This window comes from Scyliorhinus torazame, chromosome 19 (genome assembly GCF_047496885.1).
Source record: "Scyliorhinus torazame isolate Kashiwa2021f chromosome 19, sScyTor2.1, whole genome shotgun sequence".
In the NCBI taxonomy this organism is placed as follows: Eukaryota; Metazoa; Chordata; class Chondrichthyes; order Carcharhiniformes; family Scyliorhinidae; genus Scyliorhinus; species Scyliorhinus torazame.
This window is the reverse complement of record NC_092725.1, coordinates 146,244,763-146,305,710: the sequence shown is the minus strand read 5'-3', so window position 1 is coordinate 146,305,710 and position 60,948 is coordinate 146,244,763. Positions and strand designations below refer to the sequence as shown.

At 47.3% G+C, this 60,948-nt stretch overlaps 1 protein-coding gene across 4 annotated transcripts; it reads right to left on the bottom strand.

Moving 5' to 3' along the window:
• Window positions 1-262: 262 nt before the first annotated feature.
• wash1 (WAS protein family homolog 1) lies at window positions 263-36,660 on the bottom strand. Of its 4 annotated transcripts, none has more exons than XM_072485384.1 (11): window positions 36,582-36,660; window positions 34,563-34,724; window positions 32,682-32,793; window positions 22,257-22,403; window positions 14,858-14,997; window positions 11,882-12,017; window positions 10,688-10,892; window positions 10,336-10,491; window positions 3,710-3,871; window positions 2,874-2,942; window positions 263-2,153 (listed from the first exon to the last, which is right to left on the bottom strand). In XM_072485384.1, exons 2-11 carry the CDS (start codon window positions 34,700-34,702, stop codon window positions 1,990-1,992), a joined length of 1,431 nt encoding a protein of 476 aa, XP_072341485.1. In that variant the 5' UTR covers window positions 34,703-34,724; window positions 36,582-36,660; the 3' UTR covers window positions 263-1,989. The 4 variants fall into 4 exon arrangements, with proteins under 4 accessions (XP_072341485.1, XP_072341483.1, XP_072341482.1 ...); XM_072485382.1 differs by having other exon boundaries at window positions 36,533-36,655; XM_072485381.1 differs by lacking the exon at window positions 36,582-36,660 and adding an exon at window positions 35,760-35,906.
• Between the last annotated feature and the right edge of the window lie 24,288 nt (window positions 36,661-60,948).

Below are 60,948 nucleotides of genomic sequence, written 5' to 3'. Positions count from 1 at the left end.
CCTGCTGATGTAAAAAATCACAGCTTTTCTCACAATGCACTGAGATGTGGCCAGTAACAAACGTGTGTGAATGCTGGTGGCATTTTAACATGGGGGTAAAGAAATGTATTTTAGCATCCCTACGGAGCTGACCAATGTTACGGAGCAGTGAAACAAAGGGAAAACAATCAAAAACTTTGAAAGGTAAAAGCCATGATTTATATAACACGTCCACTATTGACTTTGCACAGAGGTCAAAGAAATAATTACATTCAACATAGGAAAGTAGTAAAGCTTTTTTATTTAGATTTACATTTTTACAATGTGCAGGGCACAATTTTGACTGTTGTCCATGTTACTGATCAGCTTCCTGGTAAAGTGCAATTGATTTAATAAATGTGCAACGAGGGAATTACAATGTAGATTGGGCAAATATATGAAGTGACTCCATGGAGCTCTGGAAATTTAGGGGCAGATGTGATCATGACATGAGGACAGTATTTCTGCACTTGGAGCAGAAATTTATCAAGATATGTTCAACCACAATAAATGTTTAAAGGACAATCTATAATTGCAAACCATACTTTAATAAAATGGTAGGTTGTGTACATCTCAATCCGATGAGCTATGCAAAAATGTACCATGTTTAAAAGCTTCTTTGCCATTTTCTCGTCAGAGCTCTCTCCAAAGGTTGGGAGACATTTTGTTTTTGGGTTGATGTAGCTCATTGAATAATTTCAAGAACTCAGCGGGAATTTTCTCATGATAAATAGCACATGGCGGGAGACAAATTGCAATCATTGTCCCGAATGGTCAATCTGTTCATAGGAATGCTCCAAGTACAGTAGCAATGAAGCAATTAATTTTCCTCAATGCACACGATCTGCCAACCAACCTCGACAATGCAGTGACTAATTTGAAAATGCCCTGTTTATACAAAAAGTGCAACTCAAGGAAAGCACTTTGCCAACACTCAACGCAAATTTGATCGTTGTACATTAATTTAGCACTTTATGATATTTCACAATTTGTTTGAACAATACCTCAACAGGCTCACCTTCCAATTTAACTGGTGATTCACACAAAAGACACTCGAGTGTCGCTGTTATACTTCAAACCAGCACAAGCATGGGGTTGTGTGGATACCATGTTATTTCCAAATTATTGATAACAGCCATTTATATTTCAAACTTTGCCTCTTGCAGTTAACAAGCAGACTAAACCGTCACTGTAAGTTCTATATTATAAAGCTAAGCTTTGCTTATTGTAATTTTAAACTTCAAACGGTGTTTCAGCATTTTGTGAAACTAATGTTTGTGGAATTCTGGGTTAATATTCAATTGCTCATCAAAGTAATGCAGAGTGCCCTAGCATCAGTGTGGAACAAACTGGCTTCTTTCCTCACTCATTCTGGCTATGGATAGGAAATGTGGCCATTGTCACCTGCTTTCTGAGACTGGTCAAGCAGCACAGGTGGAAATCTGGACATATATTGGCCATCCAGCCACTGGTATGTTTGCAGAGAGGAGCTGAAAATTTCACAGCCTTTTAAACAAGATTATAAAAGGAAATATTAGAGAAAAATGCTGCTTTAACCAAAAGCCACTTTCATTGCTTTTATTATCAGGCAGAGTTTCTGCTCCAACCACACATTCTGGACATCAGTCTTTGTGTTACTGCTGAGGCCATTTAAGGAACATAAAATAATGTTATGATGGAAATTCTACTGCTTAATTGTTGAGGACTTTGGTTAGCTATACGTTTATTTATGTAGCTAACCAGGAAGATGAAAAGCTCCGGTGATTGTGTCTACAGGGACTGGGCTGTTCCGATTCCCATCACACACCAATTGGACAGAAAAAGCCACAGACACACACACACCTCTCCCCTTTTTGTTCAGAGTCCCAAGCTTCAGCTGATTGACAGACGTAACAACTGGATGAAAAGTTAAAGGTTTCACAGGAAACAGATACTTGATGCAGACACCTTCGCCAAATCAGGCAGCAAATCTCACGCGTCCCACTCATCCTCATCTCCAGCGGTTTGCTGCTGTGGAGGGGGGAGGGGCGGAATTGCATCAGACATTCGAGCAAAAGCACCACCTGGTACAGGAACATCGGCAGCTCCTCCACCACTGCCACCCTCACCTGGTTGAGGGCCTTTCCCCGAGATACCTGTAAAATCAGACTTACAAGTTTTAATCCAGCCAATTATACAGAATTATAGCAGGTATCATGCCAACACATGCTATTATATTTTCTAAGTAGTACAAGTTACAGGACACTAATCTGTACATAGTTTCAGCATTGTGCTGTCAGCTACAGCAGAATAAAGTCGCTTTGCAAGAGGACCCGTGTGAAGTGAATTTTAGATAATTCTCAAACCAGTTCAATTGAGTTTGCAGCATTAACCTGCTCACAAGCTGGTCCTAAACGTTGTTGACTTCACAAGAAGGGGCACTGAAATGGCGACTGCAGAAATGTTGTTACTATAGTCAGGGCCAGGGCACATTATTAGGACAAAGCAAAGGATGCTTAATCCTTTATTAAAATAAATGCTTTCTGTAAGGTGCAAAAACGAAAAGTAACAGTGAGTAAAGACGTTGGACAGGATTCTCTGTCTGCGGGATCCTCCGTCTCGCCGGCAGCGCACTCACGCCTGCGGATTTCCCAACGGTGTGGGGGCGCCCAGAACAGGAAACCCCATTGGCCGGCTGCCAGGACGGAGAATCCCACCGCCAGCAGGGCGCGCCGTGTCAGAAAACATCCCTGGCAGGACGGAGAATCCTGCCCGTAATCTGTCAATCTTTTACATAATGTCACTCATGATTTGCCATCAAGTGACCCCACAATCACTGTTTAATTATAAATCTGTGTCAACACTGGCTTTCGCACCTTTTCTCCTCATTGCAAGCTTGTTGAAAAGGTCAGACATCATATCCCCACCTCCTTTCATTGTTCCACCTAGAAGACATGAAACGGGTCAAGATCAGCAAGGCCGCTACTTCTTCCCCTGCCCACACTCAAGATAGTTTTAATAGCCTCGTTGCACTAAGAAAGAGTACATTTTACAGGTATCCAATCAAAATGTTCACACATTCCCAACAAACTAACAGGACAAGGGAGGAACATAAAAACTCAACACGTGGAATAATTTTGTCATAAATGATGCTGAGCCTCCGAGACACAGAAACCTCCAAACGTGCAATAAAAACAGAAAACATTGGAAATATTCAACAAGTCAGATAGCTTCAGCGGAGAAAAAAACACAGTTAAAGTTTCAGGTCGTTGATCTTTCACCAGAGTTACGAGTGCTAGCAAATTATTTTACTTTCATTTCCCAAAGTGGCAGCAGGGATGAAATGAAATGGAAAGAAAATCGCTTATTGTCACAAGTAGGCTTCAAATGAAGTTACTGTGAAAAGCCCCTAGTCGCCACATTCCGGCGCCTGTTGGGGGAGGCTGTTACGGGAATCGAACCGTGCTGCTGGCCTGCCTTGGTCTGCTTTCAAAGCCAGCGATTTAGCCTTGGCACCAGCTCAGTATTCCTGAAGTTTGGGAATGTTTGCTCCCTCCCTCGGGTCACTGTTTAACTAAAGATGACACAAAAGATTCCTTTGAACGTTCATATAATCGTGTTGAAAAGTAACAATTTTATACACCATGTGAAGCATCATCATTTAATCCTGGTCAATTATCTGAAACAAAAAGGGTGTTACATTGAAAAATACCTTGTTCCTGTTCTTTCTGCTTTTTCTTTTCCATTTTAATAGTCTTTGCGTTGCGCAGTTTGGCTTTCCCGATTCCACCAGCCAGGCGGATTGATTCCAGTAGACTGGCTCTTCCATCGGAGGGCTGCACAACCTCCTGAGGTGCTCCCTGAACAGTGCCATCTTCGGAAAAGGACAATAAGTGAATGAAGTACAAATCAATGAAGGAGCTTTGCACAATTACAGTCCTTCCTGTTGATTTGGGAGAGACATTTTATGGAGATATAATTATCGTTTACCATGGGCACAAAACCAGTCTGCAATGGAAGGGAACATTGGTGGATATTTACAGTCTTAGAATGGCAACAGCACAGGAAGAGGCCATTTGACCCATCATCTACCTGCTATTTCTACACAAGAGCAATTCACCTAGTGCCTCTCCCCAGCCTTTCCGCGGTAACTCTGCAATGTTTTTACTTGTCAGATAATTATCCTTTCCATAATGGGTGGCCTATTTGCTACTGTCCATTTCACATCTCTATTGAAATTTACTCCGCATATCTCGGAGGAACACAGCACTTGCAATCCAATGGATTACCTTTTTTGAAGCCAATTATGTGGATACTCATTCCACAAACAACACATTCCACAAACGGGTACGGTAGAATAATGGTTATGTTCCTGGACAAATAATTCAGAGGCCTTGATAAATAATAAAGACACAAGTTCAAATCCCACCAGAGCCACTAGGAATTTTTTAATGTAATAAATTAAAATCTGGAATAAAAAGCTAGTATCAGTGATATTGGCCATTAAACTGGATTGTTGTAACAATCCATCTGGTACGTCACTGTCCTTTAGGGAAGGAACTCTGGCCTATGCAACTCCAAACCCACTAAAATACAGTTGACATTTTTTGTTCTCTGAAATGACTCTGAAACTGTATTCGAGAAAGTGTGCACACAACCACCTTGGCAAGGGCAATTAGGAAGAGGCAAAAAATGCAGGCTTTACGAGTAACACACATATCCTGTGAATGAATTTTTAAAAAACTGGTCAAGTACGGTTTTAATCTATTGTCGACCGTTTGTTGCTCTTAAGATGGTGGTCTTATAAAACAACTGCAGTTTTTGCGATGACGGTGCTCCCACAATGCTAAATTAGGAATTCCAGGGGTTTAAGTCTGTGATCCATGACTAGTGGACAATACGTCATATGCTATGATTTGAACTACAGATAAGCAAGATCTCCCAATTTGATCGCCTGTGATTTGAGGTGCATTACGACCAGCCTCAAAATTCTTGGGTTACAGAGAATAATTTTAAAAGAGGGACAGCTGAGTCTCCTGCCTCTAGTTTGTTAAAATATTAATTTGTGGAGATGACTGGGTAAAGTTACGATGCTTCTGGTGCTGAATAACTGTTGGCTCCTTTTAACTTCCTTTTCAAATTGCTATTCTCTTGTCAATATCAAAATGGCACTGAAAACAATTTCAGGAGCAGTCATAATCAAATCAGCTAGTCTTTGGAGAAACAGATAAGAAGAACTGGAAACTGTCCCCTGTTTCAGTTTGATTACAGAATTAGTCTACCCAAAATCAAGAGTGTGCTAATACATTGGTTAGACCCCAGCAAGGATACTGTGGTCAATTCTAGGCACCACTCTTTTGGAAGGTCAAGAGGAGATTTGCTAAAACGGTACCGGGGATGAGGGACTTCATTTAGGCGGAGAGACTGGAAAGCTGGGATGTTTCTATCAGAGTAGAGAAGTTTAAGCGAAGATTTGATAGATGTGTTCAAAATCTTGAAAGGGTTTGGTCGAAAAAATTGTTTCCAGTGACAACAGATTTATGGCTATTGGCACAAGAACCAGAGGTGATAAGGGGAAAAGAAAGTTACAAAGCGAGCGTCATGATCTAAAATTCAAAGAGGGGAAGGGTGGTGGAAGCAGATTCAATAATACTGGAAAATAGGGAAAACAGCAGCAGCCAGAGCAGTGGCACCACTGCTGGCTCTGATGTTCAGAAGGGAGGGTCAAAGCGCAGAAGAGTAATAGTAATAGGGGACTCTGTAGTCAGGGGCACAGATAGGCGCTTCTGTGGACGTGAAAGAGACTCCAGGATGGTATGTTGCCTCCCTGGTGCCAGGGTCCAGGATGTCTCCGAACGGGTAGAGGGCATCCTGAAGGGGGAGGGCAAACAGGCAGAGGTCGTTGTACATATTGGTACTAACGACATAGGCAGGAAGGGGCGTGAGGTCCTGCAGCAGGAGTTCAGGGAGCTAGGCAGAAAGTTAAAAGACAGGACCTCGAGGGTTGTAATCTCGGGATTACTCCCTGTGCCACGTGCCAGTGAGGCTAGAAATAGGAAGATAGAGCTGCTAAACACGTGGCTAAACAGCTGGTGTAGGAGGGAGGGTTTCCATTATCTGGACCACTGGGAGCTCTTCCGGGGCATGTGTGACCTGTATAAGAAGGACGGGTTGCATCTAAACCGGAGAGGCATAAATATCCTGGCCGCGAGGTTTGCTAGTGTCACACGGGAGGGTTTAAACTAGTATGGCAGGGGGGTGGGCATGGGAGCAATAGGTCAGAAGGTGAGAGCATTGAGGGAGAACTAGGGAATAGGGACAGTGTGGCTCTGAGGCAGAGCAGACAGGGAGAAGTTGCTGAACACAGCGGGTCTGGTGGCCTGAAGTGCATATGTTTTAATGCAAGAAGTATTACGGGTAAGGCAGATGAACTTAGAGCTTGGATTAGTACTTGGAACTATGATGTTGTTGCCATTACAGAGACCTGGTTGAGGGAAGGGCAGGATTGGCAGCTAAACGTTCCAGGATTTAGATGTTTCAGGCGGGATAGAGGGGGATGTAAAAGGGGAGGGGGAGTTGCGCTACTGGCACGGGAGAATATCACAGCTGTACTGCGAGAGGACACCTCAGAGGGCAGTGAGGCTATATGGGTAGAGATCAGGAATAAGAAGGGTGCAGTCACAATGTTGGGGGTTTACTACAGGCCTCCCAACAGCCAGCGGGATAGGTAGACAGATTTTGGAAAAGAGTAAAAACAACAGGGTTGTGGTGATGGGAAACTTCAACTTCCCCAATATTGACTGGGACTCACTTAGTGCCAGGGGCTTAGACGGGGCGGAGTTTGTAAGGAGCATCCAGGAGGGCTTCTTAAAACAATATGTAGACAGTCCAACTAGGGAAGGGGCGGTACTGGACTTGGTATTGGGGAATGAGCCCGGCCAGGTGGTAGATGTTTCAGTAGGGGAGCATTTCGGTAACAGTGACCACAATTCAGTCAGTTTTAAAGTACTGGTGGACAAGGATAAGAGTGGTCCTAGGGTGAATGTGCTAAATTGGGGGAAGGCTAATTATAACAATATTAGGCGGGAACTGAAGAACATAGGTTGGGGGCGGATGTCTGACATGTGGGAGGCTTTCAAGTGGCAGTTGAAAGGAATTCAGGACCGGCATGTTCCTGTGTGGAAGAAGGATAAATACGGCAATTTTCGGGAACCTTGGATGACGAGAGATATTGTAGGCCTCGTCAAAAAGAAAAAGGAGGTATTTGTCAGGGCTAAAAGGCTGGGAACAGACGAAGCCTGCGTGTAATATAAGGAAAGTAGGAAGGAACTTAAGCAAGGAGTCAGGAGGGCTAGAAGGGGTCACGAAAAGTCATTGGCAAATAGGGTTAAAGAAAATCCCAAGGCTTTTTACACGTACATAAAAAGCAAGAGGGTAGCCAGGGAAAGGGTTGGCCCACTGAAGGATAGGCAAGGGAATCTATGTGTGGAGCCAGAGGAAATGGGCGAGGTACTAAATGAATACTTTGCATCAGTATTCACCAAAGAGAAGAAATTGGTAGATGTTGAGTCTGGAGAAGGGTGTGTAGATAGCCTGGGTCACATTGAGATCCAAAAAGACGAGGTGTTGGGTGTCTTAAAAAATATTAAGGTAGATAAGTCCCCGGGGCCTGATGGGATCTACCCCAGAATACTGAAGGAGGCTGGAGAGGAAATTGCTGAGGCCTTGACAGAAATCTTTGGATCCTCGCTGTCTTCAGGGGATGTCCCGGAGGACTGGAGAATAGCCAATGTTGTTCCTCTGTTTAAGAAGGGTAGCAAGGATAATCCCGGGAACTACAGGCCGGTGAGCCTTACTTCAGTGGTAGGGAAATTACTGGAGAGAATTCTTCGAGACAGGATCTACTCCCATTTGGAAGCAAATGGACGTATTAGTGAGAGGCAGCACGGTTTTGTGAAGGGGCGGTCGTGTCTCACTAACTTGATAGAGTTTTTCGAGGAGGTCACTAAGATGATTGATGCAGGTAGGGCAGTGGATGTTGTCTATATGGACTTCAGTAAGGCCTTTGACAAGGTCCCTCATGGTAGACTAGTACAAAAGGTGAAGTCACACGGGATCAGGGGTGAGCTGGCAAGGTGGATACAGAACTGGCTAGGCCATAGAAGGCACAGAGTAGCAATGGAAGGATGCTTTTCTCATTGGAGGGCTGTGACCAGTGGTGTTCCACAGGGATCAGTGCTTGGACCTTTGCTCTTTGTAGTATATATAAATGATTTGGAGGAAAATGTAACTGGTCTGATTAGTAAGTTTGCAGACGACACAAAGGTTGGTGGAATTGCGGATAGTGATGAGGACTGTCGGAGGATACAGCAGGATTTAGATTGTTTGGAGACTTGGGCGGAGAGATGGCAGATGGAGTTTAATCCGGACAAATGTGAGGTAATGCATTTTGGAAGGTCTAATGCAGGTAGGGAATATACAGTGAATGGTAGAACCCTCAAGAGTATTGAAAGTCAAAGAGATCTAGGAGTACAGGTCCACAGGTCATTGAAAGGGACAACACAGGTGGAGAAGGTAGTCAAGAAGGCATACGGCATGCTTGCCTTCATTGGCCGGGGCATTGAGTATAAGAATTGGCAAGTCATGTTGCAGCTGTATAGAACCTTAGTTAGGCCACACTTGGAGTATAGTGTTCAATTCTGGTCGCCACACTACCAGAAGGATGTGGAGGCTTTAGAGAGGGTGCAGAAGAGATTTACCAGAATGTTGCCTGGTATGGAGGGCATTAGCTATGAGGAGCCGTTGAATAAACTCGGTTTGTTCTCACTGGAACGAAGGAGGTTGAGGGGAGACCTGATAGAGGTATACAAAATTATGAGGGGCATAGACAGAGTGGATAGTCAGAGGCTTTTCCCCAGGGTAGAGGGGTCAATTACTAGGGGGCATAGGTTTAAGGTGAGAGGGGCAAGGTTTAGAGTAGATGTACGAGGCAAGTTTTTTACGCAGAGGGTAGTGGGTGCCTGGAACTCGCTACCGGAGGAGGTGGTGGAAGCAGGGACGATAGTGACATTTAAGGGGCATCTTGACAAATACATGAATAGGATGGGAATAGAGGGATACGGACCCAGGAAGTGTAGAAGATTGTAGTTTAGTCGGGCAGCATGGTCGGCATGGGCTTGGAGGGCCGAAGGGCCTGTTCCTGTGCTGTACATTTCTTTGTTCTTTGTTCTTAATACCTTTCAACAGGAGATTGGGTAAACTCTTGCAAAAGAAAAAATGAAGCATGTCAGCACAGTGGTTAGCACTGCTGCCTCACAGATCCAGGGTCCCAGGTTCGATTCCGGCTTGGGTCACTGGCTGTGCGGAGTCTGCACGTTCTCCCCGTGTGTGCATGGGTTTCCTCCGGGTGCTCCGGTTTCCTCCCACAGTCCAAAGATGTGCAGGTTAGATGGATTGGCCATGATGAATTGACCTTAATGTCCAAAATGGTTCGGTGGGGTTACTGGATTATGGGGATATGGTGGAGGTGTGGGCCTAAGTGGGGGGCTCTTTCCAAGAGCCGGTGCAGACTCGATGGGCTGAATGGCCCCCGTCTGAAGTGTGGGGATTCTATGCTTCTATGAATTTGATTCTTATTTTTTTACTAAAGAGGAGGACTTTAGAACAAAACAGTTTCATCGGAAATTTTGGTATTCCTTTAAGTTCATCAAACTTAAAGTCACAAAAGCAGAGAACGTATTTTGAATTTAAGGGACATCTTGACAAATACATGAATAGGATGGGAATAGAGGGATACGGACCCAGGAAGTGTAGAAGATTGTAGTTTAGTCGGGCAGCATGGTTGGCACAGGCTTGGAGGGCCGAAAGGCCTGTTCCTGTGCTGTACATTTCTTTGTTTGAATTCAGTCAAGACACTTGGGCACAAACCCCTTGTACTTGGCGCAGTGAATATCTCACCCAGTAATGACCTGCAGTCCCACTAGACCCCTGCTGATGGCAGCACTGCTCTATAAGAAGCAGCATGTTAATGGATTCTAAGCATGACTATCAGAGAAGAGAATAACAAATCTTTTTTTCACGCAAAAGAAAAGTACTGATGGTGCTGACAACTTGAAATAAAGGAAGAAAATGCTAGAAATACTCAGCAGGTCAGGTAACGTTAGTACAGAGAACTAATTCTGATAAAGGGTCATCAACCGGAAACATTAACTGTTTCTCTGCACAGATGCTGCCTGACCTGCTGAGTATTTCTCGCACTTTGTATTTTTATGCAACATCCACATGTTGATTGACATATTATTTAGGCAGGATTAAGAGTCGACACATTTACCAACAAACCTGGTAGTTGACCGTTGCCAACATTAGTTTGCCGAGGTAACTGAACTGGAGGCGGAGGAGGCGGCGGCGGCGGAGGTGGAGGAACACTCACTGGTGCCAGTAGTACTGGAGGAGGGTGTGCTAATGGCGGCAGGGGCAGAGAAGGATTCTGTTGATCTGAAATACAGAACATAAAAATTACAAACCTTTGAGTAACAGCCATTCCACAACCACTATTGAAATTAGTTATCGCTTGACAAATACATTTTACTGTAATTTGCAACTTGAAGATTGTCCCAGTATAATCACGAGAGTGAAGAATACGCTAATTCTTCAAACCACAAAGCAGTAAATGCACATCATTGCACTGTACCTGGGCCATTCGCGTAAGCTGGTTCTGTATTGAAACTGGGCAGTTCAGGCATGTTGCTTCCTGGCACAGAGGGTGCAATGCCTGGACCCAGGTCAGCACTGTACATGAGGTCATTGGCAATGCCAGGTAGATCAGGCAGGTAGGACGGGACATCGATCTCTGGGACCTGTCCCAGGTCTGGCACATAGAAATAATTTTCAGTTGTCTGAAATAACAAAGATTATGTTCAGAAGCCCAGACAAAATAGCTCAAAATAAAACTCTGCAGCAATAGTGAGAAGCAGATATTGCAAGAATGGTTTCCTGTTGAGTTTCAGCTAGCTTGGGGCTCGTTTAGCACAGTGGACTAAATCGCTGGCTTGTAATGCAGAACACAGCCAGCAGCGCGGGTTCAATTCCCGTACCAGTCTCCCCGAACAGGCACCGGAATGTGGTGACTAGGGGCTTTTCACGGTAACTTCATTGAAGCCTACTCGTGACAATAAGTGATTTTTTTTTGCAGTTAGCTTCCTAACAAAATACATCATCTGGTTCTCTGTAGGTTTGACATCAGATTAGATTTATATCCTAGATAAGCATTTTGGATTATATTTTCCTTCCAATATGTTAAATCCATGACCAGCTCAATGAAACAGAAAGGGCACCTAATTGGCTTAGCTCGCATTCCAGGATTGACCAAAGGTTCAAGTTCAGTTTTCACCATGAACACCAAGTGACTGTGTTTCCTCTTGTTCAAAGTACAGGAAATAAATCTGCCAATGACAAGCCAACAGAGCAAAGGCAAAACTTTCAATGCAAAACCAAGGAGCTGGATATTGACAATGTAACTGTACGTACAGCACTGGACAGTGAGGAACATTTAACTATAAAAACTCAAAGTAACGCATGACTTTGCATGGCATATAGGCCTTGCAGAAATTAACCAGATCACTCTCATTGCCTTTTGTTAAATGAATGAGGCAATGTGTAGTTTTAATTATGGATAGAAACACATGGACATCTCATTTTCATGCCCAATGGGATAGTCTGCAGAGGATAGCTTGTGGAAGGTAAGTGCTACAACAATCTTTAATTGGAGCATAATAAAAAGCTGTTCCCAGAGCACCTCCACAGTAGCATTTTGCGTATCCATCATTAACCGAGCGGATGGAAGATGAGAGTCCCAGACATCAGCGATGCAGCCCTCCACAATTACCTGTCTCTCTAGTTGCCCCCGCTTGGTGATTGAGAGGGGAGCATCAAATGGTTTCTCCTCTTTCTCAGTCTCCAGTGCAATGTGAATTTTTGTCACAGCTCCAGCTAATGGATCCAATAGAACATATTTCTTATACCTGCAGGATGAAAGAGTAGAACACGATCATACGCATGCCAGGCAGATCTGCTTCACTGTCTTAAACCTCTATTCTAAAGAAAACAAAACTAAATTCCTCTAAAGCAAACTATAAATCCAACACACACTTCTTTCAGAATAGTCTTAATAAATATACTATAAAACTAATTTTTCCAACATGTGGTCTTTCCTGTTCCTATTTCTTATGTCCTTATGATCTTCTCAGACCTTAAAATTTATCATTTGCCAATTGTGTCAAAATATTTTCACATTTTTGCCCCTCAAAAAAAGTGACGCCAGAAGTTCACACATCCTGAAAAACCGTGACCCCAACTGCTTTCATACAGGACAAATTAATGTACAACTGCGTTATTCTTTCATGATGCTGTGCGTCAATGTAAAAGCAGTTCCAGTTTCTTTTTCAATTAAATTTACTTACCCATTTTGATCCTGACATGGACTGGCCAGGACATGCAACACACTTATGCGAGCCATATTTCTCTCTTTGTTTAAAATTATATTACACTTAAACGTGTCTGATATTTATTATTTTATAATTCATACACAGACCAGGGGGCCACACGCGGCGTAGTGGTTAGCACTGGGACTGCGGCACTGAGGACCTGGGTTCGATCCCGGCCACCTGTCCGTGCGGAGTTTGCACATTCTCCCCGTGTCTGCATAGGTCCCACCCCCACAACCCAAAGATGTGCAGGTTAGGTGGATTGGCCACGCTAAATTGCCCCTTAATTGGGAAAAAAAAATTGGGTATTCTAAGATTCATACACAGACCTGCAATACACACCAGAAATGTTCTTTTTCTGAATAAACTGCAGGGTGTTCATGGAATCATAGAACCCCTACAGTGCAGAAGGAGGCCATTTGGCCCATCGAGTCTGCACCGACCCTCTGAAAGAGCACCCTACCTAGGCATACTCCCCCAACCTATCTCCATGAACCCAGTAACCCCACCCAACCTTTTTGACACTAAGGGCAATTTAGCATGGCCAATCCACCTAACCTGCACATCTTTGGACTGTGGGAGGAAACTGGATCACCTGGAGGAAATCTACGCTGACGCGGAGAGCACGTGCAAACTCCACACAGTCAGTCACCCGAGGCTGGAATTAGACCCGGATTCCTGGCGCTGTGAGGCAGCAGTGCTAATCACTGTGTCACCGTGCGGCCCTGGCACTGTGAGGCAGCAGTGCTAAACACTGTCACCGTGCGGCCCTGCGCTGTGAGGCAGCAGTGCTAACCACTGTGTCACCGTGCGGCCCTGGCGCTGTGAGGCAGCAGTGCTAATCACTGTGTCACCGTGCGGCCCTGGCACTGTGAGGCAGCAGTGCTAATCACTGTGTCACCGTGCGGCCCTGCGCTGTGAGGCAGCAGTGCTAATCACTGTGTCACCGTGCTGCCCTGCGCTGTGAGGCAGCAGTGCTAATCACTGTGCCACCGTGCGGCCCTGCGCTGTGAGGCAGCAGTGCTAATCACTGTGCCACCGTGCGGCCCTGGCGCTGTGAGGCAGCAGTGCTAATCACTGTGTCACCGTGCGGCCCTGCGCTGTGAGGCAGCAGTGCTAATCACTGTGTCACCGTGCGGCCCTGGCGCTGTGAGGCAGCAGTGCTAATCACTGTGTCACCGTGCGACCCCGCGCTGTGAGGCAGCAGTGCTAATCACTGTGTCACCGTGCGGCCCTGCGCTGTGGGGCAGCAGTGCTAATCACTGTGTCACCGTGCGGCCCTGGCGCTGTGAGGCAGCAGTGCTAATCACTGTGTCACCGTGCGGCCCTGGCACTGTGAGGCAGCAGTGCTAATCACTGTGTCACCGTGCGGCCCTGCGCTGTGAGGCAGCAGTGCTAATCACTGTGTCACCGTGCTGCCCTGCGCTGTGAGGCAGCAGTGCTAATCACTGTGCCACCGTGCGGCCCTGCGCTGTGAGGCAGCAGTGCTAATCACTGTGCCACCGTGCGGCCCTGGCGCTGTGAGGCAGCAGTGCTAATCACTGTGTCACCGTGCGGCCCTGCGCTGTAAGGCAGCAGTGCTAATCACTGTGTCACCGTGCTGCCCTGCGCTGTGAGGCAGCAGTGCTAATCACTGTGCCACCGTGCGGCCCTGCGCTGTGAGGCAGCAGTGCTAATCACTGTGCCACCGTGCGGCCCTGGCGCTGTGAGGCAGCAGTGCTAATCACTGTGTCACCGTGCGGCCCTGCGCTGTGAGGCAGCAGTGCTAATCACTGTGTCACCGTGCGGCCCTGGCGCTGTGAGGCAGCAGTGCTAATCACTGTCACCGTGCGGCCCTGCGCTGTGAGGCAGCAGTGCTAATCACTGTGTCACCGTGCGGCCCTGGCGCTGTGAGGCAGCAGTGCTAACCACTGTGTCACCGTGCGGCCCTGGCGCTGTGAGGCAGCAGTGCTAATCACTGTGCCACCGTGCGGCCCTGGCGCTGTGAGGCAGCAGTGCTAATCACTGTGTCACCGTGCTGCCCTGCGCTGTGAGGCAGCAGTGCTAATCACTGTGCCACCGTGCGGCCCTGGCGCTGTGAGGCAGCAGCGCTAATAACTGTGCCACCGTGCGGGCCTGCGCTGTGAGGCAGCAGTGCTAACCACTGTGCCACCGTGCGGCCCTGCGCTGTGAGGCAGCAGTGCTAATCACTGTGCCGTTCTGTAATTGTTGCTACAAGTCAATGTTTAATTGTTTTCGATGAATGTCAGCTTGCTATGAATGTTATGAACAACATGAACAATGGCAGTTAGTATGTTGATGTAAAACCAACATATGGAACAAATATACAATAAGAACAAAATGATTCCCTTTCACTTAATCAGGTAAACGACACCTACGGGTTCTCAGTGGTGTTGAAAAGGAGCAGAGAACTGATGGAGGTGGTATTTCGAGGAAGGCTTCCCAAACCTTCCTCTGTCCCATTCTCCTCTCGTGATTTAATATTCAAACACACGTGATAATAATCCTTTGTCTTGTCCTGAAGGAAAATAAAAGGTATCTCTATTAGTTCAGTCTGCAAATCTCAGCCTGGACATGTTTGCTGTAACGAGATTGGCATCTAGATGTTTATCTTACTTGATATTTAAGACAGATGCCTAATGTCAGAGAAGGAGGTCCATGAGCAGCGTGCCCGGCCTTTCACGGGGAGTCATCCCAATGAATTTCAGCAGATTGACTTGTGCGAAGGAAATCAGAGTGCAGCCCATGCACCTGAGCTTCATCTTGCAGTTCAGTGAACACTGGACAGTGATCAGTAACTTCACTCAACATTTCACCTTCCAGCTCTAACTCATCAAGACTTCACTGACATGCAGTTGAGATGAGATATATGTTGGAAATAATAGTCTCGACAGTATTGAAACAAATATCTCAAAAATATAGGACTGGAGTTAGTGATTAACACAGAGACCAATCAAGAATAGGTGATTGATTCTAGGGGAATTCGGCCGGTTTTCAGGGTTTAAATTGAATATGGGCAAACGCGAGGTCTTTGCGATTCAGGCGAGGGCGCAGGAGAGGTGATTGGGGGGGGGGGATGCCGTTCAAGGTGGTGGGAGCTTTCAATATTTGGGTATCCAGGAGGCGCAGGAGTGGGAGCATCTACACAAGCTGAACTTGGCTCGGTTAGTGGAGCAGATGAAGGAGGACTTTCGAAGGTGGGATATGCTCCCGTTGTTACTGGCGGGGAGGGTGCAGATGGTAAAGATCACGGTCATCCCGAGGTTATTGTTTGTATTTCAGTGCCTGCCTATTTTTATCCAAAAGGCTTTTTCTTTTAAAAAGAGGGTGAAAACGGTGATCTCTGGGTTTGTATGGCTGGGTAAAATTCTGCAGGTAAAGAAGGTGCTGCTGGAGTGGGGGGGGGGGGGGGGAAAGAGCTGGCCCTACCAAATTTTAGGAACTACTATTGGGCGGCAAACATAGCAATGATCAGGAAGTGGGTAGTGGAGGAGGAGTGGGTGTGGGAGCGGGTGGAGGCGGCATCATGTAGGGGCACAAGTTTAGGGGCATTGGTAACGGCACCTCTGCTGTTCTCGCCGGCTCAGTACTCCACAAGCCCGGTAGTGGCGGCTTTGAGGGTGTGGGGACAGTGGCGGAAGCATATGGGGGTGGAGGGAGCGTTGGTGTGGACACCCATTTGTGGCAATCACCGGTTTGCACTGGGGGTGCGAGATGGGGAGTCTCGAAGGTGGTAGCGAGCTGGGATTGAGCGGTTAGAAGACCTGTTTATTGACGGCAGATTTCCCTGCTTGGAGGAGGAGTTTGAGCTGCCCGGGGGGGAATGGATTCCGCTACCTGCAGGTGAGGGACTTTGCATGGAGGCAGGTTTTGACCTTTCCGCTCCTACCGCCCCAAGGAATACAGGACAAGGTAGTGTCGAAAACGGGAGTGGGGGAGGGGAAGGTCTCGGAAATTTATAAAGTGCTCATGGAATGGGAGGGAACCCCGATAGGGGAGGTAAAGCGAAAATGGGAGGAAGAGTTGGGCAAGAAGTTAGAGGCGGGACTGTGGGAGGATTCCTCGAGCAGGGTTAACGCGTCCTCGTCGTGTGCCAGGCTCAGCCTGATACAATTCAAGGTGGTCCTTGAAGCGCATATGACTGTGGCCCGTATGAGCAGGTTCTTTGAAGGGGTTGAGGATAGGTGCGGGCGGTGGGAGGAAGGGCCCGCGAATCATGTCCATATATTTTGGGCATGTCCGAGGCTTAGGGGATTTTGGCCGGGATTTGCTGATTTCATGACCACGGTACTGAAAGTACGGGTGGTGCCGAGTTCAGAGGTGCCGGTTTTTGGAGTGTCGGAAGACCCGGGAGTCCAGGGGGCGAGAGAGGCAGATGTGTTGGCCTTTGCCTCCCTGGTAGCCCGGAGATGGATCTTATTGGCGTGGAGGGACTCGGAACCCCCAAAACCAGGGGTATGGGTCAGTGACATGGCCGGGTTTCTCAGGCTTGAGAAGGTCAAGTTCGCCCCGAGAGGATCGCCCGGAGACGGCAGCTGTTTATCGACTTCTTTGGGGAACATTAGGCTGTCAGCAGATACAATGGGGGGAGGGGGGGGGGGGTAAGGGAGGGAGAGAGGTAGGGGGAGGGGGTTAGTTGAGGTGGGAACAGTTAGTGGGGGAGAGGGACTGGGGATCTGTGTATGTAAGCCACTTTGGCTGGGTATGGTTGTTGATTGGGTGGGGGCTATTTACTTTGTTGTTTTTCCTCTTGAAAGTTGGTGTTAAAATTTATAAATGCCTTAATAAAAATATTTTTAAAAAAAGAATCGGTGATTGAAGGAATATGGAGTATTGAGTAGGAAGTAGAGTCTGATGAGATAGGAGAGGTCTTGAACGAGTACTTTTCTTCTGTATTTACAAATGAGAGGGGCGATATTGTTGGAGAGGACAGTGTGAAACAGATTGGTAAGCTCGAGGAAATACTTGTTAGGAAGGAAGATGTGTTGGGCATTTTGAAAAACTTGAGGATAGACAAGTCCCCCGGGCCTGACGGGATATATCCAAGGATTCTATGGGAAGCAAGAGATTAAATTGCAGAGCCGTTGGCAATGATCTTTTCGTCCTCACTGTCAACAGGGGTGGTACCAGGGGATTGGAGAGTGGCAAATGTCGTGCCCCTGTTCAAAAAAGGGACTAGGGATAACCCTGGGAATTACAGGCCAGTTAGTCTTACTTCGGTGGTAGGCAAAGTAATGGAAAGGGTACTGAAGGATAGGATTTCTGAGCATCTGGAAAGACACTGCTTGATTAGGGATAGTCAGCACGGATTTGTGAGGGGTAGGTCTTGCCTTACAAATCTTATTGAATTCTTTGAGGAGGTGACCAAGCATGTGGATGAAGGTAAAGCAGTGGATGTAGTGTACATGGATTTTAGTAAGGCATTTGATAAAGTTCCTCATGGTAGGCTTATGCAGAAAGTAAGGAGGCATGGGATAGTGGGAAATTTGGCCAGTTGGATAACGAACTGGCTAACCGATAGAAGTCAGAGAGTGGTGGTGGATGGCAAATATTCAGCCTGGATCCCAGTTACCAGTGGCATACCGCAGGGATCAGTTCTGGGTCCTCTGCTGTTTGTGATTTTCATTAATGACTTGGATGAGGGAGTTGAAGGGTGGGTCAGTAAATTTGCAGACGATACGAAGATTGGTGGAGTTGTGGATAGTAAGGAGGGCTGTTGTCGGCTGCAAAGAGACATAGATAGGATGCAGAGCTGGGCTGAGAAGTGGCAGATGGAGTTTAACCCTGAAAAGTGTGAGGTTGTCCATTTTGGAAGGACAAATATGAATGCGGAATACAGAGTTAACGGTAGAGTTCTTGGCAATGTGGAGGAGCAGAGAGATCTTGGGGTCTATGTTCATACATCTTTGAAAGTTGCCACTCAAGTGGATAGAGCTGTGAAGAAGGCCTATGGTGTGCTCGCGTTCATTAACAGAGGGATTGAATTTAAGAGCCGTGAGGTGATGATGCAGCTGTACAAAACTTTGGTAAGGCCACATTTGGAGTACTGTGTACAGTTCTGGCTGCCTCATTTTAGGAAGGATGTGGAAGCTTTGGAAAAGGTGCAAAGAAGATTTACCAGGATGTTGCCTGGAATGGAGAGTAGGTCTTACGAGGAAAGGTTGAGGGTGCTAGGCCTTTTCTCATTGGAACGGAGAAGGATGAGGGGCGACTTGATAGAGGTTTATAAGATGATCAGGGGAATAGATAGAGTAGACAGTCAGAGACTTTTTCCCCGTGTGGAACAAACCATTACAAGGGGACATAAATTTAAGGTGAAAGGTGGAAGATATAGGAGGGATATCAGAGGTAGGTTCTTTACCCAGAGAGTAGTGGGGGCATGGAATGCACTGCCTGTGGAAGTAGTTGAGTCGGAAACATTAGGGACCTTCAAGCAGCTATTGGATAGGTACATGGATTACGGTAAAATGATATAGTGTAGATTTATTTGTTCTCAAGGGCAGCACGGTAGCATTGTGGATAGCACAATTGCTTCACAGCTCCAGGGTCCCAGGTTCGATTCCGGCTTGGGTCACTGTCTGTGCGGAGTCTGCATGTCCTCCCCGTGTCTGCGTGGGTTTCCTCCGGGTGCTCCGGTTTCCTCCCACAGTCCAAAGATGTGCGGGTTAGGTGAATTGGCCAATGATAAATTGCCCTTAATGTCCAAATTGCCCTTGGTGTTGGGTGGAGGTGTTGAGTTTGGGTAGGGTGCTCTTTCCAAGAGCCGGTGCAGACTCAAAGGGCCGAATGGCCTCCTTCTGCACTGTAAATTCAATGATAATCTATGATTAATCTAGGACAAAGGTTCGGCACAACATCGTGGGCCGAAGGGCCTGTTCTGTGCTGTATTTTCTATGGAGAAACAGAATATAGGAAAGGGAATGGAGGAACAGATGGGTGCAGGTGATTAGGACTATTGCTTATGTACAAGGAAAAAATGAGCAACCACTCCCTGTGGTCTGTGCATGTACTTACTGTATATTCAACTTAAAATATAAATACTTAGCAGAAGCAGAAAGTGATGGAATGTGCTCTTCACATTGACTACATGTGGACCAGTGGGGAGGCGGTGGCGGAGTGGTATAGTCACTGGACTAGTAATCCAGAGACCCAGAGTCCGGTGTCCCACCAGGGCAGATGGTGGAATTTAAATTCAATAAAAATCTGGAATTAAAAGTCTAATGATGACCATGAAAAATTGTTGATTGTTGTAAAAACCCATCTGGTTCACTAATGTCCTTTAGGGAAGGAAATCTGACGTCCTTACCTGGTCTGGCCTACATGTGACTCCTGACCCACAGCAATGTGGTTGACTTAGTTCAAGGGCAATTAGAGATGGGCAACAAATGCTGGCCCAGCCCAGCGACACCCACATCCCAAAAACAAATAAAAAAACCTGCTGTCCTTTCTGTTCAAGAATGTAAAACACATTTTTCCAGAACAAGATTCCGTTTAAGGAATAAAGTAGAAGCAAGATGTGTATTGCTCCTATACTTGGTGTGGGAAAGGGGTGGAACTCCAGTGTAAAGATTGTTCTGAAGGACTCTGAAGACAAAATCTAGCTAGGAGGATTGCAGAATGAATTGCATACTGTTCGGTTAGTTTCCTAGTCTGATTCACCTTACACTGTAAATAAGTAATTCACTGTATAAACAGATTGATACGCGTAGTGTATTAATCAGAACGTTTGATTTTTCTAGTTCTGTCACATTTATCTGCACAGCTTTTTATATTTAAACAGCAAGTAACAAGGTCTTGCCTTACAAATCTTATTGAATTCTTTGAGGAGGTGACCAAGTATGTGGATGAAGGTAAAGCAGTGGATGTAGTGTACATGGATTTTAGTAAGGCATTTGATAAGGTTCCCCATGGTAGGCTTCTGCAGAAAGTAAGGAGGCATGGGATAGTGGGAAATTTGGCCAGTTGGATAACGAACTGGCTAACCGATAGAAGTCAGAGAGTGGTGGTGGATGGCAAATATTCAGCCTGGATCCCAGTTACCAGTGGCGTACTGCAGGGATCAGTTCTGGGTCCTCTGCTGTTTGTGATTTTCATTGATGACTTGGATGAGGGAGTTGAAGGGTGGGTCAGTAAATTTGCAGACGATACGAAGATTGGTGGAGTTGTGGATAGTAAGGAGGGCTGTTGTCGGCTGCAAAGAGACATAGATAGGATGCAGAGCTGGGCTGAGAAGTGGCAGATGGAGTTTAACCCTGAAAAGTATGAGGTTGTCCATTTTGGAAGGACAAATATGAATGCGGAATACAGGGTTAACGGTAGAGTTCTTGGCAATGTGGAGGAGCAGAGAGATCTTGGGGTCTATGTTCATACATCTTTGAAAGTTGCCACTCAAGTGGATAGAGCTGCGAAGAAGGCCTATGGTGTGCTCGCGTTCATTAACAGAGGGATTGAATTTAAGAGCCGTGAGGTGATGATGCAGCTGTACAAAACTTTGGTAAGGCCACATTTGGAGTACTGTGTACAGTTCTGGTCACCTCATTTTAGGAAGGATGTGGAAGCTTTGGAAAAGGTGCAAAGAAGATTTACCAGGATGTTACCTGGAATGGAGAGTAGGTCTTACGAGGAAAGGTTGAGGGTGCTAGGCCTTTTCTCATTAGAACGGAGAAGGATGAGGGGCGACTTGATAGAGGTTTATAAGATGATCAGGGGAATAGATAGAGTAGACAGTCAGAGACTTTTTCCCCGGGTGGAACAAACCATTACAAGGGGACATAAATTTAAGGTGAAAGATATAGGAGGGATATCAGAGGTAGGTTCTTTACCCAGAGAGTAGTGGGGGCATGGAATGCACTGCCTGTGGAAGCCGTTGAGTCGGAAACATGAGGGACCTTCAAGCAGCTATTGGATAGGTACATGGATTACGGTAAAATGATATAGTGTAGATTTATTTGTTCTTAAGGGCAGCACGGTAGCATTGTGGATAGCACAATTGCTTCACAGCTCCAGGGTCCCAGGTTCGATTCCGGCTTGGGTCACTGTCTGTGCGGAGTCTGCACGTCCTCCCCATGTCTGCGTGGGTTTCCTCCGGGTGCTCCGGTTTCCTCCCACAGTCCAAAGATGTGCAGGGTAGGTGGATTGGCCATGATAAATTGCCCTTAGTGTCCAAAATTGCCCTTGGTGTTGGGTGGAGGTGTTGAGTTTGGGTAGGGTGCTCTTTCCAAGAGCCGGTGCAGACTCAGGGGGCCGAATGGCCTTCTTCTGCACTGTAAATTCAATGATAATCTATGATTAATCTAGGACAAAGGTTCGGCACAACATCGTGGGCCGAAGGGCCTGTTCTGTGCTGTATTTTCTATGTTCTATATTCTAATCATCGGCATGGCACAAAAATGGAGGAGCAAATTGCTAGCTTATATTTTGTTTCATTAAAATGTCACAATTCACAAGAGAGTTGCTGTGGATTATGACACACACGGTAGCACAGTGGTTAGCCCAGTTGCTTCATAGCGCCAGGGACCCGGGTTCGATTCCCGGCTTGGGTCACTGTCTGTGTGAAGTCTGCACGTTCTCCCTGTGTTTGCGTGGGTTTCCACCGGGTGCTCCGGTTTCCTCCCACAAGTCCCAAAAGACATGCTGTTAGGTGAATTGGACATTCTGAATTCTCCATCTGTGTACCCAAAAAGGTGCCGGAATGTAGTGACTAGGCGATTTTCACAGTAACTTCATTGCAGTGTTAATGTAAGCTTAAGTGTGACAATAATAAAGATTATTATATACCTGCGCAGCCTTGTCATCCAGTGGCTTCAGCTTGCTGTGAATCTTGTAGCGTGGACGTTTCTGCAAAGCAGGGTCATCTACCCCAGTGAAAATGGAAATATAATCCTGAAGTCTATCAGGTGCAGGGTACTTTGCACTGGAAAATACCTGCAGAGCACAATAGAACAAGAGGCACATGAAACCTATTATTAGGCTAGTATTAACAAAGTAATGTCACAGAGCCTCATTTCCACATTGACCAAGGTGACTTTACAGTCGTGCACCTTCCGATGGAGCACCGCTTGGACCGATTAAAGCCAGCTCTCTTCTTGGCCATCTCTGCACTCAGTCCTGGTAGATGCAGATCTCCATGTTCTCCCACCTACGGCTCAGCTCTTTCTTCGCCCATCTCAAGACACACTCTCTATCCATAAAGCGGTGAAACCTCACCACTACAGCCCTTGGTGGCTCGTTGGCCTTGGGTCTCCTTGCCAGGACCCCGGTGATCCCCATCTAGCTCCAGGGGGCTCGGGAAGGCTCCTGCGCCCATCAGCGAATTGAGCATCGTGCTCACATATGCCCCGGTATCGGGCCCCTCAACTCCGATGCAAAGCCTCCAGATGGCGTTTGACCTGTTGACCTCAGGGAAAGCAGCGGCACAGTGGAGGAAAGCACAGGAGGCGACGTACGAGTATGGGGAGAAGGCGAGCCGGATGCTGGCACACCAGCTCCATAAGAGGGTGGCAGCGAGGGAGATAGGTGGAGTTAAGGATAGTAGGGGGAATACGGTGCGGAGTGCGGTGAGAGTAAATGAGGTATTTAAGGACTTCTATGAGGAGCTGTACAGATCTGAGCCCCCAGAGGGGGAAGAGTGGATGCGACGATTTTTGGATCAACTGAGGTTCCCGAGGGTGGAGGAGCAAGAGGTGGCTGGTTTAGGGGCGCCAATTGGGTTGGAGGAGCTGGTTAAAGGATTGGGGAACATGCAGGCAGGGAAGGCCCCGGGGCCCTATAGGTTCCCGGTTGAGTTTTATAGGAAATATGTGGACCTGCTAGGCCCGTTGTTAGTGAGGACTTTCAATGAGGCAAGGGAGGGGGGGGGGGGGGAAGAGACCCTGCCCCCGACAATGTCCGGGGCGCTGATCTCGCTGATTCTGAAGCGGGAGAAGGATCCACTGCAATGTGGGTCGTATAGACCCATCTCGCTCCTCAATGTGGATGCTAAGTTGCTGGCAAAATTGCTGGCTACGAGAATTGAGGACTGTGTCCCTGGGGTGATTCATGAAGACCAGACAGGATTTGTAAAGGGCAGGTAGCTAAAAACTAATGTGCGGAGGCTCCTCAACGTGATTATGATGCCATCGGTAGAGAGCGAGGCAGAGGTAGTTGCTGTATGTGGCAGATCCAGTTGAGGGGATGGTGGAGGTCATGCGGATCCTAATGGAGTTTGGGGACTTCTCGGGCTATAAGCTCAACGTAGGAAAAAGTGAGCTCTTTGTGGTGCATCCAGGAGACCAGGGAAGGGGGATAGGCGACCTACCATTGAAGAGGGCGGAAAGGAACTTTCGGTACTTGGGGATCCAGGTGGCTGGGAGCTGGGGGGCCCTGCACAAGCTCAATTTGACGTGGTTGGTGGAGCAGATGGAGGAGGATTTCAAAAGATGGGATGTGCTGCCACTCTCGCTAACGGTCAGACTACAGTCGGTTAAAATTATGGTCCTCCCGAGGTTTCTCTTTGTGTTCCAGTGCCTTCCTGTTATGATTACCAAGGCCTTTTGTGAATGGGTAGGTAGGAGCATCATGGGTTTCGTGTGGGCAAATAAGACCCCGAGAGTAAAGAGGGTGTTTCTGGAACGTAGCAGGGACAGGGAGGGCTGGCGCTGCCGAATCTGTGCGGCCACTATTGGGCAGCCAACGTGGCGATGATCCGTAAGTGGGTAATAGAGAGGGGGCGGCGTGGAAGAGGTTGGAGATGGCGTCATGCAGGGGCACGAGCCTGAGGGCGCTGGTGACGGCACCGATTCTGCTCTCACTGACAAAGTACACCACGAGTCCGGTGGTGGCGGCAACGTTGAAGATCTGGGGGCAGTGGAGACGGCATGGGGTGAGATGGGAGCCTCGGTTTGGTCCCCGATTCGGGAGAACCATCGGTTCGTCCCGGGAAGGATGGATGGGGGGTTTCGGAGCTGGCATCGGGCAGGGGTCAGAAGGATGGGGGACCTGTTTATAGATGGGACGTTTGCGAGCCTAAGGGCGCTGGAGGAGAAGTTTGGGCTACCCCCGGGAATTGCGTTCAGGTATATGCAAGTGAGGGCGTTTGTGAGGCGGCAGGTGAGGGAATTCCCGTTGTTCCCGGCACAGAGGATTGAGGACAGGGTGATTTCGGGTGTCTGGGTCGGAGAAGGCAAGGTTTCGGCGATCTATCAAGAAATGAAAGTAGAGGTGGTGGTTTCGGTAGAGGAGCTAAAGGGCAAGTGGGAGGAGGAGCTTGGGGAGGAGATTGGTGAGGGGCTGTGGGCTGATGCCCTGAGTAGGGTTAGCTCCTCTTCCGCCAGGCTCAGCCTAATGTAATTCAAGGTTACTCACAGAGCGCATATGACAGGGGCGAGGTTGAGTAGGTTCTTTGGGGTGGAGGACAGATGTGGGAGGTGCTCGGGAATCCCGGCGAATCACGTCCACATGTTCTGGTCGTGCCCGGCACTGGATGGGTTTTGGAGGGGTTTCGCGAGGACTATGTCCAAGGTAGTGAAAGTCCAGGTCAAGCCAAGCTGGGGGTTGGCACTATTTGGGGTAACGGACTCGCCGGGAGTGCAGGAGGCGAAAGAGGCCGGTATCCTGGCCTTTGCGTCCCTGATAGCCCGGCAGAGGATCTTGTTATTATGGAAGGACGCAAAGCCCCCCAGTGTGGAAGCCTGGATAAATGACATGGCAGGGTTTATTAAGCTGGAGGGGATAAAGTTTGCCTTGAGAGGGTCTGTGCAGGGGTTCTTCAGGCGGTGGCAACCGTTCCTAGACTATCTCGCGGAGCGCTAGGAGGTCAGCAGCAGCAACCCGGGGGGGGGGGGTTCTCTTTCGGGGGGGTATTTGGGCGGGTGGGGGGTTTCCCCAAGGGTACTTTTGAATGTCATATGGGGGGGGGGGGTTAATATATGCGGGAGAAACCCAATGTATAAGTAGTTTATTATTTTTGATTGTGGCGTTTGTGTTCTTTCTTCTTTTTGTTATGGGGGGGGGGGGGGGGGTTTGTTTGTTTTGAAGAATAAAGGGATCAAGGGTTATGGTGTTCGGGCCGGAAAGTGGAGCTGAGTCCACAAAAGATCAGCCATGATCTCATTGAATGGTGGAGCAGGCTCGAGGGGCCAGATGGCCGACTCCTGCTCCTAGTTCTTATGTTACAAAAATTGTTGGAAAAATTTGAATAAACATATTTTAAAAATAAAATAAAATTGTAAGCTGTTCATTTCAGGTGTTAAGTTAAAAAATGTAATATTGTATTCATAATAAAGTTTTGTTTGAAAAATAACCACACCCTATTTTTTTCATGCAATTACTCCATTCTTTCCAGTTTTACAAATAAACTAAGACATTGGCGTTCTGGTCCTGATTCCTAAACACTGTGGGGTCTGGTCTGGGATTGTAATAAAATAAAAGCTAACATTCCATTAACCTTTTTGGTAGTTATGGGCAAATTCTAAAACATTTTAATGATTTATGCATTGGACCTTCAAGTCTTTTTGGACTTTAATGTTTTCACCATTTAAAAAGTACTCTGATCTTTTTGTAGGTCCAAAATGGGTGACCTCACAATTATTATTTCTTACTGCCATTCATTTCTTCATTAATGTTAATTTGCTTATGCTAATTTTGGGAATTTTCATTCCACATTCAATATCAGTACACTGGATTTCCCCCCCCCAAAATGATCTTGTCCTCAAATGATACTAATATTTCTAGATTTGGGTAATGTCCTTATAAATAAATACAGGTGCAAAATTAATAAGCTCATTGTAATATTAACAAAATTGCCAGTCTACAAGAGCTCTTAACCACTCTTTTTCCTAAAATTCCTTTAAATGTTTGTGCTGCTTTTGGTAGCCCTTGCAAGTTTAATTTCATTCTGCATTTGTGCAGCTCCTACCAGCGGTTTTGTCACTCTTTGCGACTCTTTATAATCTTTCCCATTTGCCAAATCACGAATTACTTCTTTTTTAGTTTTATGTTGTCCCTTACCACTAGTGCGTTCATTACTTTTTTTGACAAGTAGAGCTTTTGACCCTCAACTTAATTATTTTAATTAATTACATTATTTCTTGGACACCTACTGATCTCTTTACCCATTCACACATTTACCAGTTTATAGTGAACAGTCTCAGTCTCATCCCATTACACAAATCTAGAACTATTAGTATCATTTTTGCATTTCTCTTGGTCAAACACAACGCAAAAATCAAACGTGCTATGGTCTCTCGTTCATGTATAAATGTTCATGTAGCATTAGGCTGCTTGTTGCCCAATATCAAATCTAATATGACATCCCCCACAGTGTTAGTCCCAAGATATGTTGTTGCAGAAGACTATCCTGAAGCCTGACTCTAACCAATTTCTAAAGTTCCCACTCTTTTCTTAGTTGCCTTGGTTAACATTGTGATCTAGTTATGTTCGTGCCTTAGTTCTAACGACTGTCGACTGGTGTCATTTTGCAATCCCTTTATTCCACTGGATAAAAACATGGCAGAGGAAGATATACTACACAGAAAAAAAAGCATGTTCACATTCATACATTTAATTTACAATAGGTTTGATACTCCTTATTGTTAGCCGTTTTGTTACTGTGATATGAAGAGTCTAAAGTTCTTGTTCCTTTTCACCAAACACCATTTATTTCACTTCCACAGCCTCTGCACAAAACTCTTAACAACACACCACCTGACAGAGGCCACCTGAAGCCCCTTTACATATCAATATCAATTAATGGATACTTAACATAAATGAGACAACTAATTGCAATGTCTCTTAACCCATTACTTAACAGTCTCCCCTTCCTTGGAGAAAAAAAATAATTAGGTGAAAACAAAATTTCAAGAAACTTAAAAACACACATGATTTCCCCCCCCCCCCCTTTTTTTGTTTGGATGAGAAAGAGAAAAAAAAAGTCACAGAAACAAGCGCCCTTCATTAACAATATCCAAAAGTTTCTGTGAACTCGCCCCTCTTTTCGTGAAACAGTCTGACAGTTGATAGCTCCTGTCGACCCATTTAATTTTTGTTATTTCCCCTCTGTCCAACATCTGCTTCAAACTTGCGATGTCTATCCGTAACCTCGTTTCATTGACACTTTTTGTAGAGTGCACATTTTCCCACAGGGTTTTATTGTCAATGTGACAGTCAATAGGTATATTACCCAAATCCCCTAATCCCAAAATTTATGTCAATATCATACTTATATAAAAGGCCATATCCACCGCCTCTACAAGGCTTAACGTCTCAGCAGCCAAAGTGCTTTTTACCACTCTCCTTATTTTCTTTGTTTCCCACACAAGCGGGCAACATTTACCATTGTTCCCCAAAAGGAACATTAGAAAACCTCCGGTGCTTGAAACCCCATCACATAAATTTGCGTAGGACGCATCACTATAAACTATGAGTTTCAAGTGCCTACGGTCACCTAAAACTGGGAACTTCAAAACACACTCCTGCATTTTTAGTTTGGTCAACGCTTTATTTGCTCTTATTATGTCTTCCACTTTGGGATCATTCATTTTTGTACTCAACTCTAAGACATCAAAACTCACGTCCGGTCTAGTCGGTCTACCTAACCAGTTCAGTTGCCCAATTAAACTTCACAGTTGCTCTTTTTCTATCTTTGAAACCATTGCGTCTTTTTGTGAAACCCGGCCACGACTAATTGCTATTGGGGTGATGCTTTCCAAATAAGATTGCTGACATAAAGTTGCCCCTAACTTAGTCTGTCCAATTTCCAGTCCAATATATTTAAATGCACCGGAAGCCTGACTTCCAACCCTGAATTCTTTCCTCAAACCAGAGATTACAATAGCTTCAAAATCACTAGTCCCACCCCACAAAAAATCATCGACAGCATCATAAAAATGCCTGAAAGATTTCCTTTATAGTGGCAGTAAAACATTGCAGGATCTGCTTTCAACTGGCAACAGCCTAACTTTAACAAAACTGACCTTACCGAAAAATACCAGACTCTAGATGCATCATTTAATCCATATACACATTTGTTCAACTTCCAGAGTATCCCTTCTGTGTTAGCTGCTTCTTTAGGAGGACGGAGAAAAATGTCTCTCTGGAGCTGATGCCCCTGCAAAAAGGCAGCTTTTATATCTATAGATTTGCATTCCCATGCCTTTGTGGCTAATAGAGCCAAGAAGATCTTTAAAATAACCTTTCCTGCTGCAGGTGAATCTACCCGTAAATCCTGATCTTCTAAGTTTTCTTCAAATCCCCTTGCCACAAGCCTGGCCTTTGTCTTATAAGTTCCATCCGGAAGAACCTTTTCCGTGCAAATCCATCTGTGGGATAGAGCTCTTTGACCCTATCTGGTACTTCCGTGTGTACCCCAAATTCACTCCAACTATGCAATTCTTGCTGTTTAGCATCTTTAATAACTTTTTCATCTAATTTATTTGAAGCCACCAAAATCTCACGTGCATGTGGGCTTCTACTTCTATTAGTATTCGTAGTCTTACTCATGTTCCAAGATCTTGACAAACTACGTCCCCTCTCCCGCCTGGTATCTCGTTCTGTACTGCTACTGCTTGATCTTTCCCTTCTACTGTGGGATGTCCTTTCAATAGTTCTCGACCTTTTCTTGCGGACCTGTTCACTATCCGATGCACTATCTGAACTGGCACTGCGTTTCTGTGCCCTCCATTTTTGAACTTTGTTTTCCCAATCCATTGTCTGGACTCCTTCCCCTGAATGCTGTACATTCAACCAATGTTTATACTTTCCAGTGGCCTTCCCTGCTCTACTAATAACAGTTGCATCCTTCCATTGACTAGACCCTTCAGGCAAGTATGTCACTTTTGAACCAACTTTTGGCAGTTGCCCTTTCGGAAAAATGGCCTGTTCTAATCACCAGAAGTGTTGTGTTCCTCCACAGAAACCCTGTCTATTTCAGTTAATTGGTCCTCATAGTTCTGTAACACATGCGTACGAGACTGGTTCCTCGTCATGTCTGTCTGCTCTGTCTAAATTTGAAAATTTGTAATCTGTACCCATTATCCTTGATGAATGTACCCTAACAGTTTGATTACCATGTTGCAAAATAATTGTTTTGCCATCTATGCCTATGATCTTCCTTGGGCCTTTCCATTCATTAGAATTGTCTCTGTTATAGTATACCATGCCTCCTTGCTGAAAAACGGCATCTGGTGGCCGTACGTTATGTCTTAAAGCTCGGCGGATTCTTTCAGAGACTTCTGCTTCCAAAAAGGCTTTTTTACTGCTATGTAATGCATTTAAATGTTCAGCAAAACCAGAGCTAATTGTAGTCCCCTCCCAAGCTGGAGGCTGGTCATCCAAAATGGACGGAATTTTAGGATTTCTACCAAACACGAATTGATAAGGACTATAGCCCCCAACCATCTGCAATGAATTCTTTGCATGTACTGCCCATGCTAAAGCTGAATTTAGCCTGCAATTTGGTCGATCTGCCAAAGTTTTCCGAAGCATGTCATCGATGACAGCATGATTTCTTTCACAGGCACCATTATTAAATGGGCTTTCTGCAGCCGTATTCATAACTCTGATATTAATGTTTTCACACATATCCCTAAACTCATCATTAGCAAATTCTCCCCCATTGTCTGTAAGGAATTTTGCCGGTGGACCCATTCCTGTCCCTATCCATTTTTCCACGATTTGATCCAGAATGACTCTTTCTTTACTTCGTACAATCGTTGAGTGACTAAATCTGGTTGCTAAATCTACAAAATAAATATATTATTTGCTTTATCCCAGATCTTAAGGTCCATGGCCACAATGTCGTTAAAATCCCTGGCCAAAGGCAGGGTTACTATTGGTCGTGCTGGTGTCCTTCTGTACTTCCTACAAACTTCACAGCGGTCACTAACCTGTTCTATCAGTCTAGTATAGTCGTCATCCCTTACCCCTTCATCCTTTAATAAATTTTTCAGCCTCCGAGGAGACGGATGTGCAAATTGCCGATGCAGTTTTAATACCACAAGCTTTTTATCAGCTAAAGTCCCATTTTCAACTGCCATTAACACATCCTTAACCACTCTACTTGAAAAATTATTTGTCAGTAATGGAATACAATAGTGCCCCGACTGTGTAAATTGTAAGTCCACCGTCTTTCCAAAAACTGTTACCTTATCCTGTTCCATATCCAGTTTCATGTGTGCTTTCTTCATCGACGGTCTGCTCAGAAGCAAAGTTATCTCACTTGATACAACATCCGTGCTAATGAAATGATTCACTCCGGCAATATTGCAAGGGATCACCACTCTTTTCAGCGACTTCAGAGTATTATCATCCCCAAACCTGAAACTTGTGGAACTTTTAAATTCCTTAACCTTGTTACGATTTTCAGCATTCAAAGTCCAGGTAACATTTTAACCAGTCAATTCCACACACAGTAGATGTGCAGCCACTGTCCAATACAGCACAGTTGAAGGATTCTGCAACCAACACCCTTATTACCAGCGTAAAACTGCTTGTCAATAGGACAATGCCTTCTTTCTGGTCACTATCTTTTTCCTCTTCTGACTCTTCCGTGTCATGTGTCGCTTCAAACACTCTTTCTTAACGTTTTGGACAGTTGAAGACATAATGGTATGGAGTCTCACATCGAAAACATTGATTTATCATGCCCCGTGCATTTCTGGGGTTCATCTTCCTATTGTAGGTTCTAACTGGGTTTCTGTCTTCATAATTTCCTTGTTTCGGTCTCCATCTATAGTCTTGAGCCCTGTTCGTAGCCAAACGATTTTGCCATCCTGTTACTAGTGTATCTTCCATATTCTGCCTTATTGCAGGCTGACCTATTTGGGTCATCAGAGCCATCGGAATCGAATGTTTCCCCAGAAACCTTTGTAAAGCTTTTGTCATCTGTTCGAATAAGGTATCGTCATCAGTAAACTGAACTCCTGTCAAAACCAGGAGCCTATCCATGTTGCTCCTCTAGCACGGTCAAGTAATTTAAAGGACAACGCAGACTGTGGAAATTCCAGATTGTGTTTCTGCAGCCTTTGATATCGTCTGCCAAATTCCATTATATAGTCTTCCATGGAGATATTCTCCATTTTCCCGAACTTATCAAAATCCGACCATGCTTCATCCGCACTTAACAAGTCATCTTTCTTACAAATCTTATCCATATAATGTAATAAAGTCTCCAGACCTTCTACTGAGTCTAACTCTTCCAATTCCAGCTCAGAAAGCACTTATGTTTCGGATTTTATTGCCATATGGTAGAGAAAGAGCCAATGCCATATCTTGTTTTCTTTCCCAAAGCAGTTACTTTAGTCCACATAACTACTGCACTTCTCCATTGGTCGTACGATTCCCTTTCAGAAAATAAGGGAGGATAGTCATATCCAGTCATCTTTATCCTCGGTTCAGCCATATATCCCTTTTTTTCTCACTCACTCCTTGGTTTGATCAGGAAAAGTTGTATCTTTCAAACCTTCACATTTACACAGCAACCGTCCTCTGCTACCAATTGTTAACCATTTTAGTTACTGTGATATGAAGAGTCTAAAGTTCTTGTTCCTTTTCACCAAACACCATTTATTTCACTTCCACAGCCTCTGCACAAAACTCTGAACAACACACCACCTGACAGAGGCCACCTGAACGCCTTTACATATCAGTGTCAATTAATGGATACTTAACATAAATGAGACAACTAATTGCAATGTCTCTTAACCCATTACTTAACACTTATCATTCTGTGATATTTGAGTACCATGGTGTAAATCATGATCTTATAAGACAGTTGGCTGTCACTGCATTGATATTTGAGGCGAGTACCATCATGGAGATATGAAGGGAACAGCTGATCCCACCTAGATGCTATGACAGCAGTCATTTCAGATTCTAACACCATTCACAATTACACCTCAGAGAGTAACAAAGGAAATAAAACTGAATTATGATTAATTGGAAGATCTTTCTAAATTGTTTGTGTTGTTACAGACAAACTGTCAAGGAGATTTAGTGTACAAAAGGTTAGTTTTTGACAAAATTGTGAAAAATACCTCAGAGGAAACTGGAAGTGCAATTCGTTCGCGTTTGGCATTGAAAAAATCACATCATTAACTTCAAATTGTGCAAAGAGGTACAGCAACACAATGAAGGAATATTTTTCTGAATTCACAATTCTTTATTCCCATGCAGAAATGCAGTTCAGAATTGAACACAACATGAAAACCCGGGAAAATTAGCCCTTACTTTTGTGGCTTTCTTGCTGCCTTTGATGGTCTTGATCTTAGCTTGTGCCAAATTGATTCGGTCATTGATGCACTGCAAGCGAGTTTGGTTGTTCGCCACGTTCTGGGAAACCCTGAAATAACACATTCTGGTGTTAAGATTTATTCTAAATGATGACACACCAGCATCAAAATATATTTGCCATTACTCAGTTAAGATGTACGGAATTAAGCGGAGGATAGAAACAGGGGTCATAATTGGTTAGAAGGGAAAAAACAGAGAGCAAGGCTCAGGGTTACAAGTGTTTGGAAGTGGTGAGCAGGCTTTCCACAGGGGATAGTTCTGGAGGCCATTCTGTACATTAACAATTTGAAGGACAGAGTTGGAATTGGCAAATGGTACAAAAATAGATGGTATTATTTGAAGACCAAAGAAGGGACTTACTACAACAGCACATTGAAGTTGTAAAGAGATGAGAGAATGAACTAAAAAAAAGTTACACTTGGAGCAGAGGCAGGCTTGATGCAGTGATGGTTCAGCAAGATATGAGGAAATGATGGAGGTGGGGAGCGATATTGTTACATCCGAGTTACACTATCATACAGGCACTGGGCAACGTACTCGAGCATTTAAAGAGCACTGGAGGCAATCCCACACTAATTCACTACTCTCATTCAATCCTCCTCCGTGCTTCCATTATCTCCAAATTGAATTTGACATCCTCTTGCTGGCCTCCTGAACACCATTTTTCATAACCTACAATGAAACCATACTTTGCCATGAACTTATATTTCCTACTGACATCAACTTGTATGTGCTTCTCCAACACAACCAATTCACCTCAGAGAGTAACAAAGGAAATAAAACTGAATTATGATTAATTGGAAGATCTTTCTAAATTCGAAATATAAGTTCATGGCAAAGTATGGTTTCATTGTAGGTTATGAAAAATGGTGTTCAGGAGGCCAGCAAGAGGATGTCAATTCAATTTGGAGAGGGGTAAGGCCATTCTCTATGGCCTTACCCCTCTCTCTCTCTCTCAAAGATTTGGATTGAGAACGATAATCATTGCAATCCATCCAGGTAATCTCAGTATCAACAGACAGATTCCAATCATATCAGTTGCAATCCTAAATAACATTTTCTCCCACTTCTTATCCTGATAAAATCAGGCTCCACTGCTGCTTTTGGCAGATTCGGCACCCTTCGCACAGGTATATCTAAACTAATCTCTGTCGCTCTCTCTGGAACTCCTTCCATAAAGCCATCTTACTTCTTTCTTGGCTTTTAAAAGTCTCCTCAAACCCATCATTTTGGACACTTCCTCTTTTACTGTTTGCTAGTCATTACCTCACTATGACATGGCTCAAGACATTTTATTGTAAAAAAGGCACTATATTGAGTGCATGTTATTTAATGTGAAGACTATACTAATAACTCTCCCTTACAAAGTACTCTACTTCCTTTTGAAATAGAAAAGCCTACACAAACAAGCAAGTGAAAATAGCTGGTGGAATTCCCTGTTAACTTGTTCTTGCAAGTGACACAAACACAGTACCCAGCACCTCAAAAAACTAAAAACACAAATAATCCCATCAGTAAAGTAAACCCCTTGTTCAGTAACACACAATGTTTACCCAGGTTTACTCAATACCCACAACAAAAACAGAAAATACTGGACAATCTCAGCAACTCGGACAGCATCTGTGGAGAGAGAAGGGAGCTAACATTTCGACTCTTTGTCAAAGCTATCCAGACTCAAAACGTCAGCTCCCATTTCTCTCCACAGATGCTGTCAGAGCTGCTGAGATTGTCCTGTATTTTCTGGTTTTGTTTCAGATTGCAGCATCAGCAGTAATTTGCTTTTATTTACTCAATACTGATGTCATTTATGGTTCATACCTGGTGAAAACATCAGTGGAGATTTTCTGGAGATACTGAAGGACATCGCTGATCTGGTGAATGGCTTCCTCACGTCGCAGGTCTGGCTGGATGATTGGAATACTGTACACCTGTCCTTCAGTGAAGTATTTCTGCATCATTTTAATTTGACGTTGGAGAAAACTAGAATAAAGAAAAGGCAACCGTAATCAAGTTAATCCTCAGAAATCAACTGCAGTTTCCTGATTGCAAACAGTAATTGTGACTAATGATCATAATGTTTTAGTTACTCAATGTTCCTCACTGGATGGGGATGTGTTCCACACTGGATGGGCGGGAGACTCCAACAGTGGGGCTATGTCCCCATGCCGGCGTGAAAAGTGGTGCCAACCACTCCAGCGTCAACGGTCCCTGATAATGGGGAATGCTCCCCTTCCTAGGAGGCTAGGTCGGCACTGGAGTGGTCCCCGTAGCTGCTGCCGACGCGGAACGAACAGTGGGAGTTCACGCATGTGCGCTACAGCCAGCGTATTTCCACGCATGCGCGCTACGGCTGTCGTTATTCTGCACATGTGTGGGGGTTCCCTTCTCCGCGTCGGCCCCCGGGCAATATGGCAGTACCCTACAGATGCTCGGCGCGGAGGAACATGGAACCAGCCCTCCCGCAGATTGGTAGGCCCCGATTGCGGGCCAGGCCAAAGTGTGCCCCCCCACCCCCCGGGGATCGGATCCATCCGCCCCCCCTCCAGGATGGCCGCCGCAGACCCACCTTCCAGGTCCCGCCATGTGTGAGGTGAGTATCGCTGGGGGGGGGGGGTGCTGCTTTCAACGGCCCCCGACTGGCGCAGCGGCGAACCCGCAGGTGCCTGAGAATTGGGAAGCCGGTGTCGGGGCATGATTCTCGCGTCCCCCCTGGGGATTCTCCAACCTCCCAGCCAATGTGTTCCAGACTGGATGGGCAGCACGGTAGCACAGTGGTTAGCACCATAGCTTCATGGCGCCAGGGACCCAGGTTCGATTCCCGGCCCCGGGTCACTGTCTGTGTGGAGTCTGCACATCCTCCCCGTGTGTGCGTGGGGTTCCTCCGGGGGCTCCGGTTTCCTCCCACAAGTCCTGAAAGACGAGCTGTTTGGTGAATTGGAAATTCTGAATTCTCACTCCGTGTACCCGAACAGGCGCCGGAGTGTGGCGACTAGGGGCTTTTCGCAGTAACTTCACCTCAGGGTTAATGTCAGCCCACTTGTGACAATGAAGATTATTAGTATTAAAAATGATTCTATTTTCGCTTTGCGGAGCCACTGGAACCTGTGACTCAGACAGGGATTCATCACCTCAATCCAGGCGGCGGTCACTGAGTAACGGGGGGGGGGCGGCTCCGGGATGGGGGGGGGGGGGGGGGGGGCGGCTCCGGGATGGGGGGGGGGGGGCGGCTCCGGGATGGGGGGGGGGGGGGGGCGGCTCCGGGATGGGGGGGGGGGGGGGGCGGCTCCGGGATGGGGCGGGGCGGCTCCGGGATGTTCAGCAGCGAAGAGGAGTTTGGAGAAACTCCGGACGCTCCAGGCCCACCGCCCGCACACTGCGCAGCTGCAGACCCGGCCCGCACACTGCGCAGCTGCAGACCCGGCCCGCACACTGCGCAGCTGCAGACCCGGCCCGCACACTGCGCAGCTGCAGACCCGGCCCGTACACTGCGCAGCTGCAGACCCGGCCCGCACACTGCGCAGCTGCAGTCCCGTTTACCGACCGCGCGTGCGCTCATAGCCAGCACACTGCGTAGCTGAAGATCCGGCCCGCCGACCGCGCATGCGCTCAGAGCCAGCACACTGCGCAGCTGCAGACCCGGCCCGCCGACCGCGCGTGCGCTCAGAGCCAGCACACTGCGCAGCTGCAGACTCAGCCCGGCGGATACCGACTGGGCGAGTCGAACTCCTGCCACCCGCTGCCCGTGCACTGGCGGAACCGCTGCCCGGCCACAGACACCATTCACTCACCGCCCGCCCCGCTCACTGCCGCTTCTCGCTCCGACCGCCACAGCCTCACCTCAGCAAACCAACCCGCGCTCGCGCATCACCCTGTCGGCCATGCGCATGCGTACGCGTACAGCAGCGACTGGCCCCGCCCACGGAGACCAGCCCCGCCCACCGCCAGCAGCCCCGCCCACCGCCAGCAGCCCCGCCCACTGCCAGCAGCCCCGCCCACCGCCAGCAGCCCCGCCCACCATTACAAGCTCAGCCCCCTGAGACCATAAGGCTGAGGAGCATCGATCCTGCTCCCCATCCTCCTGCCCTCTCCCCATAACCCCCGATCCCTTATTGATCAAGATTATCTCTGTCTTAAAGACACTCAGTGATTTGGCCTCCACAGCCTTCTGCGGCAAAGAGTTCCACAGATTCACCAGCCTCTGGCTGGAGAAATTCCTCCTCATCTCTGTTTTATAGGATCGTCCCTTCAGTCTGAGATTGTGTCCTCTGCTTCTAGTTTCTCCTCTCCACACCCACTCTATCCAGGCGTCGCAGTATCCTGTAACTTTCAATAAGATTCCCCCCCACCCTTCTAAACTCCAGCGAGTACAGACCCAGAGTCCTCAACTGTTCCTCATACGACAAGTTCTTCATTCCAGGGATCATTCTTGTGAACCTCCTCTGGACCCTTTCCAAGGCCAGCACATCCTTCCTTAGGTACGGGGCCCAAAACTGCTCACAATACTCCAAATGGGGTCTGACCAGAGCCTTTTACAGCCTCAGAAGTACATCCCTGCTCTTGTATTCTAGTCCGCTTGACGTGAATGCTCACATTGCATTTACCTTCCTAACTGCCGACTGAATCTGCACATTAACCTTAAGAAAATCGTGAACAAGGACTCCCAAGTCCCTTTGTGCTTCTGATTTCCTAACCAATTCCCCATTTAGAAAATAGTCCATGCCTAGATTCCTTCATCCAAAGTGCATAACCTCACACTTTTCCACATAGTATTTAATTTGCCACTTCATTGCCCACTCTCCTAGCTTGTCCAAATCCTTCTGTGTCCTCAGTACTACCTTTCCCTCTACAGATCTTTGTATCATCTGCAAACTTAGCAACAGTGCCTTCAGTACCTTCTTCCAGATTATTAATGTATATTGTGAAAGGTGTGATCCCAGCACAAACCCCTGAGGCACACCACTAGTCACCGGCTGCCATCCTGAAAACGATCCCTTTACCCCCACTCTCTGCCTTCTGCCAGTCAGCCAATCCTCTATCCATGCCAGTATCCTACCCTTAACGCCATGGGCACTTATAGCCTATATGGCACCTTGCCAAAGTCTTCTGGAAATCTAAATAAATCACGTCCACTGGTTCTCTTTGTCATACTTCCTTCTTACATTCTCAAAGAACTCTCACAGATTTGCCAGACATGACATCCCCTTGACGAACCGTGCTGACTCAGTCCTATTTTATCATGCACTTCCAAGTACTCCGCAATCTCATCTTTCATAATGGACTCTAAAATCTTATCAAGCTCCACCCACTTTGGCAAGCCCCACCCACTGTGACAAGCCCTGCCCACATCACAAGCCCCACCCACAGTGACAGGCCCCACCCACAGTGACAACCCCACCCCACAGCAACAAGCCTTGCCCACAGTTGCAGGCCACACCCACAGCGACATGGCGCCGCACAGCAACATGCCCTGCTCACAGCAACTCACCCTGCCCACTGTGACATGCCCTGCCTACTGTGACATTCCCCCCCCAGCACCACGCCCCACCCACAGCACCACATCCCGCCCCCCAGCACCATGCCCCACCCCCAGCAGCACGGCCCACCCCATCCGCAGTATCGTGCCCTGCCCCAGCACCACACCCTGCCCCCCCAGCAGCACGCCCCGCCCCCAGCACCACGCCCCACCCAAAGCACCACATCCCGCCCCCCCCAGCAGCATACCCCACCTCTGGGTCACTGCTCCTCTGTCCACATGTTCCACAAAGTCAGCAAAACACAGCAGAGTTTGGAATCTGAAACAAGAACAGAGAATGTTGGAAAACCTCAGCAGTTCTGGCAGCACCTGTGTGGAGAGAAAGAGTTAACGCTCCGAGCTCATTTGACTTTTCATCTGAATTGAAGAGCGGGAGAGTGTGCCGGAATTAACCTGTAATCGGGAGAGATTGAAACAAGATGTGGCAATCTTCAGAACAGGAGACAGGTAGTAAGAATAACAATAATAATATATTTTCTGCCCAAAAGCAGGTCTGATCCACAAAGCAGTGATTCACACCTTGTGTAGGGCAAAGAGACCGATCGCAGATCCACATCGCAGTGTGAGGATGAACAGATAGCTGATTTTTATTGTATGATGTTGGCTGAGAGATAAAATTGTCCAGGACACCAGGGATATAGTTCCTTGTGATTATTCCATCAACACAAACAGGCAGAAAGGGCCCTGGTTTAAACTCTCATGTGAAAGACTTAAAGAAGTTTATCCTGAATTCCCTATTGCATTTATTCAGGCCTATCGTGTATTTATGCCCCTTATTTTGGTCTTACTCACAAGTGGAAACATCTCTAAGCCTAGGCAGCACGGTAGCCTGGTGGTTAGCACAATTGCTTCACAGCTCCAGGGTCCCAGATTCGATTCCCGGCATGGGTCACTGTCTGTGCGGAGTCTGCACATCCTCCCCATGTGTGCGTGGGTTTCCTCCGGGTGCTCCGGTTTCCTCCCACAGTCCAAAGATATGCGGGTGAGGTGGATTGGACAATGATAAATTGCCCTTAGTGTCCAAAACTGCCCTTAGTGTTGGGTGGGGTTACTGGGTTATGGGGATAGGGTGGAGGTGTTGACCTTGGGTACGGTGCTCTTTCCAAGAGCCGTGCAGACTCGATGGGCCGAATGGCCTCCTTCTGCACTGTAATTTCTATGTATCTATGTACACTTTCATAATCTCAAAGACCTCCACAAGGTCATTCTTTCATTTCCTGGATATAAGAGCCCCAATCTGTCCCAAACTTTTTGTAATAACTATAGGGAACTTCAAGTGAAGGAACCCTATGGGCGATGACCACAATATGATAGAATTAACCCTGCAGTTTGAGAGGGAAAAGCTGGAATCATACATAAAAATATACATAGAAAATCGAAGCAGGAGGAGGCCATTCGGCCCTTTGAGCCTGCTCCGCCATTCATTATGATCATGGCTAATCATCAAGTTCAATACCCTGATCCCGCCTTCCCCCATGTCCCTGGATCCCTTTAGCCCCAAGAGTTGTATCTAATTCTTTCTGAAATTACACAATGTTTTGGCCTCAACTACTTTCTGTGGTAGTGAATTCCACAGATTCACCGCTCTCTGGGTAAAGAGATTTCTCCTCACCTCAGTCCGAAAAGGTTTACTCCTTATCCTCAAGCTATGACCCCTAGTTCTGTATCTTCCACTATTGGGAATGTTACGACCCCCTCAGGGGTCGAAGCCAGTGCTCCTCATGTGCCACGCCTCGCCTTGTGGTATCGGAGGGGTTGTAGCACACTGGACGCCTGACGGAACGGCCGATAGACTTCACATCTCGCACGCTCGCAGGCGCTGAACGGGATTATGTACAGGCCGAGAGGAAGGCTCGTCCGTCGTGTTTTCTGTCTGGGAATTCCACCAGTACGTTTACGGGCACGGCATTACAATTTATACGGACCACAAGCCCTTACTGGGATTATTTAAAGAGGATTGGGTAATCCCTCCAATCGCATCTGCTCGGGTTCTAGGGTGGGCTTTGCTCCTGTGGCCTATGAATATCCCCTGTCACGCTGCCCGGGCACGAGGATACCTCATGCCGACGCATTGAGCTGTCTGCCCCTCCCCACAAGACCGCCGGCAACCGCTTCGGCAGCGGAGGTAATCGCAACCCTCCACTTCATAGACACCTTGCCGGTCAGTGGACCAGACGGACCTGCAATTATCGCGGGCCTGGCATATGGTTCAATATGGGGCCCAGCATAGAGCACTGCCATGTGATCTGCGGCCTTCACCACGGAGCTCCCTGAGCTGAGCGTAGGAGATGGCGTCCTCTTGTGGGGGACACGGGTGGGCGTCCCGGACCAGGGTCGTATATCTTTGCAAAAGGACCACAATGGGCACCCGGGAGGGGACGGACGGACGGAAATGAAGGTGTGGACTCCCAGCTAAGTTGGTGGCCTGGGATGGATTTGGACATCGAGAGATTGGCCCAGCACTGTGGCCCTTGCCAAGAACACCAGAAAGTCCCACTGGCGACTCGGATGCATCCTTGGGAATGGCCAGGAAAGCCTTGATCCTGCGTCCACATGGACTTTGCCGGCAAGTTCCAGGGGTGACATTCCTTGTCCGGGTGGATGCTCAATCCAAATGGCTCGAGGTCCACCGGGTACAGACCGCGACTACACGAATGACCATGGACAAACTGCGTCACATTTTTAGTGCCCACGGGATACCCAAAGTCCTGGTGTCCAATAACGGGGCAACGTTCACCAGTCAAGACTTCAAATTGAGAGCAGCACGGTGGTGCAATGGTTAGCACTGCTGCCTAATGGCGCTGAGGACCCGGGTTCGAATCCTGGCTCTGGGTCACTATCCGTGTGGAGTTTGCACATTCTCTCCATGCTTGCGTGGATTTCGTCCCCACATCCCAAAGATGTGCAGGGTAGGTGGATTGGCCACGCTAAAGTGCCCCTTAATTGGAAAAAAATGAATTGGGCACTCTAAATTTATTTTAAAAAGACTTCAAATTGTTCATGGCCGCAAATGGAAGCCGGCACATGAGAACTGGCCTACACCACCCAGCCTCCAATGGGCTGGCCAAGCGGGCGGTCCACACTTTCAAAGAGATGACCCTTTACTTGCTTACTAGAAAAGCTTGGCTATTGAACAAAGAACAAAGAAATGTACAGCACAGGAACAGGCCCTTCGGCCCTCCAAGCCCGTGCTCTGTCTATGCCCCTCATAATTTTGTAGACCTCTATCAGGTCGCCCCTCAACCTCCATCGTTCCAGTGAGAACAAACCGAGTTTATTCAACCGCTCCTCATAGCTAATGCCCTCCATACCAGGTAACATTCTTGGTGCAATTGGTTCTGGAGAACAAGTCTTCAGTGCTACAGCCGGGATGTCCTCAGAGCCAATAGCCTTTGTTGTATCCAATGCATTCCGTTGTTTGTTGTGGAGTGAGTCAGATTGGTTGAAGACTGGTGCTCCTGGTGCTGGGAACTTTAGGAAGGGTTAGTGACAGGGTCATCAGTGGAGAGTCCTTGTCAGGCGTTGTCGTCGTGTCCCAGACCTGGTCAGTTGGACACAGATGCTGCATCCCCATGTGGTCGATTAAAGGCGGAATCATTGAGCAGCAGCAGAGATTATGTGATCTATTGACAAATAAGGTGAGAGGGCGGTGATCTCTGGGAGGGGCATGTGTAGGCAGGCGGGAAGTGGGGAATTCAATCTTTGTGGGACCAGGATCAGCATTAATGCTGCCCCCCTCCTCATCCCCAATTCCCAACTCTACAAATATTTTTGCAGCCACTGGGACTCCCTTTAAGGACAACAGCTTTGGATACTCAATGCCAAATAGACTAACAGAATAGATGGCATTGAGGTACGTAGGGAAGAGGTGTTGGCAATTCTGGACAGGCTGAAAATAGATAAGTCCCCGGGACCCGATGGGATTTATCCTAGGATTCTCTGGGAGGCCAGGGAAGAGATTGCTGGACCTTTGGCTTCGATTTTTATGTCATCATTGGCTACAGGAATAGTGCCAGAGGACTGGAGGACAGCAAATGTGGTCCCTTTGTTCAAAAAGGGGAGCAGAGACAACCCCGGCAACTATAGACCGGTGAGCCTCACGTCTGTAGTGGGTAAAGTCTTGGAGGGGATTATAAGAGACAAGATTTATAATCATCTAGATAGGAATAATATGATCAGGGATAGTCAGCATGGCTTTGTGAAGGGTAGGTCATGCCTCACAAACCTTATTGAGTTCTTTGAGAAGGTGACTGAACAGGTAGATGAGGGTAGAGCAGTTGATGTGGTGTATATGGATTTCAGCAAAGCGTTTGATAAGGTTCCCCACGGTAGGCTATTGCAGAAAATACGGAGGCTGGGGATTGAGGGTGATTTAGAGATGTGGATCAGAAATTGGCTAGCTGAAAGAAGACAGAGGGTGGTGGTTGATGGGAAATGTTCAGAATGGAGTACAGTCACAAGTGGAGTACCACAAGGATCTGTTCTGGGGCCGTTGCTGTTTGTCATTTTTATCAATGACCTAGAGGAAGGTGCAGAAGGGTGGGTGAGTAAATTTGCAGATGATACTAAAGTCGGTGGTGTTGTCGATAGTGTGGAAGGATGAAGCAGGTTACAGAGGGATATAGATAAACTGCAGAGCTGGGCTGAGAGGTGGCAAATGGAGTTTAATGTAGAGAAGTGTGAGGTGATTCACTTTGGAAGGAATAACAGGAATGCGGAATATTTGGCTAATGGTAAAGTTCTTGGAAGTGTGGATGAGCAGAGGGATCTAGGTGTCCATGTACATAGATCCCTGAAAGTTGCCACCCAGGTTGATAGGGTTGTGAAGAAGGCCTATGGAGTGTTGGCCTTTATTGGTAGAGGGATTGAGTTCCGGAGTCGGGAGGTCATGTTGCAGCTGTACAGAACTCTGGTACGGCCGCATTTGGAGTATTGCGTACAGTTCTGGTCACCGCATTATAGGAATGACGTGGAGGCTTTGGAGCGGGTGCAGAGGAGATTTACCAGGATGTTGCCTGGTATGGAGGGAAAATCTTATGAGGAAAGGCTGATGGATTTGAGGTTGTTTTCGTTGGAGAGAAGAAGGTTAAGAGGAGACTTAATAGAGGCATACAAAATGATCAGGGGGTTGGATAGGGTGGACAGTGAGAGCCTTCTCCCGCGGATGGAAATGGCTGGCACGAGGGGACATAACTTTAAACTGAGGGGTAATAGATATAGGACAGAGGTCAGAGGTAGGTTCTTTACGCAAAGAGTAGTGAGGCCGTGGAATGCCCTACCTGCTACAGTAGTGAACTTGCCAACATTGAGGGCATTTAAAAGTTTATTGGATAAGCATATGGATGATAATGGCATAGTGTAGGTTAGATGGCTTTTGTTTCGCTGCAACATCGTGGGCCGAAGGGCCTGTACTGCGCTGTATTGTTCTATGTTCTATGTAGACAAGGCAGAGAATGGATGGTGTATAATCCAGCCATCAGAATTTAAACCTGCACCAGGGGGTAATGAGTCATCAACCTTTTCCAGAGGGCAAGAGTCCGCCCATTTCAGCATTCTCACTAAAAAGGTTTCCTTGACCTGAAGAATGACCTGGAGAGACAAATACAGACATATGTGATTCGGCCACATTTGGAATACTGCGTACAGTTCTGGTCGCCACATTACCAAAAGGATGTGGATTCTTTGGAGAAGGTGCAGAGGAGGTTCACCAGGATGTTGCCTGGTATGGAGGGTGCTAACTATGAAGAGAGGTTGAGTAGATTAGGATTGTTTTCATTAGAAAGATGGAGGTTGAGGGGGGACCTCACTGAGGTCTACAAAATCATGAGAGGTATAGACAGGGTGGATAGCAACAAGCTGTTTCCCAGAGTGGGGGACTCAATTACTAGGGGTCACGAGTTCAAGGTGAGAGGGGAAAAGTTTAAGGGAGATATGCGTGGACAGTTCTTTACGCAGAGGGTGGTGGGTGCCTGGAACGCATTGCCGGCGGAGGTGGTAGAGGCGGGCACGATAGCGTCATTTAAGATGTATCTAGACAGATACATCAATGGGCAGGGAACAGAGGGATACAGATCCTTAGAAAATAGGCGGCAGTTTTAGATAGAGGATCTGGATCGGCGCAGGCTTGGAGGGCCGAAGGGCCTGTTCCTGTGCTGTAATTTTTCTTTGTTCTTTTTTATATCCCCCTGGGACTTACCCCATGCAGTGGGAATGAATACTTTCCCCGTCATTCTCGCAGAGTATGAACGTCCCCCGCTGAGGGGCGGGACAGCTCCATGCAGCTCTGTATAAAGGGTCAGCCAGTATTGTAACGTAACTGTAAATAGATCAAAGTTCTTTATTCTTACTCAGTGTGGACTCCCGTCCTTATTAAACTGGCGATGAGGAATAAACTGGTTTGCTGCCGATGCTGCGACCTACTCGGCTGAGCCACCTCCCTGATTTTCTGGAGCCAGGTTGGAACCAATTATTTTGCCAGGCTTCTATTTAATGATATTTGAGTGAAGAGATCTCATCAGTATGTCTATGGCTGACATTTCGTTGTCATCACGGATCACAAGCTGTTGCTGGCCCTTTTCCATGAAGTCAAGGTGATCCCACCGATTGGTTCCGTAAGGATTCAGCGCTGGGCCTTGTTATTGGCTGCTTACGATTACTCTTTCGAGCACCACCCAGGGACCCAGATTGCACAAGCCGATGCGTTGAGCCGTCTTCCTCTGCAGACTGAGTCCACAAACCAATCTATGATTTGATTTTTTATTTGATTTTGATTTATTATTGTCACATGTATTAGTGTACAGTGAAAAGTATACAGACAATGCATACCGTACATAGGGAAGGAAGGAGAGACTGCAACATTTTAAATACTTGCAGTCATAGCTCGGGTGTGTAGAAAAGCTCAACTTAATACGAGGTAGGTCCATTCAAATGTCTGATGGCAGCAGGGAAGAAGCTGTTCTTGAGTCGGCTGGTACGTGACCTCAAACTTTTGGTATCTTTTTCCTGACGGAAGAAGGTGGGAGAGAGTATGTCCAGGGTGTGTGGGGTCTGATGTAGGAGCGGTTTCAAGACCTGTGTATTGAGTCGGCTTCCACGTGGGGTTATTCCCTGTGGCTCAGCTCAGTACCGAGAGGAACAAACACGACAACCTGGACAAGATGGCTATTTAATCAAGCTTGTTACGTGTACACGGAGAACAGACTGGATATCGGCCAAGACCTGTTCTGCCGAACAAAGACCAGAACACAGTACTTATAAAACGTTCAAAAATCAATAGCCCACCCCAGTTGGACGCGATCCAATCGCTGAAACTGCTACTTTTATACTTATCCAATGGAATTGCAAGCAGTGTTTAAATTTCACCCAATAGAGTCGCAAGCAGCACATGATTGATCCTCATCCTGACAGCTGTGTACAATCCCAGCAGCCCGTGCTGACTGTTTGTGAGAAACAGAACAACAGAACCAGCTCCTGGATTGTTTCACAAAGACAGGATGTCAGAAGTAATGTCCTTTTGGTCAAGTTAGCTATCCTAATTCCCATTTGATTGCTTATTACTGCTATGTCTTAAAAATACATGTTTAATGGTTAATAATGATTACTCAGTCCTATAATTCATCTCAATCCTTAATTAAATAACTTATGTAAAGCTACTCTCGTGGCATGCTAACGATTCAGTTTTAAGAGGTATCATCGCTGAACCCCCCCTTCAGGGTCCTTAATTATGCTGGCTGCCTTTCCGAGGCAGCGGGAATTGTAGACAGTCAATGGATGGGAGGCTGGTTTGCGGGATGGACTGGGCTAGATTCACGACCTTTTGTAGTTTCCTGCGGTCTTGGGCAGAGCAGGCTCCATACCAGTCTGTGATACAACCAGAAAGAATGCTTTTTATGGTGCATCTGTAAACGTTGGTGAGAGTCGGAGCTGGCATGCCAAATTTCCTTAGTCTTCTGAGAAAGTAGAGTCGTTGGTGGGCTTTCTTAACTATAATGTCGGCATGGGGGGACCAGGACAGGGTGTTGGTGATCTGGACACCTAAAAACTTGAAGCTCTCGACCCTTTCTACTTCATTCCCATTGATGTAGACAGGGGCATGTTCTCCACTCCGCTTCCTGAAGTCGATGTTAATCTCCTTCATTTTGTTGACATTGAGGGAGAGATTATGGTCATCGCACTAGTTCACCAGATTCTCTATCTCATTCCTGTGGTCTGTCTCGTTATTGTTGAAATCCGACCCACTATGGTGGTGTCATCAGCAAATTTGAAAATTGTGTTGGAGGGGAATTTGGCCAGACAGTCATAGGTGTATAAGGAGTATAGTAGGGGGCTGAGGACACAGTCTTGTGGGGCACCGGTGTTGAGGATGATCGTGGAGGAGGTGTTGTTCCCTATCCTTACTGATTGTGGCCTGTGGATTAGAAAGTTCAGGATCCAGTCGCAGAGGGAGGAGCCGAGGCCAAGGCCACGGAGTTTGGAGATGAGTTTTATAGGAATAATGGCGTTGAAGGCGGAGCTGTAGTCGATAAATAGGAGTCTGACATAGGTGTCTTTGTTATCTACGTGTTCCAGAGCGGACTGCAGGGCCAGGTCTGCTGTGGACCTGTTGCAGCGGTAGGCGAACTGTAGTGGATCAAAGCAATCCAGGAGGCTGCAGTTGATTCGTGCCATGACTAACCTTTCATAGCAGTTCATGATGATGGATGTCAGCCACTGGGCGATAGTCATTAAGGCCACGCTGCTTGGCTTTTTTTTGGTACAAGGATGATGGTCGTATTCTTGAAGCAGATCGGGACCTCAGGTTGTTGTAAAGAGAGGTTGAAGGTGTCTGCGAATATGGCTGACAAGGTGGTCGCTGTCCTGAATTTCATGGAGACCTTGCTCATCACTGCATCGTGTATTTGTAACTGGACGCTAACTGACCCCGTCCTTGCCAAGGTGCAGCATCTGCTGTTATATGCTGGGCAGCATTGACAGCTACCAGGGGAGTTGAAGGCTTTCTCCTCAACGTTCTCAGAGCTGACCGTAGAAGACGATATCCTCCTGTGGGACACGAGGGTTGTTGTTCCGGCGAAGGGCCAGGAAACCGTATGAAAGCTTTGCGCAGGTGAAGGAGACACAGCCTGAGTGAGACACATCCAGAGTGGAATTGGAACTTGGTAATTTGGTGCAGTGAGGTAATTCGGTGCAGAGTGGGAGAAGGTACTTTTTCCCGACTGTTTTGTTCTCTTTCTTCTGGCTTGTAACTGTTAATCTGCAGGGAGAGAACGAGAGAGCATCCTGGGAAGATAAGTGATTTTTATTTTTATTTTTATTACCTTTTCAAATTGTGTGGGGGGGGGGGGGAAACTGAAGTGACATTACAGTAAAGCTGTGACCTGATTGGCTGGTTGGGAATCTGTTAAATTTGAAAAACAATAATATTGCAAAATTAATCTAATTGGTTAACTAGATAGTGGAGTAACTAAACCTGAGGGCAGTGATCGGTATTTAGCATTTAATTTTTTCAGTAAAAATAATCTAGCGTCAGGGCCATATAGTTAATTGTAACTCAATCTCACAATAATTCAAGTGTTTATTTTAAATTAATTAATTAGTGCTTAAATGTCACTCCGCGGGGTGCAGTGCTCCAACTGTGAGATGTGGCAGATCTGTGACGCTTCCGGCGTTCCGGTCGACTACATCTGCAGCAAGTGTAACCAATGGCAGCTCCTCACAGACCGCGTGGTTCGGTTGGAGCAGCAATTGGATGCACTTAGGAGCATGCAGGTAGCGGAAAGCGTCATAGATAGGAGTAATAGAGACATGGTCACACCCAAGGTGCAGGCAGAGAGATGGGTGACCACCAGAAGGGGCAGGCAGTCAGTGCAGGAATCCCCTGTGGATGTCCCCCTCTCGAACAGGTATACCACTTTGGATACTGTCGGGGGGGATAGCCTATCAGGGGAAAACAGCAGCAGCCAGAGCAGTGGCACCACGGCTGGCTCTGATGTTCAGCAGGGAGGGCCAAAGCGCAGAAGAGCAATAGTCACAGGGGACTCTATAGTCAAGGGCACAGATAGGTGCTTCTGTGGACGTGAAAGCGACTCCAGGATAGTATGTTGCCTCCCTGGTGCCAGGGTCCAGGATGTCTCAGAACGGGTAGTGGGCATCCTGAAGGGAGAGGGCAAACAGGCAGAGGTTTTTGTACATATTGGTACTAACGACATAGACAGGAAGGGTTATGAGGTCCTGCAGCAGGAGTTCAGGGAGCTAGGCAGAAAGTTAAAAGACAGGACCTCCAGGGTTGTAATCTCGGGATTACTCACTGTGCCACGTGCCAGTGAGGAGGGAGGGTTTCTGTTATCTGGACCTTTGGGAGCTCTTCCGGTGTGACCTGTATAAGAAGAACGGGTTACATCTAAGCTGGAGAGGCATAAATATCCTGGCCGCGAGGTTTGCTAGTGTCACACGGGAGGGTTTAAACTAGTATGGCAGGGGAGGTGGGCACGGGAGCAATAGGTCAGAAGGTGAAAGCATTGAGGGAGAACTAGGGAATAGGGCCTGTATGGCTCTGAGGAAGAGCAGACAGGGAGATATTGCTGAAAACAGCGGGCCTGGTGGCCTGAAGTGCATATGTTTTAATGCAAGAAGTATAACGGGTAAGGCAGATGAATTTAGAGCTTGGATTAGTACTTGGAACTATGATGTTGTTGCCATTACAGAGACCTGGTTGAGGGAAGGACAGGATTGGCAGCTAAACGTTCTAGGATTTAGATGTTTCAGGCGGGATAGAGGGGGATGTAAAAGGGGAGGCAGAGTTGCGCTACTGGTTAGGGAGAATATCACAGCTGTACTACAGGAGGACACCTCAGAGGGCAGTGAGGCTATATGGGTAGAGATCAGGAATAAGAAGGGTGCAGTCACAATGTTGGGGGTTTATTACAGGCCTCCCAACAGCCAGCGGGAGATAGAGGAGCAGATAGGTGGACAGATTTTGGAAAGGAGTAAAAACAACAGGGTTGTTGTGATGGGAGACTTCAACTTCCCCAATATTGACTGGGACTCACTTAGTGCTAGGGGCTTGGATGGGGCGGAGTTTGTAAGGAGCATCCAGGAGTGCTTCTTAAAACAATATGTAAATAGTCCAACTAGGGAAGGGGCTGTTTTGGAACTGGTATTGGGGAATAAGCCTGGCCAGGTGGTAGAAGTTTCAGTAGGGGAGCATTTCGGGAACAGTGACCACAATTCAGTAAGTTTTAACGTGCTGGTGGACAAGGATGAGTGGTTCGAGGGTGAATGTGCTAAATTGGGGGAAGGCTAATTAGAACAATATCAGGCGGGAACTGAAGAACCTAGATTGGGGGCGGATGTTTGAGGGTAAATCAACATCTGACATGTGGGAGGCTTTCAAATGTCAGTTTGAAAAAAACAGTGGGGCTGGTTTAGCACACTGGGCTAAATCACTGGCTTTGAAAGCAGACCAAGGCAGGCCAGCAGCACGGTTCAATTCCCGTACCAGCCTCCCCAAACAGGCGCCGGAATGTGGCGACTAGGGGCTTTTCACAGTAACTTCATTTGAAGCCTACTTGTGACAATAAGCGATTTTCATTTAATTTAATTTGAAAGGAATTCAGGACCGGCATGTTCCTGTGAGGAAGAAGGATAAATACATCAAATTTCGGGAACCTTGGATAACGAGAGATATTGTAGGCCTTGCCAAAAAGAAAAAGGAGGCATTTGTCAGGGCTAGAATGCTGGGATCAGACGAAGCCTGTGTGGAATATAAGGAAAGTTAGTTCGGGAGACAGAGAGAGCCGGGACTTTGGAAACAGCGCGGGAGATTGAAAAAGCGCGGGAGCTGCGAGGCAGAGGGGACAGTTTAAAAGGTCGCTGCCTGGGTGAGGTAAGTACTGCTGAACAACTTCCTTACCTTGCAGGTCAGCTGTTAGTTTTGGGAGATCAGTTTCGGGAGCAGGCCTATTGGCTGACTGTAAATCAGGAAGGATACAAAGGGTGTGGCTGAAGCGTCTATAGAAACAGAGTGCTGGAGGCAAACAGAGTGTATCTGAGTTTGGGTAAGGCTGAGTTCCGGTAAGAGGTGAGTGAGGGCTGTGTTTTTTGGAGTTTGGTGTTGAGTTTCCCCCCCCAAAATTTTTTTTAAAAAAAATCCAATTAATTAAGTAAATTAATTAACTAGTTAAGGGAATTTGGTGCTCATCTTAAGGAGGTGCAGAGAAGCAGACCTGTGAGGGAGTCTCGGGAGCAATTACATCACAGCCAGCAGGTAAGTGATTGGCTTGTGACTGGTAAGTGATTTCTCTCTCTTTGACTTTCTCTTAGCTGTGTAATGTAGTTCAAATTTAACTTCAGGTTTAAGTCATGGCAGGAGAGCTCGGACCCGTGTCATGCTCCTCTTGTGAGATGTGGCAAGTCAGGGACCCTTCTGGTGTCCCTGACTCCTTCATCTGCAAGAAGTGTGTCCAACTGCAGCTCCTGTTAGACCGCTTGACGGCTCTGGAGCTGCGGATGGACTCACTTTGGAGCATCCGCGATGCTAAGGAAGTTGTGGATAGCACATTCAGTGAGTTGGTCACACCACAGATTAAAATTACTGAGGCAGATAGGGAATGGGTGACCAACAGACAGAGGAAGAGTAGGAGGGCAGTGCAGGGATCCCCTGCGGTCATCTCCCTCCAAAACAGATTTACTGTTTTGGAGACTGTTGGGGGAGATGGCTCACCAGGGGAAGGTGGCAGCAGCCAGGTTCATGGCACCGTGGCTGGCTCTGCTGCACAGAAGGGCGGGAAAAAGAGTGGCAGAGCTATAGTGATAGGGGATTCAATTGTAAGGGGAATAGACAGGCGTTTCTGCGGACGCAAACGAGAATCCAGGTTGGTATGTTGCCTCCCTGGTGCAAGGGTCAAGGATGTCTCGGAGCGGCTGCAGGGCATTCTGGAGGGGGAGGGTGAACAGCCAGCTGTCGTGGTGCATATAGGCACCAACGATATAGGTAAAAAACGGGATGAGGTGCTACAAGCTGAATTTAGGGAGTTAGGAGTTAAACTAAAAAGTAGGACCTCAAAGGTAGTAATCTCAGGATTGCTACCAGTGCCACGTGATAGTCAGAGTAGGAATGACAGGATAGCTAGGATGAATACGTGGCTTGAGAGATGGTGCAAGAGGGAGGGTTTCAAATTCCTGGGACATTGGGACCGGTTCTGGGGGAGGTGGGACCTGTACAAATCGGACGGTCTGCATCTGGGTGGGACCGGAACCAATGTTCTCGGGGGTGTGTTTGCTAGTGCAGTTGGGGAGAGTTTAAACTAATGTGGCAGGGGGATGGGAACCGATGTAGGAAGTCAGTGGGGACAGAAACAAAAGGCAGGAAGGGATAGTGTGTAAAGCATGACCAGAGAAAGCAGGGCAGAGAGCAAGGAAGGTCTACATTAAACTGCATTTATTTCAATGCAAGGGGCCTGACGGGCAAAGCGGATGAACTCAGGGCATGGACGGGCACGTGGGACTGGGATATTATAGCTATGACTGAAACATGGCTAAGGGAGGGGCAGGACTGGCAGCTCAATGTTCCGGGGTACAGATGCTATAGAAAGGATAGAACATAGATGTCCTTGTTGATCCTTAAGAGGCCCTACTCTGTCCCTAGTTACTCTTTTCCCCTTTATGTATCTGTAGAATCTCTTTGGATTCTCCCTTGCATTATTTGGGTGAGATCCTGAATGAATATTTCTCATCGGTATTCACGATGGAGAAAGGCATGGATGTTAGGAAACTAAGGGAAATAAATAGTGATGTCTTGAGAAGTGTGCATATTACAGAGGAGGAGGTGCTGGAAGTCTTAAAGCGCATCAAGGTAGATAAATCCCCAGGACCTGATGAAATGTATCCCAGGATGTTGTGGGAGGCGAGGGAGGAAATTGCGGGTCCCCTAACAGAGATATTTGAATCATCGGCAGCCACAGGTGAGGTGCCTGAAGATTGGAGAGTGGCGAATGTTGTGCCCTTGTTTAAGAAGGGCAGCAGGGAAAAGCCTGGGAACTACAGACCGGTGAGCCTAACGTCTGTAGTAGGTAAGTTGCTAGAAGGTATTCTGAGAGACAGGATCTACAAGCATTTAGAGAGGCAAGGACTGATTCGGGGCAGTCAGCATGGCTTTGTGCGTGGAAAATCATGTCTCACAAATTTGATTGAGTTTTTTGAGTGGGTGACCAAGAAGGTAGATGAGGGCAGTGCAGTAGACGTTGTCTACATGGACTTTAGCAAAGCCTTTGACAAGGTACCGCATGGTAGGTTGTTGCAGAAGGTTAAAGCTCACGGGATCCAGGGTGAGGTTGCCAATTGGATTCAAAATTGGCTGGACGACAGAAGGCAGAGGGTGGTTGTAGAGGGTTGTTTTTCAAACTGGAGGCCTGTGACCAGTGGTGTGCCTCAGGGATCGGTGCTGGGTCCACTGTTATTTGTGATTTATATTAATGATTTGGATGAGAATTTAGGAGGCATGGTTAGTAAGTTTGCAGATGACACCAAGATTGGTGGCACAGTGGATAGTGAAGAAGGTTATCTAGGATTGCAACGGGATCTTGATCAATTAGGCCAGTGGGCCGACGAATGGCAGATGGAGTTTAATTTAGATAAATGTGAGGTGATGCATTTTGGCAGATCGAATCAGGCCAGGACCTACTCAGTTAATGGTATGGCGTTGGGGAGAGTTATAGAACAAAGAGATCTAGGAGTACAGGTTCATAGCTCCTTGAAGGTGGAGTCGCAGGTGGACAGGGTGGTGAAGAAGGCATTCGGCATGCTTGGTTTCATTGGTCAGAACATTGAATACAGGAGTTGGGACGTCTTGTTGAAGTTGTACAAGACATTGGTACGGCCACACTTGGAATACTGTGTGCAGTTCTGGTCACCCTATTATAGAAAGGATATTATTAAACTGGAAAGAGTGCAGAAAAGATTTACTAGGATGTTGCCGGGACTTGATAGTTTGAGTTATAAGGAGAGGCTGGATAGACTGGGACTTTTTTCCCTGGAGCGTAGGAGGCTTAGGGGTGATCTTATAGAGGTCTATAAAATAATGAGGGGCATAGATAAGGTAGATAGTCAACATCTTTTCCCAAAGGTAGGGGAGTCTAAAACTAGAGGGCATAGGTTTAAGGTGAGAGGGGAGAGATTCAGAAGGGCCCAGAGGGGCAATTTCTTCACTCAGAGGGTAGTGAGTGTCTGGAATGGGCTGCCAGAGGTAGTAGTAGAGGTGGGTACAATTGTGTCTTTTAAAAAGCATTTAGATAGTTACATGGGTAAGATGGGTATAGAGGGTTATGGGCCAAGTGCGGTCAACTGGGACTAGCTTAATGGTAAAAACTGGGCGGCATGGACTGGTTGGGCCGAAGGGCCTGTTTCCATGCTGTAAACTTCTATGATTCTATGAAAGTAGGAAGGAACTTAAGCAAGGAGCCAGGAGGGCTAAAAGGGGTCACGAAAAGTCAATTGGCAAATAGGGTTAAGGACAATCCCAAGGATATATAAAAAGCAAGAGGGTAGCCAGGGAAAGGGTTGGCCCACTGAAGGATAGGCAAGGGAATCTATGTGTGGAGCCAGAGGAAATGGGCGAGGTACTAAATGAATACTTTGCATCAGTATTCACCAAAGAGAAGAAATTGGTAGATGTTGAGTCTGGAGAAGGGTGTGTAGATAGCCTGGGTCACATTGAGATCCAAAAAGACGAGGTGTTGGGCGTCTGAAAAATATTACGGTAGATAAGTCCCCAGAGCCTGATGGGATCTACCCCAGAATACTGAAGGAGGCTAGAGAGGAAATTGTTGTTCCTTTGTTTAAGAAGGGTAGCAAGGATAATCCAGGGAACTTCACGTCAGTGGTAGGGAAATTACTGGAGAGAATTCGTCGAGACATGATCTACTCCCATTTGGAAGCAAATGGACGTATTAGCGACAGGCAGCATGGTTTTGTGAAGGGGAGGTTCTGTCTCATTAACTTGATAGAGTTTTTCGAGGAGGTCACAAAGATGATTGATGCAGGTAGGGCAGTGGATGTTGTCTATCTGGACTTCAGTAAGGCCTTTGACAAGGTCCCTCATGGCAGACTGGTACAAAAGGTGAAGTCACACAGGATCAGGGGTGAGCTGGCAAGGTGGATACAGAACTGGCTAGGTCATAGAAGGCAGAGAGTAGCAATGGAAGGGTGCTTTTCTGTTTGGAGGGCTGTGACTCGTGGTGTTCCGCAGGGATCAGTGCCGGGACCTTTGCTGTTCGTAGTATATGTAAATGATTTGGAGGAAAATGTAACTGGTCTGATTAAGTTTGCAGACGACATGCTTGCCTTCATTGGCTGGGGCGTTGAGTATAAGAATTGGCAAGTCATGTTGCAAATGTATAGAACCTTAGCTAGGTCACACTTGGAGTATAGTGTTCAATTCTGGTCACCACACTACCAGAAGGATGTGGAGGCTTTAGAGAGGGTGCAGAAGAGATTTACCAGGATGTTGCCTGGTATGGGTGGCATTAGCGATGAGGAGCGGTTGAATAAACTCGGTTTGTTCTCACTGGAACGACGGAGGTTGAGGGGCGACCTGATAGAGGTCCACAAAATTATGAGGGGCATAGACAGAGTGGATAGTCAGAGGCTTTTTCCCAGGGTAGAGGGGTCAATTACTAGGGGGCATAGGTTTAAGGTGCGAGGGGCAAGGTTTAGAGTAGATGTACGAGGCAAGTTTTTTACACAGAGGGTAGTGGGTGCCTGGACCTCGCTGCCGGAGGAGGTGGTGGAAGCAGGGACGATAGTGACATTTAAGGGGCATCTTGACAAATACATGAATAGGATGGGAATGGAGGGATACTTACCCAGGAAATGTAGAAGATTTTAGTTTAGTCGGGCAGCATGGTCGGCACAGGCTTGGAGGGGCCGAAGGGCCTGTTCCTGTGCTGTATCTTTCTTTGTTCCTTGTTCTTTGAACGGACCTTCACAAAGGACACCCCAGAGTGTCCAAAATGAAGATGCTGGCGAGAAGCTATGTCTGGTGGGCGGATTCGGACACGGTCATTGATGTTGGCCCTATAGGGCTCATTCTGTTAAGAGCAGCAGATGCTCCCGTGGCGGCATCCGCATACCCTTGGGAGTGGCTGAGGTGCCCTTGCATTCATGCACACGTCGATTTTGCCAGTCCATTCCTGGGTTTGATATTTCTCTTCCTGGTGGACACCCACTCCAAATGACTGGAGGTCCACAAGACGGTGACGATCACCCTGTGGGCGACCGTCGAGCAATTGCGCATTTATTTTTAGACCCGGAGGTGCTTGTAACAGATAACGCGGCCTCTTTCATGAGTGAAGAATTTGCCATTTTCAAGACGGGCAACGGGATTCGGCATGTTTGCGCTGGCCCCATACCATCCAGCTCGGCAGAGATGGTTAAACGGGGGCTAAAGAGGCAGCGTTCTGGCTCGGTGCACACCAGACTGGCACGTTTATTTGTTCTCGTACAGGAAAACTACGCACACAGTAAGTGGGGTGGGGGTGGCCCCCGCTGAGATGCTCATGGGTCGCCTGCTTCGTACCTGACTTAGTCTGATTCTCTCAGACATCGGTGTGAAGGTGCACCGTAACCAGGAGTTACGAGGGCGTTGCTTGGTTCAACGCCCACCTCTCCGACGATCAGCACCTGACGATGCGGTGTTCGTTCGTAACTTCACCGACGGTGCTCACTGGCTCCTGGGACTGTCGACCGTCAAACGGGACCAGTCTCCCACCAGGTTCAGGGCAACTAATGAGACGGCATTTGGATCATATTCGCTGACTGAGGTTGGTCCTTTGTGAGGTTCCTGAGAAGAATCCTGTCCTGGATCCTCTGACTTCATTGCTGAGCCAGCCGGCTGTGACGCCTGCAGTGTTGACGCCAACATGCCCGACGCCGTACCTTCGGATTCAGACATGGAGACGCAGACGTCTGAGGTCTCGGATCCAGATTAAACGGTCCAGCCCACTCCTGCCGATCGGCTACCACGGCGCTCCTGCCTCAGACATTGTTCTCCTCCGGGGTATACGCCGGCACATCGGGCTCACAACGCTTTACCAGAGCCGAAGAGAGTTTGACGTCTTCCGCCTGCTCCTCCTCCTCCTCATCAGCCGTTGAGGGTGTCTTCGGACTTTGCGGGGGAGGGAGGCATGCCAAATCCCGCACAGGACTTACGGGGTGGCAATGATTACCATCCTGTGATTCTCGCGGAGTACACGCTACCCCGCTGAGGGTGGGGAAACGGCATTCGGCAGTGTATAAAAGGTCAGCCACCGACCCTGGAGGGACCCAATGGGGATCCACTGGGAGTTGTATAGAACGTAACTGTAAATAAGTTAAAGTTCTTTATCCTTACCGGGTGTGGACTCACCATGTCCTTATTAAATACACATTAGATGATTATTCTTAAAAACTGTATTGTGGTGTTTAATTAACAGGCCTGACTTTCAAATAAACAAAAGCACCAGCTTGGAAAATATTCAGAAGTTGCTTTTATGGTGCAGTTACTCTGAAAATAAAATGTGTGCACACTGTATAATGTAACTAATGGTTTAGTAAAGTACAGGGCAGTGAACTGGATAATTCAAAGCCTTTGGAATCTCACATTTTGTGTCCTCCTGAGGAGCAATGCGGCTTCTCTCAACAAAAGGAATAAAAAGCTTCTTGCACAAATGGGTTCACTGGTCTTCAATATTTAATATTCAGGAAAGAAAAGGCAGCAATAGTAACTCAACACAACAAGTACATAAATTAACTACATTCTTTGATGGGTTCAATCCAGCAGGAAGGAAATCAGGGAAATGAATTTAGCTGATGGGAACTCCATCCATTGTTGGCATCACCATTTTGGCAGTGACTTGAAAATCTTTCCAGGTGGGGCTGGTCAGCATTCTTCTGCCTCTTTATTAAAATAGTCAAAATCTAGTCAGATCCTCACAAAAATGTGCAGAGGTAATAAAGTGGAGACCTGATTGAGGGGACAGGGCCAGTAAGATGCATTTACTGCTTCACAGAAACTATAATTGAGCCTTTCTTATACCTCCTTGCTAATGAAACTGCAGTATATGGAGTACATCGCTGTGTGAATGGCTCAGCCATGGAGATTAGGGAGGTCTTATTAAGTTTAACCACAATTTGTGATAACTTTGTTGCTGTCAAATCAATGAAGGAGGGATTTTAAATGGATAATATCTGTTATGTTCCTCTACTCAGTGTAAACGTACCAATCATATGACAAGGATTGGTAAATAAAAATAAATTCTTTATTTGAAGGTAAGGCTCTATATATACAACATCCAGTGAGGGAGTGGCTTGGCTTCCTCTGCTGGTGTAGACTGCGTTCAGAGTCATGGGGTTATTATTACACCACATCCTGTCTCAGTACTTATGACTAACAGCAGTTTAAAATATGCTTCCTTAAAGGTACATGTGATTATTATCACAACAATATCTGTTGTTAGATCAATAATAGTGTTTTTTAAAGCATCATGGGCCACACCAAAACCAGTGACCTGCCGTTAAAAGTACTATGTGAAGATCCAGGACAGAGTGATTTCGGGGGCATGGGTGGGTGATGGTAGGGTGTCGGATATATATAGGGAAATGAGAGATGAGGGGGAGACGATGGTAGAGGAGCTGAAGGGAAAATGGGAGGAGGAGCGGGGGGAAGAGATTGAGGAGGGGCTGTGGGCAGATGCCCTAGGTAGGGTAAACTCTTCGTCCTCGTGTGCCAGGCTTAGCCTGATACAATTCAAGGTTCTACACAGGGCGCATATGACTGGAGCAAGGCTGAGTAGATTTTTTGGAGTGGAGGATAGGTGCGGGAGATGCGCGGGAAGCCCGGCGAACCACACCCACATGCTTTGGTCATGTCCGGTATTGCATGGGTTCTGGGTGGGTGTGGCAAAAGTGATTTCAAAGGTGGTGGGGGTCCGGGTCGAACCAGGCTGGGGGTTGGCTATATTTGCGGTTGCAGATGAGCTGGGAGTGCAGGAGGCGAGAGAGGCCGATGTTTTGGCCTTTGCGTCCCTAGTAGCCCGGCGAAGGATTCTACTTATGTGGAAAGAAGCTAAACCCCTGGGCGTGGAGGCCTGGATAAACGACATGGCAGGGTTTATAAAATTGGAGCGGATAAAGTACGCACTAAGAGGTTCGGCTCAAGGGTTCACCAGGCGGTGGCAACCGTTCCGCGACTATCTCGCAGAGCGATAAGGGAAAATAGGAAAGGTAGCAGCAGCAACCAGGGGGGAGGGGGGGGGGAGGACTCATTTGGGTCCTCAGGGGTTTTTATGTGTGTGTTTATATATTAGTTATTTATATTAGATTTTATGAAGTTACTATTTTAGTTACTATTTCTGTTGTTTCTTATTTTGTTGTTGGCAGTTGCCGTTAGTTAGCATATTATTTATTTCAAAAACGATCAATGTATATATGATTACAAAGTTGTAAAATGGGAAATTTTTGTTTTTGTTTGATCGAAAAACTTTAATAAAATATATTTTTTAAAAAGTACCATGTGAGAGATGGCTGAATTTCTGTGATGACTGAGAGTCTCTAGCATTGCAGAAAATGATTGATATGCCCATGAATTAGAGGTCCCGCCTCCGAACAAGACACCTCCCATTTTTGCAGAGATGAGAATGGGGGCAGGTCACGTGTCACAAATGTACGTTTAACGGAGGCAGCTGCCCACATCAATCAGCAGCTTCCTCAACCCAAGTGGGATTTTGGTCTCACAGGCTCCAGAACGCGATGTGCGCAGAGTAGATCTGGTCGGAGTAGGCCTGGACTTTGTGCATTTCTTTGGAGAGCTGCAGTAATCCTGTGGAATTAGCTTTAAACTTGCCATAACTGCCCCAGAATTGGCAATGCAAACAGTCCTGTTTAACCCAAGGATAAAGGAAGCTGGCTCTGCTGGACTCGAAGGGCAGTTTTTATTGCCTCTACTGATTCATGCATCCAGGAAGAAACTTGTGTTTGAGAAAGGCACATGTGCACATTGTAGCGCACAAAGACTCCATGAGACGAATAGAGTGAAGTCGATGAGGCTTGATTAAGCGTGTCTGTTCCCCCGCAGCTCGATAGTAAACTGGCCTGCGGGGGAAGACTCCGGCTTCTTATACTCCGCCTTCAGGGCGGAGCTTGAGGTCAACGGCCAACCAGGACCCGGGATCTGTCAGCCAATGACATTAGGGCTTCCAGTCCCACATGACCCCCAATACATACTACCACATTCACCCCTTGTCAAAAATGAACCCGGCGGGGTGATGCTTCGTATGGTGGTGAGGGTTTACAGGGCTGGTCCTGGGAGGATAAAACATTCACATGGCAATATAGTATTGGACAATTTCGTCCTGTTGCAACTATTTACAGAGGGTATAGGAAGAAAAGCAAAATGTTCTTGTGAACAGTCCATATTTGTTTTACATTGACGCCACGAGTCGGTCGGGCGGTCTGGTCGTCCGTGTCGATCGCCTCGGCCCCGGCGGTGGTGGTGGTGCTTGTACCAGTGTTGTCTCCTCCAGGAGCCGTACGGTTTCAGCTGTCGGTGCAAAGGGGAGGGGGACCGATCCTCCTGGGAAGGGGGCGGTCGCGGGGTGCGGCGGAGCCAGGAAGGGGGGGGTTGGGTTGCTGGTGTCGGGGGGGTGTGCGTGTTGCCGGCGGGCGCCAGATCCTGCAGGGAGACCGTGTCCTGTCGGCCGTCGGGGTACTCCACGTAGGCGTACTGGGGGTTCGCGTGGAGGAGGTGAACCCTTTCGACCAACGGGTCCGCCTTATGTGCCCGCACATGCTTTCGGAGCAGGATGGGTCCTGGGGCCGCCAGCCAGGTCGGCAGCGACGTTCCAGAGGAGGACCTCCTAGGGAAGACAAGGAGACGCTCATGCGGCGTTTGATTAGTACTCGTACATAATAACGACCGGATGGAATGGAGAGCGTCCGGGAGGGCCTCCTGCCACCTTGAAACTGGGAGGTCCCTGGACCGTAGGGCCAGTAGGACGGCCTTCCAGACCGTGCCGTTCTCCCTTTCTACTTGCCCGTTCCCCCGGGGGTTGTAGCTGGTCGTCCTGCTTGAGGCTATGCCCTTGCTGAGCAGGAACTGGCCCAGCTCGTCACTCATGAAAGAGGACCCCCTGTCGCTGTGGACGTATGCGGGGTAACCGAACAGTGTGAAGATGCTGTTCAGGGCTTTAATGACTGTGGCCGCGGTCATGTCAGAGCAGGGAATGGCAAAAGGGAAGCAGGAGTATTCGTCCACTACGTTAAGAAAATATGCGTTGCGGTCGGTGGAGGGGAGGGGCCCTTTGAAATCGAGACTGAGGCGCTCGAAGGGGCGGGAAGCCTTAATCAGGTGCGCTCCATCTGGCCTGAAAAAATGCGGCTTGCATTCCGCGCAGATGTGGCAGTCCCTCGTGACTGTACGGACCTCCTCTAAGGAGTATGGGAGATTGCGGGACTTGATGAAGTGGTAAAACCGAGTGACCCCCGGGTGGCAGAGGTCCTCGTGGAGGGTTTGGAGGCGGTTAATTTGTGCGTTGGCACATGTGCCGCGGGATAGAGCATCGGACGGCTCGTTCAGCTTTCCGGGACGATACAAAATCTCGTAGTTGAAGGTGGAGAGCTCGATCCTCCACCTTAAGATCTTGT

What these genes read in the sequence shown, in the direction of transcription:
- wash1 (XM_072485381.1), bottom strand. Translation starts at nt 35,869, where the DNA reads ATGAATCCCTGTCTGAGTCACAGGTTCCAGTGGCTCCGCAAAGCGAAA. An exon ending in TCCACTGATGTTTTCACCAG is followed by an intron (nt 32,794 to 34,562) that starts GTATGAACCATA and finishes GTGTTATTTCAG; the next exon opens with GGTTTCCCAGAACGTGGCGA. An exon ending in GGGGGCAACTAGAGAGACAG is followed by an intron (nt 10,893 to 11,881) that starts GTAATTGTGGAG and finishes TTGTTATTTCAG; the next exon opens with ACAACTGAAAATTATTTCTA.